The sequence below is a fragment of the Neomonachus schauinslandi genome, chromosome 15, assembly GCF_002201575.2.
Source record: "Neomonachus schauinslandi chromosome 15, ASM220157v2, whole genome shotgun sequence".
Taxonomy (NCBI): domain Eukaryota; kingdom Metazoa; phylum Chordata; class Mammalia; order Carnivora; family Phocidae; genus Neomonachus; species Neomonachus schauinslandi.
In genome coordinates, this window is record NC_058417.1 from 35,236,903 (window position 1) to 35,308,290 (window position 71,388).

The 71,388-nt window shown below is 45.8% G+C and overlaps 2 protein-coding genes across 8 annotated transcripts in view; one reads left to right on the forward strand and one right to left on the reverse strand.

Annotated features, from left to right (window-relative positions):
- Window positions 1-15,021: 15,021 nt before the first annotated feature.
- On the reverse strand, window positions 15,022-46,073 carry KAT7 (lysine acetyltransferase 7). 7 transcript variants are annotated; one of them, XM_021704586.1, is made up of 15 exons: window positions 45,885-46,073; window positions 43,294-43,441; window positions 40,639-40,815; window positions 38,606-38,845; window positions 35,147-35,229; window positions 31,803-31,892; window positions 30,299-30,397; window positions 26,873-26,983; window positions 24,796-24,987; window positions 22,240-22,329; window positions 21,880-22,020; window positions 20,711-20,804; window positions 18,400-18,546; window positions 17,470-17,576; window positions 15,022-16,685 (listed from the first exon to the last, which is right to left on the reverse strand). In XM_021704586.1, the coding sequence occupies exons 1-15, from the start codon at window positions 45,897-45,899 to the stop codon at window positions 16,584-16,586; spliced, it is 1,836 nt and encodes a 611-aa protein (XP_021560261.1). In that variant the 5' UTR covers window positions 45,900-46,073; the 3' UTR covers window positions 15,022-16,583. The 7 variants fall into 7 exon arrangements, with proteins under 7 accessions (XP_021560261.1, XP_044777840.1, XP_021560262.1 ...); XM_044921905.1 differs by lacking the exon at window positions 38,606-38,845 and having other exon boundaries at window positions 45,885-46,056; XM_021704587.2 differs by lacking the exon at window positions 31,803-31,892 and having other exon boundaries at window positions 45,885-46,056.
- Window positions 46,074-66,576: 20,503 nt separating this feature from the next.
- Window positions 66,577-71,388, forward strand: part of FAM117A (family with sequence similarity 117 member A) — a 42,348-nt gene continuing 37,536 nt past the window's right edge. The window contains exon 1 of the mRNA XM_044921443.1: window positions 66,577-66,772. Within this exon, the coding sequence (XP_044777378.1) occupies window positions 66,577-66,772 (196 nt within the window). The remainder of the gene's footprint in view (window positions 66,773-71,388) is intronic.

Genomic DNA, 71,388 nt, shown 5'->3' on the forward strand with positions numbered 1-71,388 from the left:
TCAGGAGGGCGGATGGGGCAAAGCTGAGCCTGGTTCTCCCAGTCCTGGGATGGTCAGGACCCTGGAAGAGCCACAGAAGGAACTGCCATTGGTGGCAGGTTTCCTTCCTGCTTTGTCTGAATGTGGAAACATGTGCAGTGGAGAAGACCACAGGGTAGACCGACCTGGGTTCAAGTCCCAGCTTCTCCATGGACTCTGTGAGACCTTGGGAAGGTCACTGCTGCTCTCTGGCCTTCTGTAAAATGGGAGGAGAGGGAAGATGGTCCCCAAGGGTCTTCTCACGCTTTGACATGCTTTGCAGAGTCTGTGCCAAACATCGTGGGACCTGGCCTAGGCCCAGGGAAGTCGGGCTGGGTGACGGGGAGCTCTCTACACAGCCACGCGAGAAACATCATCATCATCCACTTTCCCGGGTGCTGCTGGGCTTCCCACCCGCAAGCACCTCCCCCTGCAGTGGGGTCTCATGCTTATTCTGTTTCCCGAGACATGGGGCTGGGAGTAGAGGAACCATTCGCAGAGAAGGAGTGAGGTGATGGAAAGAAGGAACGAGGCAGTGCCAGGATGACCTAATCACCTCCCCAGCCCTGAGGGCTTCCCCACCTGTGGTCATCCCTGGAGCTAGGAATTTGGGTTAAATGTATAAGGAAGGCTTCAGGTGGGGGAGGAGTCTTTCCTGAGTCAAAGGGATCTAGTGTCCAGAAACCCCGAGGATGGTGGGAGAGAGGTAAGCCTTACTTAAGTCATAAGTAGTCATTCTCTCCAGCTTGCATTTGAAGGCTGCCTTTTACCCAGGCAAAGTGCTTTTCATGAGTTTTCAACAATGGGTCCAAATCTCCGAAGAGACTTTTCTGGTTCCTGGCCAGGCTAGGTGACTCCAGCCCGAGACAGTTACCCCAGCCCTTGACATCCTGGGGAGGAGACAGACTGGAAGTGACTGAATCAGTCCAGGGCTTAGAAAACAATCCATTCCTGGTCCTGAAAGTCAGGACCAGATGAGCTGTAAGAGAAAAGGGGTGTCCACTGCACCCCAGCCAGGTCCCTGCTTGTCCCAGGAGCTCCAGTGCCACCCCTGGGGAAGCAGGGGACCAAAGAGCGAACCCCTGATCCAAGCCCAGCTCCCATCCTCTTGGCAGGTGGCCTGCGTTACTCTAGGGCTCTAGCTGCCTGTCTCCAGCCTTCCTGGAAAAGGAGACCCCGTCCTCCTCCCTCTTCCCAGACTGCCAGAGAAAGGGCCCCTCTTCAGCTTTCTGTATCCCTCACACACTGTGTTCTAGGCTCTGTGCCAGGTGCTGGGCACACAGGGATGTGAAGATGGTCTAATGACTGTCACCCTCTCCACTAGCAAGCATCTCTTCCTCTCAGCAGAGCTGAGCAAGCCCTTTGGGGGCTCAGGTTAAGGCCAGAAAATGAGGCGACTTTTTGGCCAACATCACAAAGCCTGATGGAAAAATGAGAACTACAATCCAGAGCCCTTGGCCCAGACTTTCGCCCCATCAGCTCAAGGATGAAAATGTCTTTGCCCAGAGGAGTGGCCTCCACCCCAGGCCACATGCCATGTTCCACGTGGGAGGCCCAGGCTGTGGGGTAGGGTAGATCCAGGGCAATGTAGGGAGTCTGGGGGGAAGGACAGCAGCAGCAAGAGTGGGGGTTCCAGGGAAGCACTCCCACCCTGCCTATGGGGTGCCCACCGTGAGTTCCTCAGCTGTCCGCTCCTGTCCGTGTTGGAGACGTTTTCTAAATGGAACAGAACCCATGCTCTGGAGTCAGACTCCTTGGGTTCAAATCCTACCTCTGCCACTTCCTGTGTGACCTTGGACAAGTCACTCACCCTCCATGAGTCTGTTTCCTCATCCGTAGAGTGGGGATAAATCATAGTCACTTCATACAGCGGATGCAAAGAGTAAGTGAGATTTTGGCTGCAGTGTTTGAGCCTTTGAGCCAGGTGACCTGGGTTCAAGTTCTGGCTCTGTCTCTGACATCCTAGCTGGTGAGCTTGGGCAAACTGTCTCCGTGCCTCGGTGTCTTCATCTGTAAAATGGTGACTGCACTGGTTCTTACTTGGTGCAGCTTCAGTGAGGATTAAATGAGTTAATACACAAAAGTGCTGAGCACAGAGCCAGGAACACAGTAGGCAGAACATCAGCTATGAATGACTGTGTCTAGGCACTGTGTGGTGTAGAGAATGCACCAGGGCCGCATGCCGGCACAGAGACAAGTGGCATGATGCTGGTGTCGCTCAGGCTGCCTGCCCTGTCCCATCTCCAGCCTCAGCCTCCCCTGCAGCTCTAACAATGAACTCTCTGCTTCTCCAGGATGGTGGCATTCACCTCCAGCTCCAGGAGGTGAAGAGGGGAAAAGCGAGCCAGTTCTTTGGGCTGATGGGGAAGCAGGTGAGAGGTGAGTGACAAAGGTGGATGCTGTCCAGCAAGGAGTGGTCCTGAGCGGGTTCAGTGACACCAAGCAGAGGCCCAGCTTCAAGCCCAGGCCCCCAGGGGCTGGTAGGGGTCACCCGTGCCATAGAGTGTCCATAGGAATGATTGTCAAACCCCGACACTTTGGAGAGTTCCTTATGCCAGGCTACAGGCGTTAAACTCGGGGCTGGCTCGGGCATGTGCGGGTGCAGTCACCCTAAGCCTGAGAGCAATGCCTCCCGCCCTGCTGGTGCCCTTGCCATCCATACTAGGGATGACTCCGGAGACAGGTGGTGAAGTTGGGCATCAGCGTCTAGATGGGAGCCAAGCCACTGGCCAAGCTTTCTAGTCGATTCTGTTTGGCTCAGATAGAATTATTAAAATGAACCCGTGTTCCCTGAGGGTTCTCTTAATGCGGGAGTCATGTCCTAGGGGGACAGGGAGCAAATAGTCTGGACAGAGGGTAGTATTCTCCTTTTCATTGTCAACATTATATGTATCTCTATATCTATCTACACATTTAAGTGGTGTCGGTGAGGGTCTGAGGAAACTGGCACTTTTATACCCTGTCAAGGACACGTTGGCATTCTCCATCAAAGTTGCAAGTACGCACACCTTTTACCAGCAGTCTCACTTCAGAACATGTACTAAATAGAAATGCTATTGATGCATGAGCCTTGAGATATTTGTATCACAGTATTTATTGCCAACTTGTTTGTAATAGCAAGAATTTGGAAATAACATAAAAACCATCAGTAGGGGGCGCCTGGGTGGCTCAGTCGTTCAGTGTCTGCCTTCCGCTCAGGTCATGGTCCCGGAGTCCTGGGATCGAGCCCCGCATCCGGCTCCCTGCTCGGCGGGAAGTCTGCTTCTCCCTCCCCCACCCGCCCTGCTTGCGTTACCTCTTCCGCTGTGTCTCTCTCTGTCAAATAAATAAAATCTTAAAAACAAAACAAAACAAAACATCAGTAGGTAAGGTGCCTAGGTGGCACAGTCACTAAGTATCTGACTCTTGGTTTCAGCTCAGGTCATGATCTCAGGGTCCTGGGATTGAGTCCCACATCAGGCTCTAAGCTCAGTGCAGAGTCTGCGTGAGATTCTCTCTCTCTCCCTCTCCCTCTGCCCCTCCCACCCCTGTTCTCTCACTCGCTCTCTCAAACAAACAAATAAATAAATCTTAAAAAAAAAATCAATAGGTGAATGGTCAAAATATATTAGGCACACCCATAGCTTTTGTGGCCATTAAAAAGGATGAGATAGATCTGTGGGAAGATATGGAAAGATCTCCAAGATATCAGTTAAGTGGAAGAAGCAAGTTATATAATAATATGCATGATAGGAGCCTACCTGTTTTTTTGTTTTTTGTTTTTAAACTTCATACTTAGGGGTGCCTGGGTGGCTCAGTTGATTGAGCATCTGACTCTTGATTTCAGCTCAGGTCGTGATCTCAGGGTCATGAGATCGAGCCCTCAGTCGGGCTCCACCCTCAGTGGTGAGTCTGTTTGAGATTCTCTCTCTCCCTCTCCCTCTGCCCCTCCTCCTGCTTGCATTCTCTGTCTCTCTCTAAAACAGATAAATAAATCTTTAAAAAACAATTTTAAAAACTCCACACTTACACACATATATATGCAAATACATAGGGAAATTTCTAGAAGGATAAATACAAACTGTCAACAGTGGTTACATCTAGGGATGATGCCTGGGTGGCTCAGTTGGTGAAGTGGCTGCCTTCGGTTTGGGTCATGATCCCAGGGCCCTGGGATCAAGTCCCACGCCGGGCTTCTTGCTCAGCCTGCTTCCCCCTCTCCCTCTGCCCCTCCCCTCTGCTTGTGCTTGCGCGCTCTGTCAAATAAATAAATAAAATCTTAAAAAAAACAACAAAAAAAAACAGTGGTTACATCTAGGCTGGGAAGTGGAAGTGAGGGAGAGAGAGTGAAAGGGACTTTAATTTTTACTGTACAAACCTCTCATTACTTGATTCTTTTTATAGTGGGCATGTACTTAAAGACTGCTTTTGTAATAAAAAAACATATGCACATAAAAACAGAAAACCGACTTATGACCAAACACTTCTGGCCTTTGTTTTCTCCTCCACAAAATGTGTTCTGGACTGGGCTGCTTCAAAGTTCTCTTCCAAATCCAACACCCCATGAGGAGCAGGGGATGGGGAGAGAAGAAAAAAATTTATTGAACACCTAGAATGCTCACATATGATGACATCTCACAACAACGTCCCCTTTACCACCAGCGGGAAAACTAAGGTTCAGACAGGTTAAAAACTTTTCCAAGGATGCTCAAGTGGTGCCAGGCACCGGTGACTCCTAAGTCCGTGCCCTTCCCAGAAGTCCACACTGTCTCCTCCCTTGAGCAGCCAAGTGGCCCGGCCATATGAGGACAATGGGAAGGGACTGGAATTCTGCTGACTACCCACCAAAGGCACTGAACCCCAAAGAGCCATGAGCCCTTCCTGTCTCACCAAACCCCAGGGGGAAGCAGTGCAGCCCGCATTCCTTCTTTCTCTTTCCCCCCAGGAATACCTCCTATCCAGCCAGACAGAACAGGTAAGCCTTGTCCACACCTTCCCCTCAGCATGCTTCCTGGGGAGGGCTGAGTTGGCCTGGCCGCCAACAAGTCAGGGAGGTGGGGGAGATGCTCTGGCTGGGGGCATGCCAGGCTGGCCTTGGAGGGGGTGGGGCCAGCACGGTTTGGCCACACACCAGGCTTCCTGGTTGTCTCCTCAGAGAGGTGGTCTGGGCACGTGGCGGGGGGGGGGGGGGGGGGGTAGTTGCAGGGATAAGGAGGAGACCGGATGAATCTAGTTCTGCTAAAGTTTCAAAATTACTTTGGGTCTAAAGCCTGGGATTGGAAAAAACTAACCAATCCATTCCCCACACTGCACCTAGAAGGATCTGAAAAGTGCAAATATGAGCAGCCAGTACCCTGCCCAAAATCCTTGGTGAAAAGGGAAAAAAAAAAAAAATCAAAAGAAAACCAACCAGCCCTTACCCACCACACCCTCAGTACTCTCTCAGGATCGAGTCCAATGCTCTGATGCCTCACCACATCCTCTGGGGCTGCTCTCACTGACTTGACTCCAGGCCCCACCTCTTCTTCCCCGACTGCCTGCCCTACCCAGACGGAGCTGGTCTCCGTGGCCTGGGTGCCATGCTGTCCTTGGTGCCCTGCCCTGCACTGCCGGGTCACGTGGCCGGTGTCCCCAGAGCAGAACCCCTCCCACCATGGGCAGCAGCAGGTGGGCCACCTCCTCTGTACCCGCAGCACGAGCAGTTTCTATGAGAGGTACCCACTAGGTATCTATGGAAGGGAGGGCAAAAGGGAGGGAGAATGAAGGAGAAAGAGGTGGGAATCAATGAATGAATCAGTAAATGAACGAACCAATCCACGGTTTTTCCTCACCTCCCAGGATGCTTGAGGAATGACTGCCTTTACGAGGCCCCAGCTCTGGTCCTGGCCCTGCCCTGACCTTCTTGGGTCCCAGGACAGCCTTACTCTGCTGCCTTCTTTCTTCTCTATCTCTTCTAGCTCCACCACCAGAGCATCCGCAAGGACAAATGGTGCAGGGCCTCCTGGGCAGGGCGGGACCATCTACAGAAGGTAGGTGAGAGCCTCTGGTGGATTGCAAGGGCATCATGAGAAAGTGACCAGATGCCTCGCTGCCAGTCTCCATGGTGGGGGCCAGGCAGACGGACAGACGGAGCAGCCTGCCCACAAGCCATTGGGCAGATGTCCCATAGAAGAGAGCAGGTGAGGCGTAGGGAGGTGGTCCCTTTGATGATCCAGGCTTGAGACAGCCAGAGTCCAGAAGCTGTACCCTCTCCACCCCCAGCACGCCCAAGCACACTCTACACCCCGCCTTCTCAGGTCCAGCTGAAGCCACAGAGTATCATGTGTGTTTTTTCAGACCCTGGAACATCCCCCTTATTCCCACAGTGATCAATGATTGTTAGAAAGTCATGCCTTAGTCTTGAGATATTTCCTTTCCTCAGCAATCGTAAGTGTGAATCACTCTGCGAAGGGTCACACCGTAAGCAGTTAGCAGCTAACACCTTCTGGCAGGGGCCACAACCCCAACGGGCCCAGGGGTACACTCAATAAATGAATAAACAGGCATGAAGGTAGATAAGCGACACAGGCGGGGGAAAGATCAGAAGCTCAAGCCAGCGGCACGGGAGGGGGTCAGAGATACCGAGCTCCAGTCGGCCTTCGCTAATGCCCGATCTCTTCCCCCGGAGCGCATCCTCTAGCAGGATGCCTTTCTAGCTTCCCTGATCGAACACCTGCTCTTTCCAACATAAGCACTTGGGAATAAAGATGGCAAGTCCTCTCTTTCCCCCCAGGGTTCTTTTCTAAGTGTCTGAGCCATTCCATTCTAAGGGCCATGGAAGTCACCTCAGTACCCAAATGGAGATGAATGTCCCTCCACACAAAGTGTGGGCAGGAATCCCATTTCTCAGGGATGGAAAGCAGCTTGCCTGAAGTCACACAGTGAGCCGAGGACAGCCGGGGCTAAAGCTGGCTCTGCCGTTACCTAGTCCGCGGCACCTTCCGCGTCTCTAGGAGGGCCTCTGGGCTTGCAAATACTAGATCGCCACTTCCCTCCTTTTAGAGAGAATAGCTGAAGGCTGGCTCGTCCATGCTCTGGAGGCGCTTCTGATTGAGAACAGGAAGAAATGGCAGATGAACTTGTAATTTGCCCCAGATAGCTATAGCCCGAGTTAGGGAAATGGAGGGCCCAGGGAGGAGTGACTAGGGAAGTCCCCCCAAGGGTGGAGGAGACAGACAAGACTCCTGAAACCACTGTCACGTACAGAACTCTTCCCAGGCAGAGAGGACAAGGAGCATGGGTCAGAGTGAGCATCCCCACCGCACACTTCCCGGAGGACGAACCCGCCGTCTCCTTCCCTGGACAATACAGCTGACAGTCCGGCCGGGCCAACTCTCTTCTGTGTGTGTCCCCTGCGCCCAACACTGGTGTGTCCCACCCGGCCTCACTGAACTCATTGCGCTTCCTTCTAGGACTCTCGGTCCTAAGCAATGGTGATGCACAAATGCACTGTTGTTGCAGTTGTGAGCTGAAGTGACCCTGCCCTCCCTCAGTGCTCAGCCCCCATCTCACTGCTAAGCGGGGCTGTGTCCCCCACTTCTATGTCTCCTGTGCCTGGAACACCGTAGGGGCTCAATAAACGGACAAACAGCGAATAGCTTCTTCTCTGGTACAGGGCAAAGGGCAGGAACGGTCTGGGTGCTACACCCTGCCTAGCGGCCTACAGCGCAGCAGGCCGGGGCGGGGGGCACTTTTCCAGAACTGCAAAGGGAAATAGTAAACAGCCCTGGTCCCCACGCTTGGGTGGGAAAACAGGCTTGGGACACAGGTGAGGAGGACAGCCCCCACCTGAAAGCAGACGCCTTCTCCCTACTCAGAGTCCTCATCTCAACGCCCCAAATCCCTGTGTCTTCTGACCTGGAGAATTGGGTCCCAGGTCCTTCCTCAATTTTCATGCATGAAGTGGCTCTTCAACTCACTGCTTTGCTTTTGGGACACAGGCAGTTAGTCATGCTCTGAGCACTGGGAAGAGCTCCAGGGGCACGAAGCACTTCCTGCCCTCAGGGAGCCCCCGTCTGATGGGGAGACCACTGTCGCTGCCCCTGTGGTTAATGGGGCAGGATGCAGAGAACCCCAGGATGCTTAGAGAGAGGCACCTCAGCCAGAATGAAATCGTGGAGGGCAAAGCTGGTCATGAGCACGGAGGGCTGCATAAAGGAACGAGCTGGGAGTGGGGTGGGCTCAGCAGTAGAGGACAATTAGTGAATTTGCTAGGCTACATAACATTTAGCCTCTGTGTCCCTCTCTCCACAAAGAATGGGTTAGACGTTTTTTGGGGGGACGTCTGATCCTTTGGGAGTGGGTGGCCAGGCTGTTTTAGAAGGAGAGGAAGTGGCCCTGGAGGAGAAGGCATGCCCTTCACCTGGGCGCCGGGGAAGCTTTTAGCAACAGCAGAGACCACTAAGGAGTGGCCAGGTGTCCGCACAGCCAGCAAAATCCCTGTTTGCCCTGTAATGAAATAGCCTCTATGTTAAGACAGACAGTTTGTCGTGAGCCCTGAATAAACCTCAGGCCTCCCCGGTCTTCCTTCTCCCACCTTACCCAGGCCCAGCGCGCCGCCCGGGGGTGGGGGCGGTGCGCGCCCTCTCCAGACACCACGACAGAATCCCCCAATGAACGCACTTATTCCATACATTCCCAAACCCCTCACTCCCAGGGCACCCCCGGCACCTTCCCCAACTCACCCCACCTGGTGCTGTGGGCCCAAGAGGCGGTTCACTGTCATAGCCAAACTTGAAGGATCCGTGAAGATTGAAGATTTTCTTCTCGTGTTTGAAGTTTGGGACATTTAAGAGAAACTGGGGTCACCAAAAATTTGGTGAGTTTCCTCTCTGTGCGGGCACTTTGCCAGGAACTCAGATGGCACTGGGAGGATTGAAGAAGTGGGAGACACATTTGTCCTTGAAGACCTAATGACCTCACAGGGGAGCTGAGATGTGCAAAGCCCACGCCCTGCTCTCCTTGCTCAAACCCACCAAGTTCCCTCAAGCTTCTGGTTTCTGCACATGCCATTCTGGGCAAGTCTTACTCCAAGGTCAATGTCTCTGTAACGCCTTCGCCAGCCGGGAACTACCCATTACTCCCTCCTGAGTTCCCCAAGCCCCTTGCACGTTCCCCCATGACAACACTTAACATTAGATGTTCTGATTCACAGTTTCTCCCAAGTACACGGACACATCCCATTTATCTTTATCCCAGTGCTAGCACTAGTGCTTGGCCCCTAAGAGGTCCTTGGAGAGTGTTTGACAAGACTCATACTTCCTGTCCTTGGGGAGTCTCTGTCTCTAGAGAGCCATACTTAATGCAAGTACCCGAAATAAATAATAGCAGCTACCACTTATGGAATGTGTATCCTGCAGTTCTCAAACTCACTGTGTCCCGCCGCCGAACCCTTCACCTACTGCCCCAAAGCCACTCCCCACCCCGTGGTGGGCATCCCCACAAACAGCACCTCCAAGTAGCCTGCTGCTGGGAATTACCCTCCGCTCTCCGCTCCCCACATGGAATATATATCCCCTAGTTCTTGGTTTCTCCAAAACCATCTCAAATTCCTTCCCCCCTCCACTACCACTGTTAATACAAACCATAGTCTGCCGTTGCCCGGGGGGAGGCAGCCCCAAGTGACTTCCTTGCTTCCCATCTTACTGCCAGACCTGACCCATCCATTCTCCACCAGGAGCATGACCTCTTAAAATGAGAAATCAGGTCATGCCATCCCCTGCTGGCCATGGTTCAGCTTCTTGGGATAAACCTGACAGTCTCCTGAAGGCCTCCAAGGCCCTGTGTTCTCAGGTTCTTCCCGCTCCCCGCCCCCACACCCAAGCCAGGCTTTCTCGCAGGCCCTCACACACAGCAAGGGGCTGCTTACACTGGGGTCTGTAGCTAGGCACTCCCCACTGTCTGAGCGCTGCCCCCATCCCTCCACTCCTCCTTGGACTAATTCCTCATTGTTCAGGCCCCGGGATAAAGGCCCTTTCTCAGACAGGGCTCCTCCTAGCTCTGCTCACACACCTTGTCCTTTTCCCTTCGTGGCACTGATCACAATTAGAAATCATATGTATTAATATCGGTCTCCTCCAGAATGCAAGGTCATCTTTTTTGTACAAATGAGTATTGGTGTACAAATCAGGCATTCCGCAAGACAATTTTCCCTTCACAATCACTGTCCTCACTCTGCAGATGAGGATAAGCCATGTGCTCCAAGTTACACAGGAAATGGCAAAGCCAGGATTTGAGCCAAGGTGCCTTCACACCAAACACCCAACCCCTCCCCACCTTACTTGGTCTATGCCATCCATAATCATACAGACAAGTCCCGGGCAGAATTAAGACTTCACAAGGAATTCCTGGACGTTTTCAACTGGTAAGAAAGAAACCCACATATAAGCCTCCAGTGTACCAGTCTCTCAGGAAATGTTACTGTGTCTTCCCTCTAGGAAAACCCCCAGAGGGAGGAGGTTTTGAGCAGCTCTTATGTCAAGAAACATACTGATACTTTTTAACTGTCTTCCAAGTTTATATGACTCCAGTATCCTTTTTGCCCATACTATTGTGTTCAATGCAATATATTGTGCGGGGGGGGGGGGCTGTTGAAGTGGTGGATTTCCCAGTAAAAACAGGAAAGGGGATACAGACTAATCCAGTTGCACTTTGAGACTAGGTGTCGGGTAATGATGAAAGCTACGTAGGCTGAGTCAGTTTACGGACAGACTTGAAAGCCAGGATCTGTGACCTTAATCCAAGCCCCGTGGATGAGCAGGGAAGTGACAAGCCAGGTCTTAAGAGCAGGATATTCTTCCTTTTTCCTGATCCACTTCTGTAAGGAGGTAGCTAAGATTCCCAGGCCAGGCAGGGACTTCAGGAGCAATTTGACTGACAGCAAGACCAGCTGAATGGCCAAACAGGGCTCAAACTGGCTCCCAGGCTCCCAGGGTGCCACTGTACGGAATAGGAATAGCGCCCCCTGGAGTTACACAGGGAGGCGGCCCTCGCCAGGCACATCTGGTTCCCAATCACAGGCAATCGGCTGACGGAACCTCTGAGGTCAAACCAAATTCGTTTTCATTTCAGAAGTTCTCTTCCTGCATTCACCCACTGCTGTGTATCGAACCATGCCAAAACAACGAATGGCTTACAGCAGTCTTTCACAGTTCCCGAGGTTGGCAGGACTCGGCTGCATTTCTTTGGCTTCCCACGGCGGCAGCAGGGGTCATGGCTGAGGCTGCACTCAGCCGGGAGGGGGCGGGCATTTGGGTGCTAGAGGCTGCAGCTTCTTGGCCCTACCCTGCATGGTCTCTCTTATGCGGCCCTCACCGTTCACGGTAGCTCAAGCTTCTGGTCTGGAAATATTTCTGCTGGTTTCCAACAGCCGAAGTGGAAACTGCCAGAACATTACTTCTGCCACGTTCGATTAGTCAAAATAATGAAAAGTCCAGCCCACACTCAAGAAGGAAAAATCTCTTATTGGAAGGAGAACACATACCCAGGAATGGCAGAAATTGCTGGTGGTCAGCTCTGGAGATGATCTACCACACCAGGTTTGTGTGTATGTGAGACAAGAGTGTAGGTTTCTAATGACTTCGGAATAAATACACAGTGAGCTGTTCCCAGAAACGAGCACCCGGTTAAGAAAGAGCAGTTTCTTGGAAAGAACAGGACTTGTCAAGGAAAAAGGTGTTTATAGCTCACGGAGAACATCTGGGAGGAACTACGGAGCTGATGTTGCGCAACAGGCAGGTTATTTTCTCCACTCCTGTGCACAAATAAACGAGCCCCCCAGCCCCCAAGTGGTGGCAGCATGACCCGCGTGGACAGGGATTGCACAAGACAGAAGAGACGAACGAGCATCTGGGACATTTGTCACCACCGGGCAGTCCTTTGTTTCCTTCTTGGTGACATGCATTGGCATTTTGTTGGAAGACGCCACAAAGGAAGTGGGCAATTATAGTGCTCCCAGCAGCAGGAAACAGTCTGGAAGACGAGGTCATATTAGTCTGTAGCAGAAAGTTCTGGGGCAAAAACCCATGGGTCTAGTACTAGCATTCCAGGATCCCAGCGAAGAGCAAAAGAAAGTTTTTAGAATTCCTAGCACACAGCACATATTTAGCAAAGGAGTTTTCACTTTATTCTAATAACGTGCAGAACCCTGGGCCACATTTTGTATATACCTGCACTTGTGAGGCATGGGAGGAAACAGCGCCACAGCGAGCCAGGCCTGCTCCCTTGGTGGTCACTGCTTCACTCAATGGGACCTGTTATTTGAGCCTGCACATGCCAGCCAGTTTAGGGCCTTGGGGTGAGTGAAGGCAGAGTTAATACCTGCTCAAGGAGGCTTTCTGTTTCAAACCAAGGTTTCTTTCCTTCTCTTAAAGACTTTATGTATTCACTTGAGAATGGGGGGGGGGGGGGGGCGCCCACACGCAGGGAGCCCCGCGCAGGACCTGATCATGGGACTCCGGGATCGTGACCTGAGCCAAAGGCAGCCACTTAATCAACTGAGCCACCCAGGTGCCCCAAACCAAGGTTTCTTATTTGACCCCAGTCTAGGAATGGACTTCCAAGGTCCAATTTCCTGAACTGTAGACAAATTTGCATCATGTGCGTTCAAGAAGATCCAATTCTAGGATTCATCTCATAAGGTCAGAAGAGAAAAAAGGTAGAAAGGATCACTGCTGAGAGCTACACTGCTTGATCCTGGCACGGCTCACACAAACCCTGCTTCTGGAATGCCATTTGGCTTAGCAATTGCTCTTCAGACAAAGGCAGGCAGGTTTAGAATTACGCTTGAAGTCACTAATATACCTCTAAGATGTGTTGTGTTCCATTCCATTCTGTATTCCAGAAGGAATGTGTACTGAAAGCAAGCTGTGGTCTTTTCTACTGGCCTTTCACATGTAGCCCCAACCTCGACCTGAACCAACTGCCTTCACATCAACTCCATTCGAGGTCATTCTTAAGCCAAGGCAGGCAATCTGCCCAGAACTGGAGGACAAAACAAAGCTAAGTCAAGTGTCCTCTTACCCCGTAAAGGGTAAACCATATTGTCACCAATCACTTGACTCACTACTCCCCCTTGTGAGAAACGGGAACAGACACAGCATCAGAGGGCTCCTGACAGCTTTAGGAATGGGTTTGGAATCAGAAAATCAGGGCTGGGGCTCCATAACCCAGAGGCAAGACCTCTAAGCCCCCAACTTTCCAATGAGAAAGAGGCAGAGAATACCCACCTTACAGAGGTGTGGTGAGGAGGGAAACCAGTCAAGGGACAGTGCTTACTGAACAGCTTATTCCTAAATCAGCAGCAGTGTCAGATTGGGGAACAGTTGCTGCTTGCTGGGTCTCTGGTCCCCCAAATGCTACTTACAGGATCAATTAAAATCCCTTCTTTCATCTGAAAGCTTCCACCAGTTCCATTATTTTTCTTGTTATGGAAGCCACTAGAAGCATGGGGGCCTGTGGCCAAAGCCAGGCAACCTAACTAAAAAGGAAAGGATGATTAATCATTACGGAACTAAAAAAGTAGAGAAAGCAAATGGTAGAGGGGAGGGTGGAAGTTCTCAAGTTGGAGAGACCAAAATGAGTTCTCTGCTCTCATTGCTGTCACCTTAGGCTCCCGGTCTCCTCCTGCCAAACCAGTGTGAATGTCTCCTGCACTGGGGCTGATGTGGGGGTCAGAGGAGGCAGGAGGAAGGCACCCGGCGGCGCCAAGCATATAGGAAGCAACCAGCACGTCAGGGCTCCCTTCGTCCTCCAGATAGAGTGGGCGCTTCTTCTTAAAGGGTTTCGGGAGCTGGACCCAGGAACAGTTCTGCACTTGCTCTGCTAAGGAAGGAGCCCAACAGCGGACTTGCTCTCATGCAGCTAGAGTCGGAGGGGACAGTTTTATACAAAGTTGCTAAAGAAGTAAATTCTGTTTCCATACCTGTGAGGTATTTAAACCAGAGAAATCCTTTTATTTTTTGGTAAGGCAAGTTGGGTGGCCATCAGGAGTCTTGGGGGCCCGACAGTGCACAAAACTTCAAGTGCCCTGACCCCTCAGCATCTACTCGCATGGTTCATTATCATCTACCCTTGTATTTTCAGAATGTGAGGGAGCAGAATTTCCCTTCATTACAAATATCTAGAATGGGGAGATTTGGGTATATATCAAATAGTGTAAAAAGGGTCTTTCTGTAACCTCAAGCTTCTCTCCAACCCAGTCTCCACCCCCACTAAGTGGCACACAGGACTCTAACCTTACAAAGGAGAACCCCTAGTTTATCCACCAGGATAGGTTCTCAACCCTACTATGCTGAGCAAAACCACCCCAGCAAATACAACTTCCAGCATCCAAGTAAGTGCCGGCCCGTGTGCCTGCACTGGATAAATGCTGCAGGACAAGGCAGCTTCCAGAAATCCTCTCAAGCTGGGAGAATCCATGACTGGGGGGCGGGGGGACAATGTTCACTATTGGCAAATGAACTTGGGAGACGAGGAGGGATAAACCTGTCCCCACCCCATCCCAAGTATCCATTGTACCCCATCTATCCTAACTTCATGCCGGTGCCCTTGCCCTTGAAATCACAGGAAAATGAGCTTAAGAATGAGTAGCACTGAGGCGCAAGGCTGGCTTGGTTGGAGGAGCATGCAACTCTTGATCTTGGGGTTGAGTTAGGGTCCCACATTGGGCATACAGCTTTAAAAAAAAAAAAAAAGGAGTAATATTGACTTGTCATCACTATGCATACCCATTAGCGGCAACCAAGTGAGGCAGAGAATTCTTCCCACCAACTAGACAAGTTCAGAGTAATCACTCCCTCTATAGATAGCCTGCATCAAAGGAAAGAAAAAAAATCCCACAGCCACAAACCACATCCCTCAACAGTCACCTCACTGCTGGGGAAAATAACCGCCCAGTGTGCTCACTATTAATGGCAGGTGGGCTGCGCCCTTCGCAGACTTAAAGAAGAGCCCCTGCGTGAAACAGGCTTGAGCAGAGAACATGCTTTATTGAGGAGTAGATATAGAACAGCACATTCTACCACATGTGGGGAAGGGTTAGCTTCGGTAAAAGACCTTTACCCCTTAAGAAAACCCCCAGTGAAGCTGCTTTTGGATAAACGTTAACAGTGACACTGAAACTGGTGGGGGGCTGCCACTGACATGCTGAAAAGGGGCTCCCCCCAACCCACAGTGAGTATAAGTAGTGTACAGAGAGGACAAGAGAAAGGCACAAATGACCAGAGTTGGGACCGTGGGGAGGGCTCCACGCGAAGACAGCAGTGTTGGAGACCAAGTCGGGAAGGGGAGCACATGTCCTACATCCAAAGCTGCCCCAAGATAGCGGGTTATAATGGGCCGGAGAGAAATTAGAGGGAGCGGCTCTTCCTTTGCTTGAAACCAAAAATAGGAGAGCAGAGAACGGGGCAGGGGGAGGGGGGGGTGTCAAATCGCAAAAAGGAAACGGAGTTCTTGGAAGGGCAGGAGCACTTCAGTCCCGGAAGGGAGGGTGAGGCACTGTAGAAGCAAACGCTGGGAGGCGGTGGGGGGGGGGCGGCACTCTGCCTTGTTGAGTCATGGGCTGAGAGATGTGCAATCATTTCCTACTTCTCTGAGGTGGTTCAGGCAAAAATCAATGCAACTGAGGCAGAGAAGTAAAGGTGGGCCAGATCAGAGCAACAGGTACCGGGGAAAAGGGCTCTGCAGTCTTACGAACTGGTTAGCATGCAGCATGAAAGGGAGCACCGGACATTGTTTGGCCCCCGCAAACGTAAAAAGGGGCAGGGGGTCACAAGAGAGGAAAACACTTAGGGCTGGGCACTTTCTGGTGAGGCAAAAAGGACTCGTTTCCTTCCACCAACACGCTGCCCACTGGTGAACTCAAATCAAAGTACAGAATCACCACCTGTCAATTCTCTCCATTTCATTCAGATAAATTATGTGCAGTTACCAAGACGAGTCCCTGGGAGAGTGTTAAAAAATACTGGTCTCTCCTCAGCTTGACACTGATCAAAAACCAGTCTTTCAATAAAAATGGCGGAAAAACTCAAAGTGAAATAAAATCCAAAGGGAATGGACCCCTCCCAGTACACACAGTCAGAAATGTTACCTCTTCCCTGCTCTTCCAAAAAAACACATGTAAGGAGTAACCGGAAAGGTCCTGGTGGTGGCAAACCATGGTTTGGAAGTCTGGTGACCGGGCAGCAAGAAGCACTAGTACAAAGTTTAGAAGACACAACACAACCTCATGGGGCTAGAGGACATGAGGAGAACCAGTGACTGGACAGGTACAGTACCAAACAGAACACCTTGGGTCAGTGCTACAAGGGATCTGCTCTCAAGTCTAACAGAGATCCCATCCGGGCAACCTCACTGAGGCCGAAACAACAGTTCCTCAGAACCAGCGTCTGCAGTGAACATGAGGGTCGGAGCCAGGACAGTCCTGAGGGGGATGGCCTTCCCAAAGGATACTGTACTTGCCAATCACAAGAGCAACAGAAATGACAGACAGATCCCTAGGGTACGGATTCCTACTGCTGGGGTTCGCTGGCTCAGAGTAACAGGTCACTTTAAGTGCCCTTGGGAGGGGTCCATTTTAAACAGCTTGGATCCATGGTTTTATTGGAGTTGGATCTTTTGGCCTCTTTGGCTATCCACTCGTCAATCAGGTCCTGCGGGAGAACAATAGGAAAAATGACTCTATATTCAACGAAAATGTCTTTATTAATATACTAATGGTAATAATACACCAAAGGCATAAAAGACTATCTTTTGATTTAGAAAATGTTTTCCTAGAGAAACCATTTCCAACTGTCCTCAGGAAGAACTAAAATCATTCTTCAACATTCACCTTCCCTTATACGTGAGTCAACTAAAACAAATTAAAAGTGGGCATGAGTTGAGATGCCATTTGTTTAAAGAATTTAAAAGCACTTGCATGAGGGGCACCCGGGAAGCTTGGTAGGTTGGGCATCCGACTCTTGGTTTCGGCTCAGGTGGTGATCTCAGGGTTGTGAGATCAAACCCAGCATCAGGCACCATGCTCAGATATATATATAAATATCTTTTTTTTTTTTTCCAAAGTGCACTTCCACAAAGTTACTTTTAAATATCTTTAAAAAAGAAAACAAGTGCACAAGCCCTGGAGTTTATGAGGATTCTGCTCCAATCTAAGAAAATCATCAGAAGTGCTGTGTGACACAAAGCTGCTTAACTGAGCTCCTTTGCTTGTGTCATCCAAATCTGAGACAGGAGCTTACTAAAAGCTTCAGATAAGGACAAGATAAGCCTAACAGGCATCACTGCACGCTTTAAAAAAAAAAAGGTACATGCAGGCAAACTGCCTTAAGGAGAGAAGGCAGCTTTTTCGGGTATTAAGGCCCCATTTTGCTCTGCTAGGCCTCAAGAGACATTTAGCACTAAGCCAGCAGCTGACAAAAACTTCAAAAACTTTACCTGTCTCTTTAAAACTAGGTGTTTTCCTTTCCAGTACTTGAGCATCTGAAGGGCTTGCAGAGTGCTGACAATGTCCACAGGATTCACAGCTGTCTCCTGGCTAATTTCTGAAATAGAAGCGCTACTGAGAACCAGGCCAAAGTGCAGACCCCCACCAAGCCAAGCCCCCCACCTTGCTTAGAGGAAACCCAGATGGTTGAAATCTGATACTTAACCCAACCTGTTCAGAGAAAGCTTATGAAGCATTTATTTGACCAGTCCTAATAACTACAAAAGAGAAATACTACAGCAAGAAATCACTCTGACCTGTATAGAAATCAAGGTCAAAGACAGACCTGACTAATTCTTCTACCCTTACATAAATATACAGGCATGTCTTATCAGCTCCTATGTTTGCCAAAAGACTTGGAAAAAAAATATTCACGTTTTTCCTCCTTCTTGACTTTCATTAAGAATTAAAGTGTTAGGGATGCCTGGGTGGCTCAGTCATTAAGCATCTGCCTTCCACTCAGGTCATGATCCCAGGGTCCTGGGATCGAGCCCCGCATTAGGCTCCCTGCTCAGTGGGAAGCCTGCTTCTCCCTCTCCCACTCCCCCTGCTTGTGTTCCCTCTCTCGCTGTCTCTGTCAAATAAATAAAATCTTAAAAAAAAAAAAAAAGAATTAAAGTGTTAACCACCCCAGGTTTGTAAAACCAAAATCATATAGCCATTCCCAAAGGGCCAAACACTCTGGAATCCTTAGGCACTTTCCGGAGGGTCTCTGCAGTGGCCCGCATCCAGTGGGCCTTCTGTTCTCATATTCAGATGAAGCACGGAAGGGATATTCTCTTTGCAGGTTACCAAGCATAGCAGGGCCAAGTAGAAAAGCTGGAATGTTCAGTGGCATTAACACCTTGGGTACCAACTATCCTAAAGAGCCAAAAACCAACCTTTGATAGAAATCTCTTTGCCTTGGAAATTATGCAGGTAACGGAGAAGCACTTCTTTCCAGTAACTGCGATAGCTTATGAGCCCCAGGTCGGAGAGGGGACGTTCCGGGGAACCGACTTTTTCTTCCACTTTGGAAAGTAAGTAACCTACCGAGGAACAAAATGCAGGCACTATTTTATCCTAATCACAAACACCACTGTGTCAACATGGAAGGCTTGAGGACAGGCTGCTTCACAGTACCAACTAGGGGTCGGACATTCAATACGGGGCGGCTGCTGTACAGCATGCTGCCTTGGGATAAGCCAAAGGGGAAGAATGGGGTGTTTGCACTTAGTTGTACCAGACGTTAAGAAAACTCTGGAAGGTTTCACAAGACAGAAACTTTAATAACAATGGTAATCTGTAGGTGTGTGCTGGGAACAGAGATGGGAAGCCATTTCATTATGTCACTTTTTATATTTTTTGAGATTTTTCGATTTTAAGAATAGGTTATCTCAGTACTGAATCTCCTGAAGCCTCTGGTTCTAACATCTCAACGACTAACGTTAAATATTATGGGGATGCAGTCCACAAAATCCACATTCCGCAAAACGCTAGTGGAAAACTAACATGCTTTCAACAAATAAATAGGAAAGAAATACAGGAAAGAGATGGGAGTGGGAACTTTCAGATTAAAAGTGATTTACAAGCCACATCGATCAATCCCAATGTATCAATTCTATTTGGAACTAAGTAAAATAATTACATGTGTGTTTTCTTTAAAAGGAACAAAAATCACAAAATCAGGGAAATTTGAATACTATAACTTAGGGTTATTAAGGAATTTGGGGAGGTTTGGATTTTTTATAATGTGAAATAGAGCTTATCTTTTAGAGATGTGAAAGTAATTGAGGTTGAGAATGGAGGTAAAACAAGATTGGCCATGAAACGCTAATCATACGTTACAAGGTCTTTTATTATCCAACTATTCTACACTTGTATGTATGTTTAGAAATCTACATAAAATCAAGTTTATAAAATAGGTGTCACCTGTTCCAAGATATAGGGCCCCCTCCTCCATGGATTATGCCTCTTCCTGATTTCATCACTTCCCACAGCTGGGAAGTGATGGGCTAGAAGGCTAACTCTAAGAATTGTAATTCTGACTAAAATCTCATAGGACAGTGAACACTGAACAAAATACAGTTGATTCTCACCACTTACAGGAGTTACATTCTACAAAGTCACAGCAAGCACTAAATTAGCAAACACTGAACCACTGCTCCTAGAGGAAACAGGGTTAGGTTTCTGTAAGCCTCTGGTCATATTTTCATCAACCCATCGTTATGGTCACCTTGTTCTATGTGTTTCTGTTTAATAATGCCTTTTTAAATACACATTGTTGACTCATTAGCATCGAACTCCCGGCCAACAGCACAATCACCTATGCCTAAATGAAGCCTAATACGGGTATTTTCTCTGTAAGACACACCCCACAGCCTTTGTAGATGGCATTTCGGCGCTACACCTAGGGGCCATTTAAAATCAGCAACAAGGGTGCCTGGGTGGCTCAGTCAGTTGTCTGCCTTCAGCTCAGTGGGATCCAGGCTGGCGTCGAGCTCCCTGCTCAGTGGGGAGCCTACTTCTTCTCCTTCTCCCTCTTTCTCCTCCCGCTCCCCCCCCGCCCGTCCTGCTCATGCTGTTTCTCAAATAAAATCCTTAAAAATAATAAAATCAGCAACAAAATGCACAAAAATATGAAAAGCACGGCACTAAGAGACTGCAAAAAAACATGTGTTTACACTGAGAGCCGAAACACGGCACCTGCTTGTTTGACCAGAGCGGAGAAAATGTGGTGACTTCCTTCTTGCTGCTGTGTGCATGTCCACAACTGACTGCAAAAGTGACAAGAGTATTGATTTGGGGATTACAAATAAATTCGAGGAGGCAAATTCCCAAATACAGAATACACTACTAAAGAAGCCCAAAGCCTCTATCAGGTATAGGGATTGCCACTAGAAAAGTCCTTACAAAACTGCCAATCCCAAATCCAGGAATAGATTTGAAGCCTTATGCATGTATGTGCTGTTCCTAAGTCTCAAATGGGGATAATCCTCATGAGCTTTCTTTCCTATCCTCTATTTCCCCCACTATCAGGTAGCAACTGAGTCCTGTATTCACGGAAGATTCCAGGTAACACCCGGCTGACCAAGGACCTTCAGATTCTGTCCACATAGCCGTTCACCTGCTGCACGCCGGGAACTACAGAGACCCAACCGTTCCTGTCGCCCCTGCAGCTCGCGGAGCCCAGGCCGGAGCAGTCCCACTTACTGAAATCGATGAGCATCTTGCCATAGCCCTGTCTCATGTACTGAGGCATGGTGAGGATACACGACACGTTGTAGTTGAGGAATGAATTCTTTTCCTAAAGTCAAGAGCAAAACAGATGACAGCACGTCAGGAGGGTTTGGAACCCGAGGTGTCAGCAGTCCCACGAACGCAAAAGAAGGCTGCTGGCAAACGGTCTGGTTAAGCAGTCCCAGGGAGTGGCTGTCACGCTCACAGCTGGTCCGTGCACACCGTTTCCTACGATGGCCGAAGCCAGCCATGCCAGGCTCTCCCTAGCTCAGAGACCAGTCTCATTTTAAGAGGGCTAACTGAGTTCCTTCTAGTCACAGAGCAGGGCAAGGTCTGACTGCTGAGTCGGTCAGGGCAACCCTCTGTAAATGTAATCTTTCAAAAGGGGGCTGCCTACTGGAAAAGAGGGATCCCCGACAGTAAGCCCCCAGTCTGGAAGGGAGCCAACAATCAAATCACATACTGTACGGTTCCCTTTACACAAAACGCTCAGGACAGGCACACTTACAGAGATGGGGCTGACAGTGGTGGAGGGGAAATGGGCAGTGTTGCTCCGGGGGTGCTTGCTGGGGTAGGGAGAATGGAGCGGAGGGCCTGCGTGATTACTGCACTACACTCTGACCGTACAAAACCGCTGAGTCATGCGCTTTAAATGAGTCTAGTGTGTGGCATGTGAATTAGATTTCAATAAAGTTCCTAATAAGAAGTCAGAAGCAAAACCTGGCCTTCAGCCTTCAAAGGCACAGTGGCCTTATCACAGAATGAGCCCAGCTAGAAAACCAGGCGAAAGGAATATATTCCTGGTTTTAGGCTAATAACAGAGGGCAAAGCTAGGAGCGTTGGCTCGACTACAAAATGTGGGCTTCAGGGTTAGCAGGCAGAGCCTTGGACAGTAATTAATAGGTAGCTCTAACCCACAAGTCCAGAAGTGAATAAACCAGAAGCTTTTAATAAAGAATTGCAAACTTTCATTAAACAATCTTTGATACATGGATTTTTGCGACCCTCCTCCCCAACCCTTAAGGGAAGGGCTGTCATTGCCCAGGGTACAGCCTCTTCCTATCAGTGATCCGGGTCCCCAAATGCCAACATCAATCACCCTGCTGGGGCAGGCAGCTTCTTAATCTCCAGATCCTGCTGACCTTGGAAAAATATCCAATCAGGTGACAGCCGGTGTTGTCCGCTTCTGTCATAACATAAAACAGGAAGGGTTCCACATCATAATATAACGTCTTATGGTCCAGAAAAAGCTTGGCCAACAGGCACAGATTTTGGCAGTAGATCTGGAAGCAGAGACAGAATTCATGCATGGGCCAGTGATTCTTAAATTTATCAGATAAAGGCCTAAAATTAAAGATCATATCATCATTGTTGATGAGGCAGCAAGTGTGCTTTGGTCCACAGCAGAGTCCTATCTTCTTTACAAAGGGGAGATGGAGACAGAATAAATTGCTTCCAAGACCTGCAAATATACACCCTCCACCACCACACCTCCTTCTTACCTTGTTTTTCTTGCCATCCACTTCAAACACAGAGATGGAGCCTTTACGATAGATCTCATCGCCAGGTGGGTGTTTCCACACACATTTAGCCTGCAAGAGAATGGAATTTGTATCAGGGAAACAAACCTTCCCCAACAAGACTGCTGCTCAAAAGGAAAAATGAATCACAGGTCAAATTTAGTTAGTGGAGATGACAGACAGCTGGACACACTTGAGAATGTACGGCAAGAGTTGTTTTTTTGTTTTTTGTTTTTTTTTTTTTTAGTAAAACAATTAACGGCTTCTAAAATCATAATCTAAAACAAATAGTAATGTGTTTATGGTATTTTTATAGCAGTTTAGGACAAGTTTTCTAGATCATACTCTGGCCCTGTTTCAACCCAGGCGATTAAAATCATCTACTACGTAAAAGCCAGATAAATAAAAAACACCCTCGATTCTAAAACGCCCTGTGCCAACAGGAAATTCTTAAGCAGCTTATTTCCAGCAGCTTAGAGTTGCTAAGGAAAGGTAGGAATACTTGATGTTCACCTTCACCCGTAAACTTTGTTACCACATAACCATTAGTCTTTTCTTCAGATTAGAAAACAGGCCCGTGACAATAAAGACTAACCCCTACCAAAGCGTTCCCTTTGTTATATAAGGAAGATGAGCAAGTCCTTCTGTGGCTTAAAAAAAAGGCAAGGCAGCCTGGTTCAGAAGCAAGAAACTGCAGGGGTAGGTGGGCATCTGGCCACAAGGAGGCACAAAGAACCCCTTTCCTCACCCTCAGTTGCTAAAGGATTTAATGCAGTCAGTCAGCCATTGCTGGAAATACGTGAATTCTTACAAGGTTTTATGTAAATACATTAAATAGTATCATTTAGGAAGCAGATGTATATGGAACATTTTCTACTAAGTTTTATTGTGACTTTTGGTCAACTCAAGAATCACACCCCAATTGTCACATGTAAATCCAAATACTAACTGGAATTGCTTCAAGAAAGCTCCACCCCTAGGCTTATTCCTATATCCACCCGTTTATTCATGCTGGCTCTTTCCAACAATAACCCAACTAATACAACAATTGTTTAGAAACAAGCCCAACTGTTGGCCGAATGGCCAAAGGTGGCCCATTTCAGCGACTACTCATGAAGCAATGGGAATCAGAAGTGTAGACGAAAACACAGGTTTTCATTTCCTGAAAATCAGTTTTTGCACCTCCCGTAATGCAGATCCTCAAATATTCAAAACATTTACTTGACCCTCAGATTTATTCAAACCGTTTATTTTCCCCGCCTACTATTGTGTCTTGCCCTTTCGGGCTATTTTATTGGTTAATGCCACTAAATAACCAGAAACAAAAAGGAAGAAGTAAAACCTAAACGGTAAGCAGTTCACATCAGTAAAAATACCAGCCTTACTTTCACACAGGAAAACCGGATTTTAGTTTATTTCCATGGTCCACAACCACGGAGACCAGTCCTCTGCTACCCTCACCCCTGTGGCCTAACGGCCCCACCAGTCCTTCATCCCTCAGTCGCTCTCCCCCCGAGTCAAGCCGAGTGTGCAGGAGTCTGGAGGGCTGAATTCACAGGGGCGGTTCTGGGCCTCAACGCTACAAGAGTATGGGTTCCAGAGATGAGAACACAAAATGCAGTTACTCCCCAACCCAACTGGGGACAAGAGTAGAAAGATAGGAACTCTGGGAAAGCCTGGGCCGTAGATGTTCAGCATACAGAAAACCTGGTAAATAAAGGTGGCAGGGGATGGAAGGAGGGACACCCTAAAAGGTCTTAGAGCCAAATTACGCTGGGATGACAGAAACAGGAAAAGGAAGGTGTCCTGCCCAAAAAGCTCCTTCCTCTCTTCCCCATCCCTGCTCCTAGAAATTCCCTTATTTAAGACAAGTTTTTCATTCTTCAGCTAGGAAATGAAAAATGACTGAAAGCTACAAAATACCTAGTGAGCATATTTATGAACAATAAAATGAGTGTCACATCTTTCTTCCTATTTGAATAGGAAGGACAATGTTCAGGAACCAGAAAGCACTAAACTTGGGAGAAGGCACCAAAGCACCCATTTTGTTAATTTCATAAGTTGTCTCCTTTAAATACACATTCATTCAACACACATTTACTGGGCACTTCCTGCCCTCGCTGGTTGCTAAGGATACAAAGTGAGTCACATTGTCCTTGCCCTGTCTAATGAAGTCAATCTAATGAAGTCTACTTGCTTTTATCTAGTTTGGGACACATAAAAACTGTGGGCAGAGATAACTGTTAGCCCAAGGAGAAATGGCAAAGAGCAGGCAGCAAGAAAAAAGACAAGTCAATGTGTGTGACAGGATGTGGTTATGGGACATCAGCTGCTTTGGGTGCCACATGGCACCAGCCAGGCCACAGGCTGAATCCTCCCCACCCTGAAATGTGGCTTTCCATTTCCAATGCCTTTGTGCCATTACTATGGACCACTGAGAGAGGAAGGCTTAGAGATGAAGGTCATCCAGGTAGAGGTCAACAACTAGAGCTCCTCTGGCTCATCACCATCATGATCAGAGAACCCCAGACAGCTTACCATGTGTCGGCGGAGTATCGTTTGGCTCTTCATGTACTTTAAACAGAATTCGCACATGTAGAGACGTCCCAGGCGTGCATATTCTTCGGGATAGGGAGAATGGTACCAAGTATCAAGCTCATAACGACCAAAAGCAATTGTTTTAATCATGTTGCTCCCCTCTGTGATTTGGCCTTGCAGCCTTAACTTCTCCTGTTGTAGAGAAGAAATCAGAAAGAGGATTACAATCAATCATCTTTGTTTTTAAAAAGCCTCTAGTATGCTTGTTTGCATGCCACCATGCTAGGCTAGGAGAAAAAATAGAATTGCCTTCTAACTCATGAGAAACTTGCCCTAAAGAGGGGTACCTACCTGGACACAGATAGTCAAGATGGCTTCTAGAAAACTCACGATCTACACTGCCTGGAAACACAGGTCTCAACAGACTGTGGCTTTTCTCTGCTCCCTACCATGCTGTGTGGGCCTCGTCTCTAGAACCTCAGAACAAGTCCTTGGTAAAATTTTGTTTTTAATCAGCCTACACCAAACTTCTTTTTTTTTAAAAAGATTTTATTTATTCATTTGACAGAGAGAGACATAGCGAGAGAGTGAACACAAGCAGGGGGAGTGGGAGAGGGAGAAGCAGGCTCCCCTCGGAGCAGGGAGCCCGATGCAGGGCTGGATCCCAGGACCCTGGGATCATGACCTGAGCCGAAGGCAGACGCTTAATGACTGAGCCACCCAGGCGCCCCACCAAACTGTTTTATAAAGGCAATCTATCACAAATACAAATGCCCCACCCTTACAAAACATTCCAAAACCAAACAGAAAAGATTATCTAGAATGTGCTTTACTACTTCTAAAACTGTATGGATCTGTGTGACATAAATCCACAAGTATATGGGGCCATCCTCTCAACGCACGTCCCTGAAAAAATATTTTTGAAACATGGACAATGCTTTAATACTGTAATCTAAACTCCAGATAAAGTAGAAAGTATTTTTGGATATCAATCTCTACTCAGTGGCTAGGAGCTGACTACAGGAAGAAATTTTTTTTTTAAGGTTTTATTTATTTATTTGAGAGAGAGAGAGAGCACAAGAGGCGGTGGGGTCAGAGGGAGAAGCAGACTCCCCACCAAGCAGGGAGCCCGACGCAGAACTCAATCCCGGAACCCCAGGATCATGACCCGAGCCGAAGGCAGTAGCTTAACACAACTGAGCCACCCAGGCGCCCTACAGGAAGAATTTTTAAGCCTAACCAGGTGGAGAGCTGTGATAGGAAATGCTCTGCTCCAGAGCAGGAGAAAGCAGCTACCAAACCCTGCCTCCTCCAAGTTTCCAACAAGTCGAGGATTTGTGAATGAAGTATTTGATATAATTTAAAAAAAAAAAAAAGGGTAAAGAGGATAATCACTCTACAAGCTAAATTTCCCTCAACACATTTAATCTGTTAAATCAGAGGTACCACAATTTTTTTAAAGCAACCTTGTTGAAAATTCTGCCTAGGGTACGAAAACTAAGTGAGACTAACCGTAAATAAAAACCAGAAAACCAGCTTCATAGATAAAACGTGGCTGGTCAAATATTAATTTCCTTTATAAAACAACCAACCACAGCCTTTTCCATTATTCTTCTTCACTGTTCTCTTAATTCTTTTAGAGCTAGACTGGAGGGCTGAGGAAACCCTGCAAAGGCTAGTTCCTGGGCGGGGGGGGGGGGGGGGGGGGTGTTATGAGAACAAGAGAGGCTTAGCCACCAATCTAGAGGCTCTCAGAATTGCAAATTGCCCAACTGAGACCAAGGGGCACCTACTGTCTAAACCGGCCTCAACACTCCCACCAAACAGGTCCTTCTGGGAGGTGAGGTGGAGAGGGAAAAACGGTCAGGGCAAAGGAAGGGAGGAGGGGAAATTAATTTTAAATATGAATGGGAAGTAGGATCATCCTGAAAAGGATAGCTGGGGGAGGGGAAAGAGATTCATGCAGCAAAGGACCAAAGGACATTTATTTCCCATCAACTGATTGCTGATCACTTTTCTTGGCAGTTGTACAAGCCCTTCACAAGTGGTCCACAAGCTTGAAGGTTTTAATACTCACCAAATCCTCTGAAGCCCGGGCTTGTGCTCTTCGGAAAAGATCCAAGTCATACTCGCTAGTCAGGTTTTCCAAGAGAGGTTCCCGAGTGTTCCCATAGGTCTGTCTATGTTCCTAGGAAAATAACCAGAGCGTGATTCTTTCTGCTTCTAAGAACTTCATCTATTTCATTTCAGTCAATGCCAACCAGAGGGCCAAGCACAACTAGAAGCTATTTATTTAGTGCCTACTGTATGCCAGGCATTATACTAGGCACTGGGGACTGAGCATAAGACACACTATTACCAGGTTAATGCCAAAAACAACCATTATCCACCCTAGTGAATCTGGAAAGAAAATGCTCCTACACCTTCAAAAGGGAGTTTCATTCTTCTCTCTCTAAATGAGCACCTCGAGGGTCAGAATTCTATGCCTCCATTTCTTCATCTGAAAATGTGCATGACAACACAAATAAATAAAATATAACAAACCCAAAGGCACTACAAATTCCTAGAATCTTGAGACCTGGAAGGAACCTTGGTGGATACTCCCATATTTCAAAGCAAAGCAAAACAAATAGCACAAAATCTCTGAGACTTAGAGTCTGAGATTTTAGACTGAAAGGAAAAGCTGCAACAAAGAAGGGGTATCTGCACTAAGTGGTCCTTGCTAAATTCTATCCCTGCAGTCGCTGGGCCCAAGACACTGTCCGCCCAAGGCCTGAAAGTCTCGCCTGAGATCTCCAGCCCCAGTGCATGGGAAACACAGGCTGGCCCCTTTAAAAACCACTGTACTAAATATTAAGCAAGAAGAAAGAGACAATACTCATAGAAAATCAGCAGCATAAAAATAAGCCAGTTCTCAATAAGTATTAAATCTCACCATGGCAGTCATGACAAGTACCCTGGCACCGGAAAGAAAGGCCACAAGGGAAACTTCCCTTTTTAAACCTCTGATTCTAGCCCTTCCCACTCCGTCCTAGACTCCACCTCCCACCCATAGAATAGAAGATAATGGTTGTTAAGTGGAGTGGATGGCTCATCCCAGGGAGAACATTATAGAATTCACATATATATTAGCATATGAAAAAACTATTCACCAATACCTTGACCCCTATTACAATTTCTTCAGGTTCCTCTGGGCCCATCTGACCGGTATCTTTTGCATTTGGACTCTGTCATCTAAGATTCAGATTCTAAATATTATGTTATTTCTTCTAGTTTCATAAGCATTTTTTTAAGCTTAAAAAAAATATCCTATCCAGCATTTTTAACAGCAAAGTTGGATCCAAATAACCTAGCTCAAATTTTGGAAAGCAGATGTTTATAAACTAAATTTCAGCAGCTTTTACTTCAGACATTCTTTCTACCCCCATATGATTTCTGGGCAAATTACTTCTCAAAACCTGTTTTCTTATCTATGAAATAGGTAATACACCATCCATCACAAAGAGTTGTCATAAAGACGATGGGAACAACATAACCATGCCTAGTGCCTAAGCACATAAACACTCAATAAATGCTATTATCATGTTACTCATTCCACGTCTACCCAGTTTGTAGATAAAAACACTGAACAAGGCAGAGGGAAGCATACAACTTTGCACCTGACAGCCCACTACCAGAACCCTCCCCTCTACTAACCCCACAGTCTGGTGTAGGAATTCAGCTACAAATTCGCCCACTACCGTTTCCTGCTGGCCCATATCCATCTCATTCATAAGATTATCATTTTCAGGGGCACCTGGGTGGCTCAGTCGTTAAGCATCTGCCTTCGGCTCAGGTCAGGATCCCAGGTCATGATCCCAAGGTCCTGGGATCGAGCCCCACATCGGGCTCCCTGCTCCGTGGGAAGCCTGTTTCTCCCTCTCCCACTCCCCCGCTTGTGTTCCTGCTCTATCTCTCTCTCTGTCAAATAAATAAATAAAATCTTTAAAATAAAAAAAATTTTTAAAAAAAGATTATCATTTTCAAGGCAGTGAGGATGACCAAAAAAGTAAATACATGGTTTGGCATATTTTTGCCTTAATGAAGCTGTGCTAAGTATCCACAAGCCATACATTAAATAACCTAATGCCTAAATAAGCCAATATTCCAACTCTATGAAAAAATAAAAATACACATCAGACAAAGACCGAGAGGGCGCCTGGGTGACTCAGTCGTTAAGCGTCTGCCTTCAGCCCGGGTCATGATCCCAGGGTGCTGGAATCGAGCCCCGCATCAGGCTCCCTGCTCAGCGGGAAGCCTGCTTCTCCCTCTCCCACTTCCCCTGCTTGTGTTCCCTCTCTCGCTGTGTCTCCCGCTATCAAATAAATATTAAAAAAAAAAAGAAAGAAAGAAAAAGACCGAAGACCGAGAGATCGCATAGCAAAACACGCACTGGGAGGAGGGGGTTCCTATCTCAGAGGGTGATTTTTATTGGAATTTTTCTTCTCTAATATTTTCGGTATTTTCAATAGGAAGCATTTAACACATTTATAAATATCAGTCACATGTACTTATAAATCATGCTTACAATAAATCTTAAGTTAAATTTTATGCAAAAAATTTTTTGAAGAATTTTTTATGAAATGAGGAAATTATAGTTCATGTTATTTCAGTGAAAACACAGAATCCAAAGCTGTACTTACAGTAAAATCCAAATTACATAAATAAGGCATTATGTAAAAGGCTAAGAAGAAATATCCCCAAATGCTAACATGGCTACTTTTCAGGTAGTAGGATTGATGTTTATTTCTGTATACTTTTCTTATGTGTTCTGTATTTCCTACTACAAATGTGCATTACTTTTGGGGCACCTGGGTGGCTTAGTCAGTTAAGCATCTGACTTTGGCTCAGGTCCTGGGAGAGAGCCCAGCATCATTGGGCTCCCTGCTCAGCGGTGGGGATGAGGGGGGGTGGTCTGCTTCTCCCTCTCCCACTCCCCTAGCTCATGCTCTCTCTCAAATAAAATCTTGAAAAAAAAACAAAAACAAAAACAAATGTGCATTATTTTTAAAAGTAGAAAAAAAGTTAAAATACTACCCAAAAAATCTTCTTATAGAATATATCACCCAATTAATACTTTTTATCATTCAGGAATTTTGTTTTCCCATTAAAATACACAGATCACCACTTAGTTTGAATACTTTCCCTTATACAGGCATCTCCAACATCCTGATATTTGTTCGAGTGACTAAATTTAACCCTTTACAACTAAAGTGAGGTTTACAAACAACCACAGGACTGAATTTTTTTTCATCTAAATTCTAATTGTATTTTGTTTTTCGAAGCCTCCTGGTTTCCACTCTTAACAACCCAGTTTGAGGGGGATTATGGCAAACTCTAAGGGCCAGAGAAGGGCCCTTCTACTTGAGAATACCAAATGGCAAATGTGAAAAGCAGGGCTTAGAAACCAAAAGCAATAAACGTAATCACAAGAATTCGTGTTAATTATTTAACTTTTTCTCACCATATATTTCTCTTTCTGCTCTTTGCTCAGCCCAGAATTCCTTTTCTTCCTGAGTTCAGCCACCTTTTCCTTATACCGCAGCTGCCTCTCTGTTGGTGCCTAAAAGGCAAGAAGAGGGACACTGAGAAGCTAGCTAGAAAATGCATGATGTCATTCAGTTTCAAAATGAAAGTAACAACACAAAACAAAACACAACCTGGGCAGGGAAGAAAAACATGCCAGATGCGTGACAGCCATCCTGAGAGTACTATGGCGAGTTTAAAATTCCAAACTGGGTTCCCAAACCGCTATGTTACTGTCAGTTAATATGGGATCAAACACAACATAGATTAAGAAGGGATGTCTCCACCAGAGCAACAGGAATAAAATAAAGATATTTCAATTCAATAAGCATTTCTTGAATGTTTACTGTTTTCCAAGCACTGATACAAGAATGAATAAAACTTTTAAACTGAGTAAGCTGAGAACCCCAGACAGACAATGAAAACAAGAGCAGCTACCATTTATGGCATGCTTATTACCTGCCAAGCACCGGGGATGGGCATTTTGTTAGCCTACTACCCTACCAGGCAGGTATTATTCACTCCTTGTTATTAACAAGGAAATAAAGTTTAGGGACCTGCCTAAGACCACACAGCTAGCGTCACAGAATCACAGTATTCAAATCCAGATCTGTTTGGCTCCAAACCCAAACTTTTTCCTCCTCACCAGGCTTCCTCTGCTACCCACCTATAATCTAACCACAAAAACAGACATCCGTATGATAAGCTGTGTATATATATATGTGACAAGGGCTAAACCAGCATTCTGAGAACACTACAACAGAATACCTAAGGAAGAAATTCCTCAATGGTAGGAGGTCTGGGAAGAATTCCTACAACAGCTGAGAAGTGTTCAAGGCCTTGAAGGATAAACACAATCTCTTGGCACAGAGTTAGCCAGAAAAACAGCAAGAGCAAAGACCAAAGGCATTCATGGAGGAACAGGAATTAAGCGTCATCAATAAGCAGGAATATTCAGAGAATCAGAAAGATTAGGGCAAAGCAGCATCTTGGAATCCAAGGCAAGAGAGAAGTAGAAGAAAAATGACACCATCCACAAGTGTCAAATGCTAATAAGCACAAATCAATGGTGATCTTGGAAACATGCCAGCACAGTGAGGGGGTTTGAAAGTAACAAAGGGTTAAAATGGAGATGCGACATGAGGGCATGGAGCAGCAAGTGTAATCTCTGAAATAATCAGGATTATGTGTGATAACTATTATTTTCATAAACAACATGATTCCTTCATTTATGAGGCAGAAGTGCTTGTTTCATGAAATTTTACTCTCTGGAAAGCAAATATGCTTCTGAGTGTACAAGTAAAGACGACTTAAGACGAGTTACTTAGAAATACCACGGGGAACAAGAGACAGAGAGAGACCTAACGCCCGATCCCGGGCAGAGGAGATCCAAGACTTGGCTCTCAGGCTGTGAGCGGCCGGAGCTTGAACAAGGCCCGTACCTGGTGCCTGGTTGCATGCCTGTTGTTGTCATCTTGCCTGTGGGACAGCATCCTCTCTTCTATCTGCTTATCCCGGCTCTGTGCTCTCACCTGCAACCATCAACAACGTCAATAAATCCTCCTGCTTCTAAGACTAAGTTTACTTAAAAGCATAAGAATACAATGGTAATCCCTTGAATTTATGTTGCGCTTTTACTTTCAAAGGATCTTCGTGTTTATTATCACAAATCTCTACAAGAACAGGTAAGGCAGGCCTCACAGTCTGCTTTCTCAGCCATTAACTGAGAATCAGAGAAGCGAAATCATCACAGCTCCATGGTGGTAAGGCGAAGATTTTAATGAAGTCTGATAACTCTGAGCCTGGACCCTTTGCAATGCACAATGGGTAAGAAACAAGAAACCGTGAGGAAGTGCAAGAACAGGGTGAAGAGGTGCAAAAGAAAAGCCTGGATAGCTGGAGGTCAAGTCTACGAGGAAACTGAACTCTGCAGTTATGTGATCTTAAGACAAATCACATCAGCTCTCCAACAGTTTCCGCTTCACCTTCTGGAAGTGAGGGCTCATCTGCAACCTCCTGTTCCACTTCACAACAAAACTCAGCACGGTCAAACAGGACGACTGATATTTTCCCACAAATCTGCTCCTCCCAACCATTCCTTCTATCGACAGATAGCAACACTTTCTAACCAACTCATCAGGTCAAAAACTTGAAGGTCGTCCTTGCTGCTTCTCTTTCTCACATCACATCCATCAGCAAGTCTATCAGGCTGCTCCCTTCCAAAATATATCCTGAACCCGATCAGTTCTTACTATCTCCACAGATACAGCACTAGCCCGGGCCACCAGCCACTGCCTGAGCTTCGGAGCAGCCTTCTAACTAGTCGACCTGCATCAACTCCCGCCCCGACCAGTCCATTCTCCACACACGACAAGCTGTGATTTTTAAAAAGCGTTTATGAAATTATATTACACCTCTGTTACAGCCCTCCAAGTGCTTCCCACCGTCGTCACAATAAAGACACACTCCTTGTGCTAAGGCCTACGGGTCGTTCAGGATCTGGATCCTCCTTCCTCATTTCCGATCATGCTCCAGCCACACTGGCCTACCTCTGGCCCCTCCAACCCAGCAGTTGATCCCCACCTCACAGCCTTTGTACTTGCTCATCCTTCCATCTACATCTCTTCTCCTAGATCTGGACACAATTGTCTCTTTGCCCTCAGCCATGACTCAAGTCAAATGCCAACTCCTCTGGAAGGTCTTCCTTAACGACCTGAGCAAAAGCAGTGCCGTACCCGTCACCCCCAAAACAGCCATCACCCCCAAAACAGCCATCACCCCCAAAACAGCCATTCTGTATCTTTAGTTTTTTTTGTTCCTCATAGCATTTATCACTGCATGAAATTCTTCTCTACTTACTCATCTGTATGCGTTTTGCCTCCCCCCATGAGAAAGTTAGCTCACTGAATGCAGTCTTTTTATCTCATTCAGAGAACCCCCAGGTACCTGTATGTATGCAGTCATGACATTCTGTAATCAAATAAAAATGGCAATATCCTTGATTGCAAACGCTTACCAGGAAACTCAAGGGTAATCACGTATATGCAAGTACGTTAAAAATGACAGAGCTTTCAATAAATGCCAGGAATTAGTCTAATTTTTCCATCTGGGATTCTAAATGTAATAAAAATATGTATCTTTCAGAAATTCCCCGGATCCTCTAAGTTCCAGTAGTAGAGATGGATTATGTGGAGCCTCATTCCTCTTGCGAAGAAGAAAGCACAAGAGAGGAAAGATTCAGGAAATGCTTTCCTTTTTTTCAGAATTTTCTTCCCCAAACTGAATTCTTTTTCCTTTTCTTTTTTTAAGATTTTATTTATTTCTATGTCAGAGAGAGAGAGGGAGAGAGCACAAGTGGGGAGAGTGGCAGGCAGAGCGAGAAGCAGGCTCCCCGCTGAGCAAGGAGCCCGATACGGAACTCGATCCCAGGACCCCGGGATCATGACCTGAACGGAAGGCAGGCGCTTAACCGACTGAGCCACCCAGGCGTTCCCTTTTTCTTTTTTAAAAATAAATTGCTTCACTTATTCACACTGCCACAAGCCAACAATTTAACAAGTTGTACTTCAGAAAGACTTCAATTGTGAAACCGTCCACAGTATCAGATCATGATATTTAAAGACAAGATGCAGAGGACAACTCTCAAAAAAAAAAGAGATCACGGTTCTTTTCAGAGAAAGAAATATCTAGTGCCTTGTCCGTGATCTGATGCAGATGTTGGCCAAGCTCTTCCTGTTTTGATCTGGTCTCAGGCGAATGGCAAGATAATGGGAAGACCTACCACTCGCTCTTACGTGGAGGAGCAGAAGAAATGACCTTCCTTATACAAGAAAATTTGGAATGAAGAAAAATAAGAGTGTCTTCAACCTTAAAATCCATGTAAGCATTAAAAATATACTACTTTGATGAAAGACTAAACACATAGAGAAATTTCCTATGGTGTGGTCTAGTTGTGAATAAGAGACCAAATTCCTGAATCAGAAAGAACTAATGTTGGCTAGGGATTCTAATTTTTCATAGGATGAAATTGGCTCAGACAGGAATAAATCTGTGACCTCGGCATTGTCAGAAAATAACAGCCACAAGAACAACAGTTAATACTTTGATCTAATTAGCTTGGATAACCTGTCCAAATACTACCCACGCAACCCATTTAATTAAGAATGTTTCAACTCTTGCTTCCCCATTATTAGTTCCATCCTTGGTAGCAGCAACCCACACAGAAACATGTAACATAGGATCTTAGGCTCTCCCAAATCCATTACCCCCAAATCCCAAGGGTTATTTAGGACTATATTTCTCAAGAATTTAAAACAAGAATTAGCCAAGAGTAGGTGTGATTGACAGTAACAAAAACAAAAACTATTCCACGGAAACAGAGAAAAAGGAAAATAATTATGAAAAAATTTAAAGAGCAAAATGTCTTCACAGATTTGTGAGAAGAGAACCTGATGCATAACTATTGAGATCACATATTTATGCGAATTATTTCCTAATGGAAAAGGTCCCTGGCAGTCATTGAAGTCAATGATATTCCAAATATTCCATACATAATCTCCCTATTAATTTCCTTCAAAGCATTCATTACCTACTAGAATTCTTTTACCTGTTTAACTATTTTTTTTAAAAAAACAACTGTATTTTTATTGTTTCCTCCACTAGAATGTAAGAAAAAGGACCTTGCCTATTTTGTTCACACTGGATCCCCAGTGTTTAGCAAAGTGCCTGGCAAACCTTAAGTAAGCGCTCACTCAGTAAGTATACGTCAAGTAAAGAATACAATTACCTTGCATTCATCAGCTGAAAGGTTATGATAGAGCGGGCATCCTGAGATGGAGAAATGTCTCTCGTGTTTTCCTGTAAGATGTCCTGTTAAAAGAGGGAAAAACTTAATCTCAAGATAAAAGATTTAACTCATAAGATGATAGTTTTCTGTATGTCAACCGTGTTATTTTGCTGTATCATTTTTATGGAATATATATCTGATCAGAGATTGAATCCACCAAAGGTAAGTGATGTCAGGGCCATAACTTGTATCCACAATAAATTCTTTTCTTCCACAGGATGGATCTGGCAATCTTTGAACATACTTGTATATGTTCAATATCAACTGTAGTTCCTTCTGTTCTTCTGATAATGTAGTTCTCAAATTCCAAAAAAATCATAAGCCATATATTTATAATAAAGGAACAAAACAAATGAACATTTTCTTCCAGTGAAATTTAACTTTCCTATGCTAAATTTTCAAGTTATATGTATATTAAGTGCTCCTTCCTTTCTATTATGCAATGCTACTCAATCTGAATTGAGCTTTCTTCAATAACCAAAAGAAACTTATGGAAAATAAAGAAAATGGACTCTTCAAATCTACAAATAAGCGTATTTTGATAATTTTGAACCAGATTAAATATATTCATTTTTTTGGAGGGGGGCTGATTTTGTTTAAAATTTAGGCTTCTTGGGTGCCTGAGTGGCTCAGTTGGTTAAGTGACTGCCCTCGGCTCAGGTCATGATCCTGGAGTCCTGGGATGGAGTCCTGGGATTGAGTCCTGCATCGGGCTCCCTGCTCAGCAGGGAGTCTGCTTCTCCCTCTGACCCTCCTACCTCTCATGCTCTCTCTCATTCTTTCTCTCTCAAATAAATAAAATCTTTAAAATAAAATAAAATAAAATAAAATTTAGGCTTCTTCTGTAATCAGACTTTTAAATAGGCAGTTAGTATTTACAATAGCCGAGATATAAAAGCAACTCAAATGTCTATCTAAAAACAAATGGATAAAAATGTGTTCTATATATATATACAATGGAATATCACTCGGCCATAAAAAAGAATGAGATCTTGCCATTTATGATGTGGATGGACCTAGAGGGTATTATGCTAAGTGAAATAAGTCAGTCAGAGAAAGACAAATACCGTATGATTTCACTCATATGTGAAATGTAAGAAACAAAAGCAAAGGAAAAAAAAAACCAGACTCTTAAATAAAGAGAACAAACTGGTGGATGCCAGAGAGGGGAAGGGAGAAAGGGGTGAAATAGATAAAGGGGCTCAAGAGTACACTTATCTTGATGAGCACTAGGTAATGTATGGAACTGCCGAATCACTATATTGTACACCTGAAACTAATCTAACACTGTAATAAAATATATAGGAAGTCAGCACAAGGCACTCTTACGAGGGGACAATGTTAGTAAATAACAATACTGAAAGCTCATTTTATCTAAAGGGGTACCTTTTCACTTTTCTATTTTTCATGTGGTTTTGGGAAACACACAGGGAACTGAATGTTACTTCCTTTTTATATATCTCTTTAACCAAAAGGTTTACAAGACCTTTGGGTAATGGAGACACTGCCATTTAAAAAATCATACAGGATTTATGGAGTAAGCTTTAAGGGATGAAATTAATCCAAGTACTGGGGGGAGAGAGGAATTAATATATGATATGCAGGCTGCCATTTCTCCAGGACTGTATTATTAAAAATATGATTTTAGAGATCCATTCAATTTATCTTGGACAGAAAAAACTACCTTCAGTGATCAAACACCATTTATAAAATGTAAAGCATCAATACTACAGAAAGCCTTCTTAGTATTTCTTAGAAATACTTCTATAAATATTTCTTTCTAAAATATTATGCATCTATAACTTCTGGGTAAATTATTCAAGTCATGTCTTATTCTAGAATATATAAACTAAGACCAATCTAATGCGTCTATATCAAAAGTGTTAAAAAGGATGGCTAGTCTATTGATCTAGCAATTCTACTGCTATAAATTTAGTCCTACAGGTTTTCTAGGAAGATACCAAAATACATATATACAAGGCTATCCACTACAGTATAATTCAAAATAAATAAAATGAGAAATAATCTAAGGGTCAATCCATACTGGACAATTTAAAAAATTTATAAACTATCAATATAATGGAATTTTATGTATTCTTTAAACAGATGGAACCCTAAGTAATGTAAAATATCCAAGATGCCAAACTATTATATTTTCCCTTTTGTGAATAACAAAATAGAAATATATGTATATACACATGTGTGTGTGTGCGCATGTACATACAAGCTTACTAGAATCATTCATTAAAAAACTACCAAGAGGGCGCCTGGGTGGCTCAGTTGGTTAAGCGACTGCCTTCGGCTCAGGTCATGATCCTGGAGTCCCGGGATTGAGTCCCGCGTCGGGCTCCCTGCTCAGCGGGGAGTCTGCTTCTCCCTCTGACCCTCCCCCCCCCATGTGCTCTCTCTCTCTCTCTCAAATAAATAAATAAAATCTTTAAAAAAATAAAAAAAATAAAAAATAAAATAAAAAATAAAAAACTACCAAGAATAGTTTTATACCCAGGGATATGAGTGAAGGAAAACTTTTACTTATGCATTTCAAGGCTCTTATAGGGTTTTAAGTTTTCACGAGCACAGAATACTTTTATACCAAAATTATTTAAAAAAAAAAATTAATGATGTTATTTTGCTGAACATATTTTCTGAACCTGATGGTCACGTTGAAAAGTTTACAAATTTGAGAAGTAGACCCAGTGGAGAAAAGCCTGTAATCTCAATCAGCGCCTTCCAACTCTAAACAAAAGCTTAAGCGCAACATTTGCACTGAAGCTCGCCTTAAGGAGCATTCATAAGGTTTAAACTATTATAATAATCTGTCAGTAAGGGCTACAGGTCATAAGAAAACATTGAGATATTCATTTATCTGAGAAGAAATACTTGTCTGGTTTATACTTATTAAGTACACAAAACCTAAAACCACTGAAGTCACAGAAGTCCAGCATCTCATCTGTGCCCTTTTAGTTTCACAGCCGTGTGATAAGAAATCTTGTTTTTCTCATCTCCTTAACAGCTCTGGCCATACAACCAGTATTCTGCATTAGCATACACTCCTCATTAAGCTCCAACTATGCACCTTACAATGAGCCATTTGGAGGTAACTGGTCTTTTGTTTTGTTTCTGAAGGAAAAAGGAGGAAATTTTTCGCAGGGAGAAGCTCTCAATAAACTGATCAGTGCATCACATTTAATGTCCTTGCAACCAGATCTATTATTATGGACAACAGGCCAAGAAAGCAAAAATACTCTCTACTTGAGTGGGCAACTTTGTGATACTCTGAGCACCACTGAAGAACCTAAGAAGCTAGATCACAAGAGAACACAAAACATTTCTTCATGATCCTAATCCCAAAGGGTGAGAACCACAGAACACAGGTGTCATGGAGCCGGTCACACTCACCTAGAGAGTTACAGCCTGGAGTAGGACATTTCATATTGAAATTGTAGCTTTCATGGAAGCGACGGCGCTTGGGGCGATGAGAGAGATCACTGCCTGAGTCCTTCAGGGACATGTCCTTGGCAATGCTCTCATCATGAGACACGTTGGGGCTGGAGATGTCTATGTCAGACTCAGAAGAAGGGGCATTTCCAGTTGGAGTTCGAGGTGGAGACTCATCATGATCAGCTGTATTTTTAGTTTCTAAAGCAAAAGCAATTGGTAGAGCTCATCAATGGGGTTCATTTATTTAGAGTTTTACTATTCAGAAGAGTTTATGGGCTTCCCAGATCCTCTATCATTTAACTAGTGACTTTTAACCACTTATCTGCTATAAAGCTATAAGGAAAATGAAGAGAAACTAACATCATTCCTTTGTGCAACTTTACATTCTAAGTAAAATTCAGTTTCGGGTTTACCCTAATACATTTCACTTATCTGTGTTTCTCATAAGGCCCCCATCATGGGTAATCAAAACTGGACGGAAGTAAATTTTTCTTTAAAATGACCATCCATGGAGTGCCTGGGTGGCTCAATTGGTTAAGTGTCTGCCTTTGGCTCAGGTCATGATCCCAGGGTCCTGGGATTGAGCCCCACATCGGGCTCCCTGCTCAGTGGGAAGTCTGCTTTTTCCTCTCCCTCTGCCCCTCCCCTCACTTGTGTGGTCTCTCTCCCCCCCCCCCTCAAATAAATAAATAAATTCTTTGAAAATAAAGTAAAATAAAACGACCATCCAACTCTCTTTCCAGGAGACACACAGGATGGAAATGAAAATGGGTGTCCTTCTGGATGACAGACTTGGTGTGAGAGTGAGAATGAACTTGACTCTCAAGCTAGCTTGTTAGGAATCTAACAATCCAGACTGTAAATCATGGGCTGTAAGCTAAATGCCTAAAAGGGTTGAGCAAGGCCAAATCGAGAGCAACTGTCCACCTCAAGAAGACAACTGCTATTCCGTTCCAATCAATACTGTGAGTGAATGGTCACCTCATGTTCCCAGAGCTTTCCAGTTTTTAAAAGAAACTAGTAACCCAGGTTTTTGTTTTTGTTTTTTTATGAAATTCTGTATTTTCAAATGCTGGCAACAAACTTTTAAAAATGTAAATAAACACTGGGGCACCTGGGTGGCTCAGTTGTTAAGTGTCTGCCTTCAGCTCGGGTCATGGTCCCAGGGTCCTGGATCGAGCCCCACATTGGGCTCCCTGCTCAGCGGGAAGCCTGCTTCTCCCTCCCCCACTCCCCCTGCTTGTGTTTCCTCTCTCGCTGTCTCTCTCTCTCTCTGTCAAATAAATAAATAAAATCTTTAACAAAAAATAAAATAAAATAAAAAATAATGTAAACACTGGGGTACCTGAGTGGCAGTCAGTTAAGCGTCCAACCCTTGGTTTCAGCTCAGGTTGTGATCTCAGGAGTCCTGAGATCGAGCCCCATGAATCTGCTTGTCCCTCTCCCTCCCCCTCTGCTCCCCCCCACTCTCTATGAAATAAGTAAATAAATCTTTAAAAAATTTTTTTTAAGTTTTTTAAAAAAGGGTAAATATGTGCAAGCAAACCAACAGAGCATGTTGGCAGGCTAGATGCTCCCCGGTCTGCAACCTGTGCTCTAAGGCATCTGATTTGGGCTGGTCAATCACAATCTCAACAGCTCACCACGCCCATTACCAAAGGTCACTCCTCCTCAGAAATTCAGAGGTAAGTGGACTGAAAACCGTAACTATAGGAAAATCTGGTTCAAGCCTTCATCTATGGGTAAAAGGGCTCCAGTCCCTTTTGCCTATTATGGGTTCAATCTAATATACTTGTTACTCTAGACTTTAAGAGTACTCCAGTACAAAACTGCTCAGCAAGCCATTCAAGAAAGGAATCAGACAAACAGCATTTACCTAGCTGAATTTTGTCAGTATTGGGCATCTATCTGCATTGGGCCCAAGCCTTCCTTAAGAGGAAATTGACCAGATCCTCTCTGTAATTGACCAAATGATCCCAAAACTCACTCACCTCTATCTGAAAAGTCAACCACTTGCTCAGTTTCTGAGCCAGACGAACGAGTCTGCCGAAGGGGGTATTTTTTTGGAGTCACTGGGGTAGGCTGCTGCTGACTACGGGTCACTCTTCTGGTAGAATAAGCAGGCTCCTCAGTGCCAAAAGATTGCAAATTTCGAACAGGACTGGAATCTGATCCCCAATATTAAAAGATAATAAAATAATTAAAGAGAAAAGAAGGAAATTTGTTTTATTTCTTATCCATATGATTTATTACCATGTATGCCCTCCTCTTCATACTTCACAAAATCCGACAAATAGTTAAAATATCTATTTTATTAAATAAAATATAAGCTAAAGAGCCTAGATCAGATATAGAGGTGCAATATAGTATAGAATAGTTTAGCTTCTGGAATCAAGACTGACTCCCATTCCATTCCACTCCACCATACCAACTAGCTATAGCATCTTGGGCAAGTTCATCTCTTCAAGCCTTTTCCCTGCTCTATAAAAAAGGTAAAATACTAGTTGCACATTCCTCACACGTTTGCTGTGAGAAGTAAGTGAAATACTTCATATAAACTTCATTTAACGTGATCCCTGGTACCTAGATCTAGTGCTTTCTAAATATTAGCTGCATCCTCCCTTTTTTCCCTTAGTCCAACCCACCATAAAACAGATATTCTACTATTAAAGGTATAACAATATACAAATATTTCCTTTCTTTAGGGATCTCTGATACTCTGAAGCAAAATCATAATAGATTTATGAAGAGTGAGGCAAGAACACAGCTTCTGGAATTTTTTTAGATAACAAAACCTATTCTGAAACACCTGGCAGCCTTGTGACATCTCTAATTTGATGACACTTAAAAAAGAACTAGAAAAGGATGCAAAGCGGAAAACAAGCATTTTTTAAACAACAAAAGATCTTAAGGTGGTATGTAAATCTCACAGGTTCTCCAAAGAAGAAAAGTGAAATTCTCAAACTTTTGGGTAAAAAAAAAATTAGCACACAGCTAGGTTATCGGCTTGCATACCTCCAGAAGGCTCAATTCAAAACACAGTCTACATTTTGCTTTTGAGAAGGCTACCTTACATAGGCTACATTGTGAACAATGCCCCTAGGAATTGTGCAACTCCCCAGTTATGAAGTATAACAACTAGGAAGAGACCCAGGGCCCAGGTATTTCCTAGCTGTTTTGAATATTTACAACTTTCAGGTGTCCGGGGCATGACCAATTACACTTTGTAAGAGTATTATGCCCCTTCCTTTGCATATACTGTTCCCTCTGCCTAGAATAACATTTTCCCATCTTTCAACTTATAAATTCCTACTAGATCCTTTAGGAATTCCACGTTGGAGACCTGCCCCAAGTTGCTGGCCCCTTCTCTGAGCTTCCAAAATACACTATGCAAACCTCTCAGAGCCCTTACCACAATCCATGACCATGATCGACTGACACATCTTGCACTGAACTGTGAGCACCTTAAGGGCAGGAACTATGATTTTTCTATCATGGCATTCCAGTACACAGCACAGTATCTGAATTACAGCAGTCGTTTATCGATATTCCCACTGTGCTAAAAAAATAAACACAAACTGAGACTCAAGAGACAACAGCGCCATTTCAGCTGAAATGTTAAATTCAAAAATAAAATAGGGGTGACTGGGTGGCTCAGTCGTTAAGTGTCTGTCTTCGGCTCGGGTCATGATCCCAGGGTCCTGGGATAGAACCCCACATTGGGTTCTCTGCTCAGCAGGAAGCCTGCTTCTCCCTCTCTCACTGCCCCTGCTTGTGTTCCCTCTCTTGCTGTCTCTCGCTGTCAAAGTAAATAAAATAGAGTCTCTAAAAAAATAAAATATAGAACAGTTGTTGAGAATGTTCCCATTTTCTTGCTTGAAAAACTGTTTTTCTCTCATTTTACAATGTGCTCATGAAGTAGTAACCAAATTGGCACTATTTAAGTGCTCGAAGCATATTACAAATTTTTCCCTCTTAATCTGTTATCACCTATTGATTATCAGCTTTTTGCATTAACTGCAACCTTCTTTCCTCCCCAGGGAATCCCAGAGCAGAACCAGGAGGGATCAGGGGTACCCTCCAAATCTAAGCCGAGATGGCTAATTGCAGAAGAGAACCTTCAAACTACCTTCCAACACAGAGATTCTCCATTCTTTACTACCAAAGCAAAATTCTAGGTATTTACAACTGTCAGTTGGGTGCAACTATTTATATTCACTAATTGTGTCTGACTACATAACAGAATTAAGTATAAGTTTTAGAAGTACTGAGAAGTACTGAACCTCCTCCAAAAACAAGGTCAAGAGACTCTTCTAAGTCCCTAAGTCTAAACCATTCTAACAGAAAGTAAAGAGATGGCATTCCCATCTTACTGATGGAAAAAGGTAGTCTAAAAAAAAAGTTAAACGACTTAAGACATCCATGTGTCACACAGCCATTATATCAGACATAGTTCCTTTGGGTCTCCAAATTGGACAACACTCCCAACAGAACCATTAAGACTCGATACTTCTGCAGTCATTCACTCTGCATTTTACCAGATTCTGTCACCTACACCAAGCCAAGGGACCAGTTTCCATATTAACACAATAACATGACCAGTGGGTAGGCAGTGAGGCGTGGTCAGGAAGAAGGAATTCTTATACCTTGGGAACTCTGGCTCAGCCGGGCTGAAGAGCGAGTAACTCGGGCAGATCGCCGGGATGTACCATCACTCTCTGAACTGTCTGTGTGCTCGAGATCTGTAGAAAAATCGGAATCTTCGGTTCCATCTGAACTACTGCCTGCATTCCTCTGTAACACCATAGATCCAGACATTAGCACAGAAGCATTTACTCTGTGGGTTTGTGTTAACACTGGAAATAAAGTGAACCATGATCCTGAAAACACTAAAGAAGGATTCCACCGCCAAATTCCCTTTACTTAAGGCATTTAAACGGAACAACCTACAAATAATGCACCTTTATATATGAACGAAAGAATTAATTCTTACTTCATTAACACTACTTCTGAAAGAAACCCATTTATCAGTCAGTACTACAAACTGGAAATAAAAGTACCCAATTCAAAATTGTCTGGCCAACAATGCTATGCACTTGAAGTCCATGGTGGTGAGAAAAATATCAGTGCTAGTCTCCTTTTAACTTTAGAGTAGTTTTTGTTCAAAGTCTCCACGAAAGGCCATCACGTTTTTTTAAACCATATACTAATTCAAAATATCATGATCCACAACTCTGATCCCAAGAGAACGTAAAGAAAAAGACTAAAATTCTTCTTTCTTATGTTATCTACCTATGAAGTTTCTCCACATGAATACCAAAAGTGCTTAAAAAAAAAAAAAAGTAGCTTGTACATGAAGACTTGTAGATATTCAAGAACAGAGATTTTATCATCTCTTCAATTAATAATTATTTGTCAATTATTATCTTCTTGAAGCATGATTAGTCATACAGATAACTTTTAACAGCTGAACATTAACACTACACCCTTTACTAAGACAGAAAGGGGAAGAGTATTTGCTTAGAAAACCACATAAAACCTCAAGCTACAAGCCCCCTGTTTTTTATTCAAAACCCTTAGGGCCAGTTGTGTTTGAAATTCATAACTTTTTGGCTTTTTGGAAAGGGAATACTTTGCATATATCCTGCAAGCAACACCCCATCATCAAACACGTTAATATTTCTACAGCAGAATATATAAACAATCACACCCAACGAGACACACAAAAACTTTAAGTAGCCTCAGCATATTTTAAGACAGGTTTTGCCAACCAAATGTTACTAAAAACATATTTTCAAAAGCTCTTTGTATTTGGGAATTGCAGAAAGGGGCCTGTGGACCTATTCCAAGGCACCAATACTATTCCAGCATGTGGTGAGCCTTAACATAATACCACCTAAGAGTGTGGGCCATTTTTAGGAGGAAATAAAAGGTACGGATGTTTGAAAACCTCCATGAAAAGAAAGATTTCTGCAGAAATGAGCAAGAATACCATGCAGCTTTCCAAATATTTCAGGGGTAATCTGCCCAGAAATGAGCAGAGGCTCCAGAAAATCCATGGGATGAAGGGGGAGTCTTAAAGGTCGTCTAGTCCAATTACCCAGATACTTGAATCCCCTGACCATCCCCTCCTGGTTTGACCCTGAAATTCAGCTCTTCTCTCTGGCTTTCACCATCCACTTCCCATCTTACTCCACAGGCGACTTAACTGCTCCCTCACTTCCCTCCTACAATACTTGTTATATACCCCCAAGTAGAGAATTTACTAGCTCCTTCTACAGTTATTTATATGTCTGTTTTCCCCATCAGACTGTGATCTCCTTAAGCCAGGGAGATGTCTAATTAATTCGTGAGTCCCCAGCAACTAGCACAGTAGCAAGTAGTCAATAAACATGGGTTGAATTTAATTAGATTTGTTCTGTAGTCCTGGCTCCGCTATTGCCTAATGGGAGTGGCTTGGGGCACTCCATTAGGTCTCTGTTTGTTCAGCTGCAAAGAAAAGGGATGGGGGGGGGTATCCCTCGGTGACCTTATAAATCCCATCTAACTCTGGAAAGTTTTTGCCTTTACGAACTGCATTTTCTGGCCGCTGTCCAACTGGGCAAATAAGCAAAAATTACTGCTTAGATGCAACAGGCCTGAGTGGGATCCCTAGGGAGTGGGCGCTGGTTCCTTACCACCCAGTCCTCTGCTTTGTTGTGCCCCCCGCCTGGAAAGGAAGGATGCTCCAAAACCCCGCCTATGCACCTATCAGCATCACCGGCCGGAAGGGCGGGGATTCGTGCCACCCAATGGCGCTACTGCTACACCGCGCCCCCACGGGACAGACTGCCAAGCCTAGCCAATCAAGAGAGGAGGGATCGTTCTCCACAGCCAGTCGGAGAGCGGTAGGGCCGGGCCCCGACACAGCCCCCGCACGCGGGGAGGTGACCGTTGGACCCAAATGGGCGGTGCCACCAGCCAATCAATATGCTTCTAGGCGTTTCAGCGACCAATTAACGAGAAGAACGCCTCCGAGCCAGGCAAGCAGAGGGCGGGAATAGTTGCAAGCATAGGCCGAGGCCAAGATCGGGCCCACATTTTTCTGTTGGGTATGGACAGAAGAGAAGGTTGCTGAGCTAGGTTCGGGGGAGCGGGAAGTTGGAACCCAACCACTGTGAGGCGTGGCCAACTGCGTCACGTTGCTCAATCGACTGTCCTTAGACACCCGCCATCCCTTCTGTCCCGTTCCTCTCACCTTCCTTCGCGGCATTGCCGGCGGCTGCAGCCCGACAGTTCCGATTCGGGCAGCGGCGGCAGCAGCAGTAGGAACGGTGGCTCCGGCGGGCTCCGTGGCGGCCTCTGTAGCAGTCCCAATCCTGCGGACGATCCCAAGTGCCTCCTGCTTCACAGCGTCTAGACTCTTCTGCGCAGGCGCCGCGGGCTGAGGCGCTTTTTCCTTCACTTCCGGCTGGGGCTCGCGTCACCTGACGTTGAGGGCCCGAGAGGGTGCTGGGAGGTTCGCTCCTCCTGGTGAGGCTAGTGAGCGCCATTTTGGAATTGGGCAGAAAGTAGCACAGTAGTAGAAATCCGGGCCAGCCATTTTTAGTTAGGGGATTGGCACCTTTTGTGGACGTGGGCAGCCATTCTTGTTTGGGGCTGAAGCCTGACAGTTGAAGTTAGCAGTTCTCATCTTTACCTTGGGCAAAATTTCCCTTCCCGGTCGTTTTAATTTCTGAAGTCGAGGAAGGAAACCCCCAGAATCCATCAGGTGGCTGAGGTTTAACCCCTTCGTTGCCTAATTGGCTAAAGGACATTTCTGTTTATTATATAAACTCAAAGTTGGGAAGGGATATTTTGCACAAGAACTTGTATCTTAAAAGCCATCCTGCATCACAAAGTGGTGGGAATGGGGGCTTATAAAAGGAACTAAAGGGTAGCGTCCATCATCAGTAAGTTTGTTTCTGGTAGAGGAGACATTGTCCTTGCCCTTAGCGAACAGCAAGTAAGTTAGTTGTTCACGTCGCGGAAAGAGGTAAAACCATTCTCCAGAAGCTGTAGCTCCAAAGAATTCCCAGTTTCACTTAATGGTGAGCGCCCACCTCCTTTCCCCGTTCTGTATGGGTTTGAGAGCCCTGGGTGGCCCCGCGGGGGTGGGGGCGGGGGTGGGGGCGGGTGCCGGTGTGGTACCAGTGTCGGAGAAGCAGTGAACCCCATTTAGCCCAAGTGTCCTCTGTAAATCTAAATGCTTGAGCCAGTAGTGGGGGGGGGAAGAAGAGGAAGGAATATTTTTAGTGAAGCTGGAGCTTAAAAAAGGCATGGATATTTAAATGATAATAATAATAGGGTCAGTTGTGAGAGGAAGGAAAAGTTGGTCAAGAATATCTGGCTAGAAGAGCTATTTTAAAAAGCTGGGAGGGCGCCTGGGTGGCTCAGTTGGTTAAGCGACTGCCTTCGGCTCAGGTCATGATCCTGGAGTCCCTGGATCGAGTCCCGCATCGGGCTCCCTGCTCGGCGGGGAGCCTGCTTCTCCCTCTGACCCTCCCCTCTCTCATGTGCTCTCTCTCATTCTCTCTCTCTCAAATAAATAAATAAAATCTTTAAAAAAATAAAAAAAATAAAAAGCTGGGAAATGATGAGCAGGCCTTGAGGATTTAACCTCGCTGGAGGAAATGCTTTGAGAGAACCAAAGGTTGGCGGAAAGCGACTGGATGGAATCCAGGCATGCTCAGTCATTAAGTTAGAATCCTGGACCCCAGTTTCACCTGAGTTCCCCCATGAGCAGAGCTAAAGAACAAAGCAGCAGAAGGTAAACATCTGATTGATGAGAAAAACAGAGGACTCTGAAGTTAAAGTTCCAGACCTTTAGCCAGCACTGTCATCGGGGATATTCTGGGCTGCTGGTAACACAGGCAGCTTTCAGTATTTAGTATTTAGCTTTTAGTGTTTAGTATAAATACCTCTGAATAACCTACCTAAGGTTGAACTGCACATAAGAACTTCTTGGAAAAGGGCTCACGTTTCTTCCTCTTGTATCTCTTCATTTAATTTCCCACTATTACTGTTATTTTGCATTTACTGGTGTGTGCCTGAGGTCAGTCGTGATGCTCTGGCTCCCAGACTAGAGTAAGGAGCTCTTGTGTTAAGAGCATAACTCAGTTTTGTGTATCGTCCTTAATTGTGTGCCCAGACCGTGCTCTGCCCACACTAAATACTTGCTAGTCAATCAGGACATGTTTATTGTTCCACAATCTCTGAATGGATGGCACTCAAAGATGGTGAAATATCCCTTCCTGGAAATTAGTATTTTAGAATAAGATCTTATCCTGACTTAACCATTCATCATACAAATACCAGCATTACAAATGTTCAACATTAATTGCTTACACTGGATTCTCAAACACTGCAGCTGACACTGAAGAATTTACAGTTTCATTTAGACATGGTTCTTGTCCTTGGAAAGTGTGCACTCTGGAAGAAAGATAAAAAAACTAACATCAATAGGATAGAAAGATGATCAAAAGGAAAACGTGTATTTAAGATGAAAGTGGAACAGCTAGGTATATTTAGAATGGGGAAGAGGGAACCCTAAAAGCTTTTTTTTTCCTTCATTTCTTTTTCTGGATCAAATATAATCTTTACTTTGAGGGTCATTTTCATCATGGCACAATTAGCTCTTGAAGCAGAAACTGATGTTGGTTTCAAAGTTTCTTGACTAGTTGCCCCTGGCCCATCTTCATATGCCAGACTTCACACAGGCAGCCCAGCTCCACTGTTTCTCCTGCCTTTACACTTTCACACGGGCTTTTTCTCCTGCCTGGATGCATCTCCCAACTTTCTTAAACATTTACTTTCTTCAGAAAGTCTTTCCTGATTAGGGCGCCTGGGTGGCTCAGACGGTTAAGTGTAGGTCATGTAGGTCATGATCTCATGGATCTGGGATGGAAACTATCACCTCAAACTCCGAGCTTGGCAGGGGGTCTTCTTGAAGAGTCTCTCCTTCTGCCCCTCCCCTGACTCATGCTCTCTTGAGCTCTTCCCCTCTGTCTAAAATGGATAGGTAAATCTTTAAAAAAAAAGAAAAAAAGAAGAAAATCTTTCCTGATTTATTCATTCTAAGGTAGTAGGGCATAGTGATATATTATTTTACATTTACTACTATATTTATACTTTTCCTTATACAGTTTGGTCGATGTTCTGTTCCCCTTTCTCCTTTCCAAACAGATAATAGGAACTCCCATTTATTTTATTCATAGCTCTACTAGTACCCAGCCCAGGGCTCTGATGTCAGTTCGGGAATTGACTTTCAGTTCTGCCACTTTCTTTTTTTTTTTTTTTTTAAGATTTTATTTATTTATTTGACACAGAGAGAGAGAGAGTACAAGCAGGGAGGAGTGGCCGAGGCAGAGGGAGAAGCAGGCTCCTGGCTGAGAAAGCAGCCTGATGTGGGGCTCAATCCCAGGACCCCGGGATCATGACCTGAGCCGAAGGCAGATGCTTAACCAACTGAGCCACCCAGGTGCCCCTCAGCTCTGCCACTTGTCTGCATGGCTCTCAGACAGGTTTTTGAATTTGTGCCTCAGTTTTCCTATCCGTGAAATGGAGACACTAATAGCCGCCCCACAAGGTTGTTGTAAAGATTCAAGGAGACGACTGTCGTAAAGCACTTAGCACAGTTCCTGCCAGAGTATATACTCTGTAAATGGCTGTTGTTGCTGATATTTATAATTCCAGTCACCCTAGTCATGGCTAACATCCTACTGTTAGTCAATATATCTTTACATGGTCTAGTGATTGTTTGCTTTTGTCTGTTCACCCTCACTTCAGCTCAAGAAACGCAGAGTAATTACCCAGGAATTCTAGCCCAGGTTTTGAATCACACCCAATATGGGCAAGACAGCATGTCTCCCCAAGCCAGTAATCTCATGGTCCCCAAATACTGTAGAGTATTAATGGGAAAATAGAAGGACGAGCAAGGGTCAGAAGTGGTACAGAGGAGGAAGTAGAGTGTTTTGTCTGGAGGGTAAAGGAAAGGATTTCTAGAATAGGTAAAAGAAGAGTGGGGTTTCATAGGACAGATGAGTTTGCCAGCGGGTAAGGAGAAGAGGGGCTTTCCATGCAAAGGGAGCAGCGTGCACAAAAGCGCAGAGGGACGGAGCAGCATTGTGCATGGACGTGACCAACAGCAGGGTGGAGTTGGGGGGTTGGCTCGCAAAAGGAAAAGGCAGGAATGGTTTGGGCGACGCCCTGCTGAGGAGCCCGGACAGGAGGTGATGGAACATCTCGGAAGGACTTTAAGCAGAGTAGTCCCACGATCACACTTGCACTTTAGAGATCTCTTTCTGGAAGCCGTGAGGGGGACTAATCAGAGTGGCAGGGAGACCAGTGCGAATCCTGCTGTAACAATAACCTTACCCAGAGTCGAAGAGGAACTGAACAGGGCAGGGGGCGTGGGGCTGATCTTTTGTGTATGTTCTTGTGCCTTTTCCTTCTTGTATCTGTATCTTATCTCTTCAGTCACATTTGTAAGCTCCCTAAAAGATCCCTGAGTTTCCGGGGTGCCTGGGTGGCTCAGTCGTTAAGCGTCTGCCTTCGGCTCAGGTCATGGTCCCAGGGTCCTGGGATCGAGCCCCGCATCGGGCTCCCTGCTCGGTAGGAAGCCTGCTTCTCCCTCTCTCACTCCCCCTGCTTGTGTTCCCTCTCTCGCTGTGTCTCTCTGTCAAATAAATAAATAAAATTAAAAAAAAAAAAAAAAAGATCCCTGAGTTTCCTTTAAAATGCTCCCCTGCCAGTAAAATGATAGGTACTGTATTTCAAATGCAAAGTGGAGTTGTTTGTCTTTTACTTCAGAGGTCTGGCTCCTGGAGGTTGGGAGCCTTGCCTGGGCGACTTCTCCCTGGCTTCCTGACATCTCCAAGGGTCAGTAAATTCAGCGGCTACTGCCAAGTGTTGGCTCAGTTAGGAAAGACTTGCACAGAACCAGCCACCCTCTCTCCTCTAAGCCTGTTTTTGACCAGGGATGTGCCAGGAGAGGATAGAGACAGTAGTTTTTTCTGTGTGCAGACAACTGTCCTGTAAGGTGGGGAAGCCTGCCTTGACCTTCAGAGTGGCTAGTGTAGCCGGGCCAATCTCCTGACTTCTGAGTAGAAGTGTTGGCCTAGTCTCTGTCCCTTCGGAAGAACCTCAGAGGTTGCCGATGCGACTGTAATTCATATTAAAATCCTTTCATTCACAGCTGCCTTCAACATGGAGTCAGCACAGTCACTACTGGTCACTTTCTCACTCTTCTTGGAGGGTGGCCTGCAACTTCTCTTCCCTTCTTGGCCGCTTGTGAATTTGGTTCCTGTTATCACCCTTATCTACCACCCACCCCCAACCCCACCCTGGGGGAAGGTATTGGACAGATCCCAGCGGGCTCAGGCACGGCTCCCCGCCTCTGCAGCTGGGGTTATAAATAACCACCAAAACTAAACAGTCAAATAACCACATTTTGAAAATTGCTAAAAAAAAAAAAAAAAAAATCACCCTAATCCTGATTCAATAGCAGTTCTCCCACTCCTGCCCTTCATCTCCCCCCTTCTTCCACTTATCTACCTCCCTTCCCTGATCTAAGCTCCCCAGGGAAGTCAGTCTGCGCATGAAGTCTACGTGTGATGAAGACATCCTTTTCCATATTTGACAGGGCCAAAGCCCTCCAGGGCTGTAGTTATAGTTACACAGCGTTGTTATGGCAGCAGAGGCCTCCAGGCAACATATGTTCCCGGGTGGTAATTGGGTTTGCTTTAACAGACTGTCTCTCCCTGGGTTCTCCAAGCCCAAATTCACTTATCAAGAAGACCAGGGAATTGCCATTGTGGATGGGCCTTCATTTTTTTTTTTTTTAAGTAAGCTCTAAGCCCGATGTGGGGCTTGAACTCATGACCCCGAGATCAAGAGCTACTTGCTGTACTGACTGAGCCAGCCAGGCGCCCCACCTTCCTTTTTTTATTTGAGCAAAACCAAATTCTTCTTCGTTCCCCAGGATGGAACGTGCCCAGTGATCCCGGGTTGAGACTTTTTGGACTGCAGGCATTTTCATTTATTCATTCAACAAATATTTACTGAGCATCTGATAAGTGCTAGGATTGGGCTAGGGGCTGAGTGCAACCGTGGATAAGCAGACGTGGGCCTACCCTCCTGGAGCAGAGGATGTAGGACAAGTGTGTATAGAGGGGGCTGGGAGAGTATGATTTTCACTTGTCCCAATCCCTCCACCTTTTCAAACATTAACACAGAATAACACTAAATAAGGTGTTTGGGTTTTTTGTTTTTTTTAAGATTTTATTTATTTATTTTTGAGAGAGAGAGGGAGGGGGAGAGCACAAGCAGGGCAGGAGGGGCAGGGGGAGAGGGAGAAGCAGACTGGCTGCTGAGCCGGGAGCTTGACATGGGGCTCGATCCCAGGACCCTGGGATCATGACCTGAGCTGAAGGCTGAGGCCCAACCAACTGAGCCCCCCAGGCGCCCCAACACTAAATAAGTTTTGAGAAAATAAGACATCCTTAATCTCACTGCTGCCACAAAGCTACTTTTCTTTTTTGCAGAGTACCTTCCAATTTTTCACCACATGAGCACATTTTATTATTGTGTATATTTTTGTATAGATGCGCCCATTGTTTACATGAAATTTCATATTTTTACATATTCTCAACATGCGCCATGTTTCTCTATGGTCTTCATAATTGTGATTATAATCATTGTGTGACGTTGCATTGTGGTACTGTAACATTATGTGCTCACTCCCCTATGTGGGATTATTGAGGATCTTTTATGTCAGATAACGCGGCAGCAAGCGTCTGCGTGCCTCTGCAGGTCTCTTCTCTGTTTATGTCTGCCCCTTATATATCACTTTTTTTCTTTCCCCAAAGACTTACGCAAATGTAAAGTGTCACCATCATCATGTGAGGGTGCCAATTTTAAGACATTATTCCCAGAAGTGAGTGTTACCACTTAAAAAAATCCTGCAATTTGGGGCGCCTGGCTGGCTGGCTGTAGAGCGTGCGACTCTTGATCTTGCAGTTGTGAGTTTGAGCCCCACCTTGTGTGTGGAGATTACTTAAAAATAAAAATCTTTAAAAAAAAAAAAAAGATCTTGCAATTTTAGTCAAAATGAAAACTGTGCCTCCAATGTGCTTTGGATTTGATTTCTGGTAAGGATTTACTTCAGTCTGCCGTATGTTTCTTTACTAGTTCTGTTTCCTCTTCCATGAAATCCTCATTACCCATTTCTCTACTGGGGTCTTGATGATTTTCTTTTTAAGTCTGAACGAGGGTCAGATAGATAGATGGATAGATAGATAGATAGATAGATAGATAGGTAGATAGTCAGATGCATCATGTGAGCCACATTCGGTTACGGAGTCAGTGTTATTTAAGAAGGCAGAACATCCGCTTTGTAATTCTTGCCCTAGTATTTTCTTCTCACTGTTTCGCTCTGGCTTTCCAATGACCTCTAGGGGTAAACTCTTAGTCAAGAATGCACGCTACTAGGGGCGCCTGTGTGGTTCAGGTGTTAAGCATCTGCCTCCGGCTCAGGTCATCATCCCAGGGTCCTGGGATTGATTCCCGCATCGGGCTCCCTGCTCAGCAGGAAGCCTGCTTCTCCCTCTCCCACTCCCCCTGCTTATGTTCCTTCTCTTGCTGTGTCTCTTTCTGTTAAATAAATAAAATCTTTAAAAAAAGAATGCACGCTACTGAAAGAGAATGGCCCCGTGAACAGAATGTGGAGGTGACAGGCATTAAAGCAGTGAGGAGGCAGGCTCCCTTTTACCTCAGCAAGAGGTGTGGGGCCACTTTAAAAAGCTGTAGTCACGCTTGCCCACTACAGGAACCTTGAAGATGGTTCTATAGACAGTATTTTCCCAGGGACCTAGAAGAAACCGAGTCCCAGAAAGAAAAAGAATTCCAAAACCAGTCAAGCTTCAGGAGGATGAAAAATGACCCTGAATTTTGCCATTTGTAAACTGTGGGTCTTTTTATTTTGTTGGGAGATGCTTTCCCAGGAATGGGGGCTAGGAATGGGTCCCTGAGTCATTTACACATGCTTACCCAGTCTCCCTTGTGACTAGCTGTAGCCAGACGTAATCAACTGGCCGAAGTTAAGGAGGCAAGCTGCAACTAGAAAAAACATTTCTCTATTTAAGGCAAACCAGCACATATATGGTCCAAACCCACAACCGTGGGCTTCTTACTCTTGCTCTAACCAACATCAGGGGCTTAGGATGATTTTTTTTTTCACTAGTCTAGAAATTACTTGAGGGTAAGTGGGCATCTGGTCATTTGCTTACCTGCCTTGCTTTGCCAGTAGATGTCACTACACCAAACCACATTCTCCAAAAACAGGACCAGAAAGAAGGAGAGGCCTTCAGAAAGGCTAAGTCCAACCATCATGACCCTCTTATCCCATGGTTTCCAGTAATACCAGTGCAAAGCTATCAAGGATATGTACCTGGTTCGACAGTACTGAGGCCTGAACTCAGCAGGTCAAAACCCCAGGTTCTGGGCAGTCAAGAGTTCTTATCCGGGGGCCTTCCCCAGATTGGGTGGGGAGAACAGCTGTACAGGAAGGGCAGCAGGGTGAGCGGGCCATTTAAATGGGGGGCATACATGATAGAGTTATCTGGGAACAAGAGCCATAGTCTTGGGACTGTTCCAGATGTCACTGTGGAGCCGATACCTCAGGCAAAGCACTCCACCCACCCTCCACCCCTGCTCCTCTGTCCACATGAGCAGGGGCCATCCCTTGCCTGAGGGCTGCCAGGGTGGGGCTGGCTCATGAGTCCTGGGCCCCCCCCAGTGCCAGGCAAACATAGCCACACCATGCCAGGACACTGGGAAAGTTCCTAGCACTTCAGGCCATCATTACCATTCTCCTTCAAGACAAGTATAAGCAACTTAGTAATCTGGGGAAAAGAGCCATTATTAACTCTTCTGTAGATTTTTGTTTCATATGCTTCTGGAGAATAATGACTGGAATCCTTACCTGGCCTCTAGGGTCCTGCATGGTCTGTCTTCTGTTTAACATTCCAGCTCATCCCACACCACCTCATTCTCTGTGTTGTAGCCTCATTGGCCTCCCTGCAATTCTTCTGGAGTGCCCTGGTTCCTTCTACCTCAGGACCTTTGCACTTTACTCTGCCTGGAATGTTCTTCCTCATACTCTTCTTCACCTATTTCCACTAATCCTTCAGATCTCAGATCACATGTCACTTCCTCAGGGAACTCTTTCCTAAAGCTTCCAAACTAGATCCAGGCCTCCATTTCTATACCTTTAGGCACCCTGTACATTTCTTCATAGCTCTCGTCTTGTTTGTAGTTCTAAATGTACTTGTGTGACTTCTGGATTCTTTATCTTCCATACCTTAACATATACCCCAGACCACAGCATCCTCAGTATCGAGCATGGTGCTTCGTAGGCACTCAGTTAACTATTGGATGTTTGAAAACACGGCCAACAGTTAAATGAAGGAAGTTAGAAAACATTGTGTTACCCATATACACACATGCATATAGCATTCGTATACAAAATATAGTGCCTAATTCCAGTCACTTGGCTCCCAAGGAAGACCTATCAGAGTCCAGAGAAAGGTCATGTAAATTATTAGCCAAGGGAAAAGTGGGGGTTACCCTATGAGGCAAACTTTAAAAGACTGTGGAAAGGGGCGCCTGGGTGGCTCAGTCGTTAAGCGTCTGCCTTCGGCTCAGGTCATGGTCCCAGGGTCCTGGGATCGAGCCCCTCATCGGGCTCCCTGCTCAGCGGGAAGCCTGCTTCTCCCTCTCCTACTCCCCCTGCTTGTGTTCCCTCTCTCGCTGTGTCTCTCTCTGTTGAATAAATAAATAAAATCTTTAAAAAATTAAAAAAAAAAAAGACTGTGGAAAGATGGAGGCTGAGGATCTGAGCCCCGCATATGAAAATGTAAGAGGGTTACCTGCCCATTGGATTACTAAATCCCAAAGCACAAAGGAAAATCTTTTGAAAACTAGACCGTGGACTTGGCAGAGAAGTGAACCCTGTGTGTTGTTCACCTCTATATCCCCACACGGAGTGTGATGCCTGGTACATAGTAGGAGTTTAAGAAATGCATGTGGAAATCTTTTGTTAAAGCTTAAAGGCGGTAGACTCGTAGACTCGTAGACTCGGGTCTGGGGACAGGGTAGCGTGCAGTTATTCACTTGGGAAACCCCAGAGGCAAGAAAAAGAGAAAAGTACGAATAGGGTCAAGAAGGGTTCCTTTACATGTAGAGACAATAGCCATACAATAGACTGTTTCAGGGACATTAGGGCTATTCAAGGCCCATCCCTTGACCTTTTGAGATCACCCTTATGAAGGGCAATTACCAGGCGCTCTCATGGAAGGCATCTTCTTTCCACCAGCCAGGACCAAACTGTAAACTATATAAAGCATGGGTCTCACCCTACCTCACGTTGTTATCTCCTTCAGTGCCTTCCAGACTGTTGGGCACATGCCCTGTTGGTCCTCGGGGCATATTCTACTCTGGTTTTTGACCAGAGAAGGGAAAATCCCAGAAGGTGGTGCCCTTCAATCAGAAGTAAAAAATGGCTGCATCTCTCAGGGCAACCAAACCCTGGGCCTGGTATTCCCAAGCCCACAGCAGGGAGGCCATTAGCCCCGATCCCAAGAATCCCTGCAACCAGCATCTCTGGCTTTTAGCCTTCCATCCCTGGCACTTAACCCCCTGGCCCCTTAAGCAGGGACATTTCAAATAGTTTTTCTTGGAGTCGTGGAGGGTTCAAAAGAATTCTTGTACATGAAAAAAATAAATCCTCCAAAAACACATATTGAGCTGCTCGACCTCACTGATTTCTTCCCTCGCCCAGCAGTATGAGGCTTACAGAACAGGCTGCAGATTTGGATGTACGTCCATTAGTCTCATTCCAGCCAGTTCCACGGGTCTCAACCTAGATGGTACCCGAGCCTTGGGCCCCAGGAGGGGTGAGGGCTGTCTCTTGAAACTGAAGGCACAGGCATCAAGGAAATACTTTGACTCTTGTCAGTGGTGTACTGATGCGTCATGGAAACTAGTCCCTAATCCCAGGGGCTTCCCCTCTCTGGCTCCCCACCCCCCCTTCCAGCAGCCTATAAATCACAGAGTATTAAATACTGTCTAGAGGACCCTTTTTACCCCACCCCTCTCTGGGGCTCCCTGCCAGGCAGAAGTTTGCAGCAAACTAAGCAGAGAGAAAAGAGAATGGGCAACAGGCAGGGGTGCTCATCATTTATCAGCCAAACAGGGCGGTTGGTCAGGCACTCTTCCCTGCCCTCCCCCGCCCCCTGCGTTTTCTGGCCTCGGAGAGCACAATCCAGCAAGAGCGCACCTTATTTGGCTGCCCCGCCCCAGAGTGGGGAGATAGAGTCAAGGGGTGAGTCCCTTCCTTTGGTGATTATAGTGGTTTCAGAATTAAAATACACTTTCGGTCCCGGATCAGTTCTTACCTCCTTGCCACCCTCCTCTGCCGAGTCTTCCCTAGAGCCTCCTCTTGTTGCCTCTCTTTTGACCCCACGAAGAGCTTTCTCACTTTACCTGCCACACTACAGAAATTTCTTGAGTCTTGGTTCCAGAGCTCTGGTGGCCTTGCTTAGAGAGCAGCACTAACCCTTCTACCTCCTTTCATTTTGCTCTCGTTTCTCCTAATGGAAATCCCCCAGCTTCCCCATCTCTCTCTCCTCCCCCAAGCTGGGAAGCTTGGAGGAAGCAAATGGATTTGATCCTAGGCTAGTCCGCTGAAGGAAAGACATGCTTTTGCCAAGGAGAAGTTCCAAAAACTGTTCAACTCCCACACCAGGAACAGCTGGAACCTGCCAGACTCACCTCCACAATTTCTGAGCACCGCTTCCTGCAATATAAACAAAGTCAGAATTCTAGAGAGTTTAGGGCTGGGGAGGTGGCAGGGAGGCAGGGGAGTGGGTGGTCTGATGGGTGGCATGACGGGTCTGGCCTGTATTCCTAACTCTGACCTTCGACCTCTGGGTAGGGGGTGGTGACCCCCCCAACCCCATAGTGGTTATACATACAGTCTTTGAAAGCAGGTGGACCTGTCACTTCTAGCTATATAACCTTCAACCCATTTCCTAACCTCTCTGAGCCTCAGTTTTCTCAACCTGTAAAATGGGGTTAATTATACCTACTGTATAGGGTATAATAACTATGACTGAGGATTAAATGAGATTACGTGTGCAAATTGCATAGCCTATAGTAAGCACCCAGTAAGTGGATGTTTTCTTCTAATGCTGTGTAGCCGGGGCACATGGCCTTTAGCATCCTGATTATATCACTTCCTTCCTGGGAGGGGGCTGATGTTACTGTCTGCACAGGTGGTGCAGACTTCTTGGGAATTTTGAGGAATGCAGGCCCATTATTGGGTTCAGGGATCCCAGAATTTCTAGTCTGTCTTGGGAAGAATTCAGAGTTGAGTGTATAGGGCCAACAAGTTGACAGGGCTGGTTTCTAAACCCTGGCTTGACATTCTGGGCAAACACCCAGGAGGTCAAAGAATTGGATAGAGCTTCTGGGTGGGACTTCCAAGGAAGGTGCCAACTTGTGTGATATTATCAGAGTGGCATGGAAGAAGCAAGGCCCAACTGCTTCCTACCCCAGCAGAATACAGTCTACTTTGTAGACTACCAGGCCTTTGCCTAAGTTGTTTGGAAGCAGGGGTCACAAAGGCCACTGGTGGAATGTACTGGAACATTCCAGGCCCTTCTGCTGTACAACAACACAACTCCTCAAGTCTTTGAGCCATCGGGGGCCTCCAGGATTGAGCACAAGCTTCCCCCTCCCCTCCATGATGCACATCAGGAGAAACCACCTGCTCTGAAAGAACGGTTCTAAGTGCCATGAAGTTACTAAATGGGAGGAGTGTCAATTCAGCACTTTGGGACTTTCTCATGAGATAGACAGACTAGGCTGCCAAAGCCATTTTGTTGAGCCAGAGCCATCTTGTGGAATAAATGTGTTGGGTACAGGATATCCACAGGAAAAAGGACTAGACACCTCATTCAGTCAGGGCTGAAGAGTTGGACGGGATATAATTGGACTTCATTCTTTCAGTCAGAAACAGGCTTACCATGAAGCTAATGAAACTTTAAGAGTCTGAGCCCCTCACTTGCAGAGAACACTTCTAGGGCCTTGTACCTAATTCTATAATTTCTTTACTCTTTAACTTAAAGAGGAACCCCCAGATGATAAGCATTAGTCCTCACAAAACCTGGAGCCTTCCTTCCCTCCTTTCAGTTGTCACGACTTTTAGCCCCAACTTCCAAGAGTGATCAGGAACATTCAAGAGCGATCAGTTGGAGAAACAGTCAGTTACTTAAATAACCGACACCGACTCACCACTGCCCAGTGCAGTGGGTCATGTTAGGTACTGACAGGAAATACGAGAGCAAGGGGCGCCTGGCTGGCTCAGTCAGTTAAGTGTCCAACTCTTGGTTTCGGCTCAGGTCGTGATCTCCAGGTCGGTCATGGATTAAGCCCCGCGTCGGGCTCCACTCTCAGTGCAGAGTCTGCTTCGGGTTCTCTCTCTCTCTCTCCCTCTCAAATGAATAAACTTAAAAAAAAAAAATACAAGAGCAAATGGTTCCCTTTGCTCAGAACTGGGGAGAAGGGACAAACATACATAAAATGACTTAGGAGAAGCAAGAAAGCTACCCATAAGCTAGTACAAAATAATGGGCGGCAAGCCGAACACTGAAGCTGAAGACCTAAGTCCTGAGGGAATCATCAGTGCCTGACCAGGTCAGTTGAGGAATGTTTGGAGGAAATGAGGTCTAACTGGAAGTGGAAGTTGAAGCAGATGGTGAAGAAGACGGAGTTGCCAGGAGGCTGGCGGGGGGGAGGGAGGGGCAAATCTCATATACCAAGGCCCAGAGAATAAAAGTGAGGAAGAATCTGTGGTGATATTTTGCAGTTATCTATCACAAAAGATACCTTTAGAGATAATATTTTGAGCTCTGAAAATAAGCTCTGGAGCCTATGCCCTGGGTCTAAAGGAAATCAGACTGCAGACCAACTTTCCAATCATACATTCCTTCTGTTATATTTAGAATCTTTTTCAATTGGATCTCATGATACTTGATGCCTGATTTGGTGCATGGTGTGAGAGGAAGGGAGAGGGATTGGATATGGAATCAGATGGAGAACGTTTAGGGTGTTGTAGCTTATTTGCTCCCAGGTAATTGTATTTTTGAGGCCAACTTAAGGTAAATGGAAAAGGAAGAGGGAAGTCAAAGGGGCTGAGTGTCGCCTGGTTGTCTCAGTAGGCGGAGCATGTAACTCTTGATCTCGGAGTTGTGAGTTTGAGCCTCACGATGGGTATAAAGATGACTTAAAAAGTACAAATCTTTAAAAATTTATTTATTTTAGAGAGAGGGAGAGAGAGAGCTCAAGCGGGGGGAGGAGCAGAGGGAGAGGGAAAATCTCCAGCAGACTCCACACTGAGCACGGAGCCTGACGCGGGGCTCAATCTCACAACCCTGAGATCATGACCTGAGCCAAAACCAAGAGTCAGACGCTCAACTGACTGAGCCACCCAGGGGCCCCCCAAAATACAAATCTTTAAAAACAAATAAAGGGAGCTGAGACTCTGCAGTCTCCTGGGAGTGTGCATAACCCAATCTGTCCTCTGCAAAGACTCTGATCTCTGAGAAGGCCTGGTGTGGGGGGACACAAACTGTTCCCACCAAGGCACTGCTCTAGTTACCAAATGGTTCCTCAAGGCACCTGTGATCACGTGACCTGACAAGTCAAGTTCATTTTTGTGAGGCACCACCTGCATGCCAGGCACAGAGCTCACTGAGTAATGAGAGTGATGACCAAGACATACCTGTTCTCCTGAGGAAACTTCTCTATTTTAGAGAGGAGGACATGTGTAACAATTGAAAAATGCCAGCCTGGGTGTTCCATAGGCCAAAGAGCCAAATCTTCTGTCTCTCACAGTGACCTTTTAAAAGGGAGATCACGGAAGTAGCTCTCTTTGTTTCCTGAGACATTCCCTTAAAAGAATAGCAGGGCTTGCCACACATCCGAGATCCCTCATTCATACACATATCTAACTCCTTTTTTTGGGAAACAGCTTGATTGAGGTATAAATTACATACCACAAAATTCACTTATACATGTGTAACTGTGTGATTTTTTTTTTTTTTTTTTTTTTGGTAAATTTCTAGAGTTATGCAACCATCACCACATTCCAGTTGTGGGTCCTTTCTTTCTTTTTTTTTTTTTTTAAGATTTTATTTATTTATTTGACAGAGAGAGACACAGCAAGAGAGGGAACACAAGCAGGGGGAGTGGGAGAGGGAGAAGCAGGCTTCCCACGGAGCAGGGAGCCCGATGTGGGACTCGATCCCAGGACCCTGGGATCATGACCTGAGCTGAAGGCAGACGCTTAACGACTGAGCCACCCAGGCACCCGTTGTGGGTCCTTTCTATCCCCCCCAAAAGTTCCAGTGTGCCTGTTTCCAGGTAATCCTTGCTCCTTGTCCCAACCCTAGGCAAGCACTGATCTGCTTTCTGTCTCTATAAATTTGCCTTTTCTGGACATTTCATATATATGGAATCCTATACTATGTGGTCTTTTGCGTCTGGCTTCTCTCACCTAGCATCATGTGTTTGAGGTCTAGGCATGCTGCAGCACATATCAATAGTTGTTTGTTTTCATTGCTGAATAGTATTCCATATAAATTCTTTTAGAAGTTATTTATGTTTTGAGGCAACACTGAATAGGATGCAGGAGTCCTGGTCTCCTACCCTGTCTCTGATTTTCTGAGTGGCCTCTGACCAGCCCTTCTCTCATTTGGGCATCCATTTCCCCATCTGTAAAATCAGAGGGCTGATCAGGTAGAGTCTCTAACATCTATATCAATTTTTTTTCCTAAAGATTTTATTTATTTATTTGAGAGAGAGAGAGAGCATGAATGGGGGGGTGGGGCAGGGGAGAGGGAGAAGCAGACTCCCCTTTGAACAGGGATCCCAACGCGGACGGAGCTCAATCCCAGGACCCTGAGATCATGACCCAAGCCAAAGGCAGACGCTTCACTGCTGAACCACCCAGGTGCCCCTCAATTCTTAAAAAAAAAAAATCTATTTTCTATTTTTCATGGAGTGCCAGCAGGACCGGTATACCAATATTTTGATGTCTCTGATCCCACATTTACCCTTTACCTGTTTTAGAACTTCCACCATACCCCATATTGTTAAGGATAAGGAATCTTCATTTTTAAAAGGCTGCAGTTCAGCAGGAAAGTTTGATTCCCACTGAGAGGAAACGAAGAGTGAAGGAGGGAACGTCATCCGGTCTGAAAGAGGGAAAATGAGCACGTGAGATAAGTAAGCCAGAAGACAGGAAGCGGTGGGCTGCAGCAAGGGATGGAATGTGTCAGACACAGACCCGAAGGTCGAAATCCAGGCCATCTAGTTACCTTGGGAGTAAGAGGGAAGGAATAGAGGGAGAGAGAGGCCACCAGAGTGGGAGAGATGTTGAGGGCTGGGACCCCTCCCTACTCTGTTCCCATAACCTCATTCATTCCCTCAACCCTCCTTCCCAATCCCTCTCCGGCTGCTCTGCTCCTTCAGTTCTGACCCCATTTCCTCAGGATCTCGTTCCCTGAGGAGCCGGGCCTGACATTTCAGACAGAGGCTGAGGAAAGGAGGTAGGTCGGAAAGAGACACTGTGTGTCTGCGTCATCTTATTTTCTGTTTTGTTATTTTGGAACCTGAGGGCCAAAGACGTGAGCACTTGGACATTTACCTGGAAGTGCAGAGACAGTCCCCCAGGTACCAAGGAATATCAAGAGCTCTCTATTCTCTGAACAATTGCTATTGAGGGTCAGGTTTGGGAGAGTAAGAATGGTGATCTGGAATTCCCGTGCTTGTTGGTAATTGTGGCAAAAACGCATAGGGTGAGGGTCAAGGTGCCCTGGAAATAGGGCCGGACATCACCTTCAGAACTAGAAGGCCCTTCTTAGCTATGAGGACCCCAGCCTTCTCCTAATTCAGTAGCCAGTAGGATAAGACGTCCTTGTTGATCCTCTGATCTGCCAGAATTCCCTACAGCCTTTTGTCCGTGGTACTCCGTCTGACTCCTGCAAAGTATTGACATACTTTGTGTATGTACTCTTCCACTTTTGCTGTTTCTGAGTGCCTGCCTCTGACCCAAACTCCCTGAAGGCAGGAACCACTTCATGTCTCAATCAGAATAGCATCTAGCCTGGTACCATTTCTGCATACAGGCTTCAAGGCCCGCTGGCTATGAATTCCAGGGTAGGGAGCATGTCTCTGAACGTTAGTGTCATTCCTTAGTGCCTAGCTCTCTGTCCAGTACATAGTGGTCATCTGAATAAATTTGTGCTGAATGAATTAATTAATGACAACCATGGTGATAAGGATGACAGGGGGAACAGTAACAAAGGTTTTTGTTTGTTTGTTTGTTGTTTTGCAAGCTACAAGATGCTTTGTAAGGCAAGGCATCTCCCTTAGCAGCACACAGCCTCCCCAAAGCCATGGTTTTCTTTCAGTGGAGGAAAAAGACAAGAGTTTATCTTCAGATGAGGCCTTTATCCCCACCATCAAGCCCGTGCCAGGAGAAGCTTTCGGTGATAGAGAAGGGAATAAGAGACAGCTGCTTGGGCATGATACCTGTGTAAGGAGAAGACAGGGATCTCCTATGCATGCTTGCCTTCTCACTCCTCCAGCTAGGTCAATTCGAGTGTCTCCTGCCAACAACTTATCAGGAAGGACCATGACTCTCTGGACTCAGAAGATCCAATTCTTCAGCTGTGCCACCTCCACTGGCTCTTCTTCCACTGTCCAGGTCCTCAATTCCTGGTACCTTGGCTTTAGAACAAAATTTAAACACCATGTCCTTGAGGCTACCCACATTACCCTTCTCTCCAATGGAAGAATGCCGCTGTCTAATACTGTGCCATTTTATCTTTAGAATCACTCTGTGAGGTTAATGGAAGTGACTCTTGCATAGTGAAAGGAAGCCACCTGCCCAAAGTATTTCAAGATTCCTCATTCCAGGGCTTTTACCTCTAACACACACTGTATGGCTTAACCAATAACAATTACCCATCATCTCCTAAGAATGCCTGAGAATTTACATGTTGAGGGGTCCTAAAATGGAATATGTTGTCAGGCAAGAACAGATTTCAAGAGATCAACTAGCCATCCTTTGGCTCTTAGGTAGGCCAATTGTCTAGAAGTTGAGGGTTGGTTGGGAAAGTACTTGAATTTGGAGTCCAAGGACCTCCGATGTAAGTCCTGGGTCTGCCATTTACTGAGTGGATGATTTGGAGCAAGTCACCTAACATCTGTGACTTAGCCTTCTATAAAATAGGGACAATAATGTCTGTGTTTTTGTTTTGGGGGAGTTTTTTTGTTTGTTTGTTTTTACTTTACATGCCTATTATGAAAATTAAATGAGGTGATGTATGTGTACTAGGCAGTGTTAATTTTAACATCTCAGGCAAAGCTGCATCTTTGGAGACTCTATGTAAAATATAAATAGTAATCCTTCTGTGTTCATAACAAAGTTTTACAAGAATAGGAGTTCAGCTCTGGTGTCAGGCTGCCTGAATAACCTTGGTCATGTTATTTCTTTCTGAAACCTCATTGAAGAGGAGATAATACCCATCTCATAGGTGTGGTCATGAACATTAAATGAGCGAATGTACACACAGTACTTAACATGTACCTGGCATAGAGAAAGGAATTCAGTGAATGTTAGCTGCTACCATCACTGATTTTATTAATGAAGAGGTGGGGCAGGGTGGTCCAATAAGATCTGATAGAGATCTGAGCTAGAGATCAAAAGGACTCACCTTCTTGGCCTCGGTTTTCCTACTTGCTCTATAATAAAAATCTATGGTTTTCTTCTTCCAGATTGTCATGAAAATTAAGAAAAAAAAGCATATGAAGACTTTGAACTAATTAGAATTGAGGAACATAAGTTGCAAGATATTTTTGAAAAAAACTGAGTTAAGTTTATAAAGACTCTGACTTCTTATCAGTTCATCAGTTTTTGTTCATCCCTATCTGCCTGTGTTAAAGTTGTTCTCTTCATGGAAAAGGAATACAGCATTTCCCAGCCAATAATAAAGATTTCAAATGTCAGATCTTGACATAAACCCTTCAAATCTGCTAGCGTACATACACTCTTCACAAAGAAAACCATTCTTTAGGATGTTCCATTGCCTCAAATTTGTTCTGTGTATGTAGGGTGATTTTAATATTCAACCAATTCTTGAATTTCCACTTTGGGTATTATCTGCTTTCAATACGTAATCACAGAATGACCTCTCCTTGCCTTGCAGGATGCTCCCAGATTACCTCCTTTTCTCTGATTAACTAGGAGGGCTTCAGGGAATACCTTCATTTTAACATTAAAGTGGGCAAAAACAGAAATAGAAAGATAAATCTGTAGCAAGATCAAAAATAGAATTCATAGCTAAATATAAATCTGGAGGGAATTATCCAATTATTTGTATGGTCCCTTATCGCAGACGATCCAGGGTTGATTGCCTTCTGCTTTTTCCTTATGTGGAACAAAATGGTTAATAAATGCCAAGAGTAATTTTTTTTTCATTTGAAGAGTAATAGTTTTTAATAGTAACTTAAATGCTGTTTTCTTCCCCAGATGTCCTCATATACATTATAGCATGTGATTTTTACTGCATGCATTCTCTTTGGGGACCATCTCATCTCATTTTTTTTTTTTTTAAGATTTTATTTATTTATTTGACAGAGAGACACAGCGAGAGAGGGAACACAAGCAGGGGGAGTGGGAGAGGGAGAAGCAGGCCTCCTGCGGAGCAGGGAGCCCGATGTGGGGCTCGATCCCAGGACCCTGAGATCATGACCTGAGCTGAAGGCAGACGCTTAATGACTGAGCCACCCAGGCGCCCCTATCTCATCTCATTTTGACTTGTAGGTCAGAGAGCTTTGAACTGGGAGGACCAGGATTTGTTAATGGAGTCACTGTACAAATTTGGGCAAGTTTCTCAGTCACTTTGTTCTTCCACTCTGCTGAGCTAGACTTGGAATGGACGGCTCTGAAGGGAAATTCCCTGCTCCTTTTCAGTCGCAATATAATTTACAGGCTAGCAGCTGGGTTTTTTTTGTGTGTTTTTTTTTGGGGGGGGGGTTGGACCCACCCCAGCTAGGGACTTGGAAGCGTGGAGAAAGACAAATGTGGGTGTCACATGAGGCACGGTAGCCATTAAGTGCAGGAATATAATGCAAATCGCATGCAAATATATGCAAACTTTGCATTAATTTGTAGAATCTTACGTTGGAGCTTGCGAGCAGCAGTGAGATCCTATGAGGGTTCACAACTAATATTTTTAGGTTAAATCAAGAGTAGTGCTTTTTTGAAGTTCTCGCTTTCTCGGTGCTTGCCGGGCTCAACTGCTGAAAGTTTGACACTCCTCCCTACCCCCCAAAATGATTCCACTAGTGCTTGATTCCATCTTACACCCGGCCCCACCCCCGCTTAGCCTGACGTCACGTGACAGTGTATTTGCATACTACCTGGGACTGGGTGTGACGCTCCCCTTTTCTGCGTCTTCTCATTGGCGGCACCGGAGAACCGGCCCTCTTCCGGACGGACCAATCGGCGGCTCCTCGGACGGAGGAAAGCGGGAGGGGGCGGGATGAGGGTGGGGTCTTGGGTTGGATCGCTAGGCATATCGAGCAATCATCCTCTGGAGTGGGAAGAACAAGCCGCGGATTGGTTGGGGGGAGGGGTCTGGGGCTCTGTAGGCCAATGAGAGTTCTGGGCTGAGGGGGCCGGTCTCCGCCCCGCAGAGCAGATAAGCAGCCGCAGCGGGGGTTGGGGGGCTGTGTGGAGCTCGCTGTGGGGCCGAGGCAGGCAGGCGGTCGGGCGGGCGATGGCGGGGGCCGCAGCGGGCGGCAGAGGCGGAGGTCCTTGGGGGCCGGGGCGCGGAGGGGCCGGGGGGCTCCGGCGGGGCTGCTCTCCCCCAGCCCCCGCCGGCTCCCCCCGGGCTGGGCTGCAGCCGCTCAGGGCCACGGTCCCCTTCCAGCTGCAGCAGCCGCACCAGCGCCGGGACGGGGGTGGCCGCGCAGGTGAGCCGGGCCTGGAGCGGGTACCGGGGGGAGGAGCCGTTGGGGGGGGGGGGGGGGCGGGGGGGGGGGGGGGGGGTACGGGGAGAAGCGTGAGGGGAAAGTGGATGGGGGCGAGGGGAGAGAAAGGGGGTCGCGCAAAGTCTGCGAGGGCGGAGGGAGCGAGAGCGAGGAGCGGTGAACGCTGGGTCCACCGCTGGGACAGAGTGCAGGCAGTCGGGGCCGGGAGGTGAGGGGAGGGACAGGGCAGACGGAGGCTGTCTTTGGGGGCGTAACCGAAAAGTGGGTAGAGGTGTCGTGTGGGGGTGAGTGGAAGATGCAGGGGTGGCAGCGAGGTGTGAGGAAGGAGTGAGTGGCACGTGATGGGGGCGCCCTGTGCTGGCTGGCGCTGGAGCGAGGAGCCGGTGGGCGCTGGACGTCTGCACGGGGAGGGGGAGGGGCATGGAGGAGAGCCCCGTGGAGCCATGTGTTACTTCTCCAACTTGAGTTTGGTTCCAGCATCCCGCTCTACGGCTCTGGAGTTCCTTCCCCCCCCCCCCCCCCCCCACTTAACGTGCACTTCCCTTTATGCCACCTCCCGGAGCTGATTTCATCCGAGCCGTTGGAATAAGTTAGTTTAATGGCTTTTACTACAGTACAAACGCTCCGCTCCGATTCCCTACATTCCTCTTGGTGTGACCCAGAAGTTGTATGTTCCCAGATCATTGACCTGCTTAATATGGCTGTCTCATTCCAACTATCGTGTGGGTGTGTGTATAGGGCCTGGGCAGTGTGCCCCCTGCCTTTCTCTCCTACCCCCACCAAGGCTGTTTAGTCCGGGGCATTGCCAGCCAACGTGGCAGTGGGGTGAGGGCTACACTCAAGGGCAAATACCCCCACTTTCTGAACAGCCCTGAAACGGTGTCTTAATAGCAGCTTGATGTGGTGGGTGTGGGGAAACTAGGGAGGAGCAAGATTAACCTTGCTTTCACACTCAAAGCTGTGATGGATCCCCCACAAAGGCAGGCAGTGAGGAATGGGAAAAGGAACCTACTTGCATGAGGAGGTTGGCAATAAGTTGAAAGTGAGGCTTGCATTTGATTCACACCAGATGTGAAAAAGATCATCGCACACTTCCAAAGCCTCAGAGTCTACCAAATGTACAAAAGTCATGGTCCCCACCGTCTAATGGTTAATGACATTCTCTACACCAGAGTTTCTTGAGCTTTTTGTGATTACTAGGCTTCATTGCGGCACACCCCCCTCCTGAAAGTATAGCTGCTACAGTGCCTTTCTAGGTAGGAATGGGATTAAGGGTCTCTGAAGCAGAAAGTCCAAGTCTATCTGGACCTCATTGTAAATGTTAACATTGCATCTTGGAACACAGAAACGTGGTCAAGTCTGGTAGCAAGATGGTGACCAACTAGTCAAAGTACGCCTATCTGGTGGTGTAGAGCAGAGCAATGCCCAAACTCATGCCTATCATGAGCTATAAAGCAAGCCACAAGATTACAAACCTGTTGGTTTTGTTTGGACTTCCTTGGAGTCCAGGGAAGTTAGTAGAACAGCAAGCACCAGAACCTTAGTCACTTTTAGTAGAAATCAACAGAAAGCCTGCCTATGCTATAGCTGGAAATCTAATAGCAGTCATATTTTAAGAGCAGTTATTTTATGTCTACCATAGAACTAACATTAAAGGCACAAACACTGGTGGGTGCTGTGGAATGGAGAAGAATGTAGGTTTGGATAACTGGGTTCTTTACGTGGCCTCTTCCTTTTTAGAGGGCCAGGGACCCAAAGATCCTGGTAAAAATCATAGGAAGCTAGAGTTCTGCATAACTATTTGGATGATTTAGGGCAAGTTGAGTGGTCCTTTGTGTATGAATTGGGCTGATGGGTTCTCCCTCCACCTTTTAGTATCCCAGAGGCATTAATGAGGCACTTATCTGCTATATGGTGGGATTATCTATAGATTTTCAGTGAGGAAGGAGAGAGGAAAGATAGGAAAGAGGGGTCTGAGCCTGTGGACTTCTCTGTGAGCAGACATTAAGGGGCTGTACCTGACCTTTGGTTTGGGAGTACATCAGGTCTTCTATGTGTTAACTTGACCGTCTGTGTATGTTCAGATTGTTTCCATTCCTTGCACTTGAGAAGTGGCAGGAGTGGTTTCCTCTACAGGCCAGTGGCGTACCTGCGATAGGAGGAAACGCCTTACATTCATAAACCGTTACGAGAATCCTCCTGGCTCTGGGTCCCAGGATTCCTGAATTTTGATTCCAGGCTCTGCCATTTACTAGCTGTGTGGCATGGAAGAAGTTTCTTAACTTCTTTTTTTTTTTTTTAAAGATTTTATTTATTTATTTATTTATTTTTAAAGATTTTATTTATTTATTTGAGAGAGAGAGAATGAGAGAGAGCACATGAGAGGGGGGAGGGTCAGAGGGAGAAGCAGACTCCCCGCTGAGCAGGGAGCCCGATGTGGGACTCCATCCGGGGACTCCAGGATCATGACCTGAGCCGAAGGCAGTCGCTTGACCAACTGAGCCACCCAGGTGCCCAGTTTCTTAACTTCTGTGCCTCAGTTTCCTCATCTGTTAGAATGTGAATCATAACTATATCCTGAGTTAACAGTTATAAAGTCTGAGGCGCCCAGAAGGTGCCATCAGTGTTTGCCGCTGCTCCTGTCGTTACTCTTCCCTCCGCCCAGCCACGGTGAGAGCACTGTTGGCCAAAACCCATTGCCTTTCAGGCTTCAAAGAGCAAACCCATGTTGGTCTGAAACCAGCACTGCAAGTTTCAGAATTTCAAGGCTGCCTCTTGCAGTTTTATTCCCTCATCTTTTAAAATGAGCTTTTCTAAACAGGGCTCCAGAACCCAACTGTTTAAAAAGGCATGTGAGCTGGGACTGGGTTTCAGGGACAATTAGGTGCCGTCACTGTTTCTTTCCCATCCCAAAGTGACGTAGTGCTCAGGGCTGCACAGTTATCTCTGCCACACGCCCTGTTGTGGTCCTGACAAGATATATTAGACCTTGTAAAAACAGGGTGATGGTGTAAAGAACAGGATTTACCTTCTGTGGCCATTCATCCATGAGGGATGTCTTCATAAAATGAGGAATGGCTTCAATTTTCTGAGCCTGGGCTAGGGGTGTGGAAGGCAAAAAAGAACAGTGAGAAAAATGAAGGTCAAGTCTAAGAAAGCTAAGATCCACCCGTGGGGAATAGCAACCCAGGATACATTTCTTACAGCAGTTTCCCCTTTAATTAAATTCTCATTTGTGTCTTATGTCAGTTGGAGGCTGCTAACTTTTATGTTCTTCCAGGACTACTGATGGACAAAACGGGACTGGGAGGTGAATTGTTCTGGGTTCCAGTCTTAACTATCCTGTTCAGTGTCTCTGTCTCCATATCTCTAGAATGAAGATAATGTTTAATCCAGCTTTGCAAATTCCTCTCTAGTGGACCAGCCCCACAGGGGTCAGCTGGGTGCTGGGGGAGCCACAGGTTGCCTCTGACCTCCTCTGCCCAGCAGAACCTTCTTTAACCCAGGGTTGGCAATTATGGCCTGCAGGCCAAATCTAGGCCTCTGCCCGCTTTTGTAAATAAAGTTTTATTGGAACTCAGCCATGCTCCTTCATTTAGTATTGTCTGTGGCTGCTCTTTCACGACAGTGACAGAGTTGAGTAGTTGTGATAGAGACCATAAGGCCCACAAAGCTTAAAATATTTACTACCATGGCACTTTACAGGAAAAGTTGGCCTACCCTTGTCTTAAACAGTGTTCCTTACCATTATTCCTATATAAAGGTCAGTTTCAATGCATGTGGTGTACACCTCCTCAGAGAATTCTAAGGGAGTAAAGAAAAGTAACAAGCCTGTATCCCCACTCATGTTTTAGGCAAAAAGAAAAGGGGGGGGGGTCATCAGCTTCCAGTCAGTTCTCAGTCTTTGTGGAGGATCAGCACATGTGAATGGAGGCTGCCTCCCTGCCCCCCCTGCCCCCACCCCCTGCGTTGTCAGGTGGCATGTGTTCAGTAGACATAAACTAATTTGGATTTACATAAAAGCTTGACTGTTAGGCAAATATGCACCCCCTCCCCTCATAACCCCTCCCAAAACACCCACAACTGCAGTGAACACATTTCAAATCAGTTGGAAATGGCTTTAGGTTTATCTCCTGTTTGGGATTTTTCTCGATCACTGACAGCTGGCAGTAGTCGGGGCTGCCTTAAAACTCTGGCTTCCCCACAGGGACGTAGGATGGGTTTACTTCAGACGTCCATTCGGTTCTCCAGGATGGCCGTTTCAGTGAATATAAGGCAGCATTGTTATTAGCAATGCTATTGGTAATTATTAAACTCCTTTCCTTGCAATGCTTTGAAAACTTAGTCCTTGGGGGATGGGTGTTTAGATAGGTCTGGAACCACATTAAGGAGGTCCCTTATTAGGGACCTTGAGAAAAAGCCCTCATCAAATCATGGTCCTCCTGGACGCTGGTGTCAGAAGCAGTCCAGCTTCTCAATGCCAAGGAGCCATCTTGCTGTAATGAAGCCTGGGGGTGCAGTTAAAATCCTTTAAGAGCTACAGTCGTCCTTGGATGCTCTGTGATTGAGGCACCCTCTGGGAAGCATTAAACACTGCT

What these genes read in the sequence shown, in the direction of transcription:
- KAT7 (XM_021704586.1), bottom strand. An exon ending in TGGATGGCAAGAAAAACAAG is followed by an intron (nt 22,021 to 22,239) that starts GTAAGAAGGAGG and finishes CTCTGCTTCCAG; the next exon opens with ATCTACTGCCAAAATCTGTG. An exon ending in CAAGATGCTCATCGATTTCA is followed by an intron (nt 18,547 to 20,710) that starts GTAAGTGGGACT and finishes GTTCCTCGGTAG; the next exon opens with GTTACTTACTTTCCAAAGTG.